We start from the raw sequence: 60,292 nt of genomic DNA on the forward strand, positions 1-60,292 counted from the left end.
ATTATTTTTTAAATCTTTTTTTTTTCTTGCACCATTGTTTGAGTTGAAATGCCACTTAATGAAATTTGAAAATCATATTCCTAGACACAATATATGACCACATTTCTAAATATTTTAACAACCATAAGGGTAAAGGAAACAATTAGCAGTCTGGAGGGGAAGGATGTAAAGAGGGTTGTGTTTTAGGATCTTGCTACTTCTCACTGCTCTGTTATTGCACGATGATGTCTGCACACTGGATTACACACAACAGTGAGGCCATTAATATTGATGTCAGAACATCTGTTACCGTCCACTGAAAAATAGGCAGCAATACTGTGCATGCAGGCTTTTATAGTGCTGTTACATCACTGAGCTTGTAACAAGTTATATGCTTCTGACTTTATCTTCTCTTTATAAAAGTGAGGCTGTAATGAAGAGAGCTGCAGCTGCATTTACACACATTCAGAAAATAATCAGAGAAATCATTTATCTTAATAACCTCCAGCAAGTTCTAGATTAAAAAGTTATTTAGGAACGTTCTCAGAGCAACTCTGAGCAAGGAAAGGCCAAAAACCTTTACCTCATCAAGTAGTCATGATTCACCCCATTGCTGGGTAGGACATATTGTTTTAAAGGCTTAGATCGATGTCTGTAGGCTGCAACCTGTAGTTTATAAGACGAGTTATATGCTTCTGACTTTATCTTCTCTTTATAGAAGTGAGGCTGTAACAAATAGAGCTGCGGGTGTTTTGATATAACCACAGGAAGAACCTCCAAAGGTCTCTATCAGGGCTGTAGATTTTTTTATAAGCTGTTCAAAGGACTGATTGTATGTACTGATTTTATTAGAAAGCAAGGTGTTGTGGTTATTTCAAATAACCTGTAAAGTAACCTTTAAATAATCTTTATCAGCTATTAATCTTGCAGCTTAACAATTGATGACTTGCTTCAATGCAAATAAATTGTCTTTTTAAAAGGACATCTTAGACTTTTGCTTGCAGTGATTGAAAGATTTCAAGATAACACTCTGAACTCCAGTCCAGTAGAAAATAAAAATGATAAGCATCATCTTTAAAATGTACCAGCCTTGAGAGAATAATAAAAGTTTTATTGCACTTAGGACAAAAGTTGAATGAGACGTTCAGTCACATGTTTGCTAAAATACATTTGAATTAGGTTACATATTAATGGACATTATTCTACCCAGGGTGTAGTCTTTTTTAAACCTCCACAAAATAAGAAAGCTCTGCTATCAGCATGGCTGAATTTGGAGAGATCCTTAAAAATATTGGGGAATTTGGTTTATTTCAGAAAGTCACTCTAATTGCAGTCAGCTTTCCAAATTTGATTCAGTCTTTTATTTTTGCTAGTTTTCTTTTTTTCCAGCCAGATCCAGAGCGGCACTGTAACACTGACTGGATCCTCAGAGCTGATCCTAACCTGACCACAGCCGAGCAGCTGAACCTGACTCTGCCCCGGGAGGAGGATGGGACTTTCAGCAGGTGTCGGATGTTTGTCCCTGTGGACTGGGACATTGGTGCCATCAGGGATTATGGACTCAATGAGACCACAGTGTGCCAGGATGGATGGGTGTACTACAACTTGATGTATGAATCCACCATAGTCACTGATGTAAGTTATGTGATGGATGTAAACTCTAAGATAAATTATCTTCATGAAATACTTTTTACATTTTACTTCTTTCTTTTAATAGTTTGATCTAATCTGTGGCAAGGCTAAATTGGTGGAGGTGATACAAACAGTGTTCATGGTCGGTGTTCTTTTTGGTTCTCTCATATTTGGACCTTGTGCTGAATCGTAAGTTTCGTAAGTGAGCGCAGTCATTTACCGAATGACTGCGTTCTCATTATTTCTTAACTATTAAATGCCTGCCCCCCTGCCCAGGGCAGGAACCACAGTCTATTCAGTTCTTCATTCTACAAACCAAAATGAACCCTAAATTATTTGGTTAACCTTCATGGGAATCAGTGAGCTGGCGCCCCACAGTGATGTTATGTATACAAGTCGAGTTATATTAGGATTTGTTAAGACTGTGTAGTTGAGTTGAAGCCCTTGTCATTTCGACCGTGCATCCTTACTCCCTAGAATACACCGTTCAATAAATGAACCTACAATGTAGTTTTTTACTCTAGTCACATAAATAAATTATGTTTGTTAAATGGTGCTGTTTCTGTTTGTCTTTGGTCGCATGATTAACTCATTTTATTCTGCGTGTTTACTGTTTTCCTCTACTTGACCATGTTGTTCATGTCTTTTGTTGCAGGTTTGGTCGCAAACGAGCAACTCAGATTCCAGTGGTTATACTATTTGTCTTTGTCGTAACAGCAGCACTAAGCCCCAATATCTACTTATATTTAGCCTGTCAGTTCATGGTGGGACTTGGAGCTGGAGCCTATCGAATCAACTGTATTATACTATGTATGTTCTGTACATTCAATTTAAGTTGGCATGTTTTTTTGATCAAATGAGTGAACTACCTTAATAAAGACAAAATGTACCCTCATGATGTACACCACCTCTCACACAGGCTCAGCTGGAATTGAACAAAAACCAAATATTATACATTCTTTATTTCCTAGCCACTGAATGGATTGGGGTGTCCAAAAGATCATGGGGAGCGTGTGTGACTCAGCTGTTTGGTGCAGTTGGACAGTGCATCCTCGCTGGTTTGGTCTATGCCGTCCGAGACTGGAGACTGGCCCAGCTGATCACAGCAGCTCCAGCTGCAGTGGCTATCATCTACATATGGTGTGTATTCCAATTCCTATTATTATTTTAGTGGTAAATTATAAATTATTTCAACTGTCTCTGTCCTTGTTTCCACCAGGTTTATTCCAGAGTCAGCCAGATGGTTGTTGGGCAGAGGAAGGACAGATGAGGCCAAGCAGCTGATTATCAAGGCAGCAGCCATCAACAAACGCACTGTTCCAGACTCTCTGCTGGACAAGGTGTCAGTCTTTCTCTCCATTTTCCATTCTCCATTCTGTTGGGTCATATTTTGTAGTGAAAGTTCAGACATCACATCATTTTTATTTTTAGATTTTTATTTCAAGGTTTTTGTTGCAGTATGCAGTATTCGCCGAAAGTTGTTAACTTTGGTGAGTTTGTGGTTTCGTTTACAGCTGGGGTTAGTTTTATGGAGGGTTAGGGATCAGGGTATGTGTGAACATTAACCCAAACATTAACCCTACTTCTGTAAAACATTCTTGGTTGCAACCCAGTATGCAGTCTGCAGTCAGCTGCTTCTCAAATAGCCACAATTCAAAGATCAGAGGACAGCAGTACCAGCACCACTGTGTACAACTTCTGCTGGGATCAACTCTGTTCTTAGACAGAGACCTGCAGAGCAGATGGTAGTTAATCTCAGATGAGACAACTCTACAGTAACTTGCTACATAAAAGTTTGCAGGCAGCAAACCAGGGGCCGTATTTACACACATTTGAAGAATATACTGAGAGTTCCTAATTTATATTAATAACCTGCAGCAAGGAGTCCGAGATCAAGAAGTTATTTATGAACCTTCTCAGAGCAGCTCTGAGAAAGAAAAGGCCAAAACCCTTTACCTCAGGAAGTATTCATGGTTCACCCCTTTGCTGGCTATGATGTATTGTTTTAAAGGTTAAAGGCTCAGATCAAAGTCTATAGTCTTTTCAACCTATCAGAAATGAATTATACCCAACTACTACTACAAATATTAGTATTAAATACAATCTTATACAGAATAGTGTTTGATAACATACTCTTTCTATGTGTTCAATAATAATGTTTCAATGTTTTATTCATAAATGTGTCTGTTACAGATTGCTGTGAAAGATGTTAGGCACAAAGGAGGCATTAAGATTATTTTCAAATCACCTGTACTGACCAAATATTTCTTCATCCTCATATTGGCATGGTGAGTTAATGTTTTCAACTTCTTATAACTGCACTTTTCAGTGTTTTCAATCTTGAAATGATGAAATGACAATGTGTAGTTTACAAACACTTACCACCAACTCTGCACTTTCCTTTAGCACTGAGCGAATATTGGACCCAAAATTTCACTGAGAACAAATAAAACCAAAACAATAAATAAATGCAGCTTTAAGTAATGAATGAATATATATATATATATATATATATATATATATGTTATTCAGTCTTTTACAGTGTATGAGTCAAATTTAGTGCAGTCGGTTTATTATACAAAAAAAATCAAAATAAAGTCAACAAATTCCTGAACTGAGACACTGAGACACACTAGCAACCTTTTAAATTAGCCTTCAATTGGTTATTTAATATATTTTGACAGACACATTTTTGTGATTACACAGTTTTGATTACATTCCATTAAACAATGTGGTACTTTTTCCATAACAGCAGTATGTTGGTGATATTTATGCCACGTTTTTTCTGCATGCTCCAGTTTCCACCAAACATCTGTATTGATATTGGCTGAATGTATATATGAATGTGTTTTTCCATTTTAAATGTTGGCACCCAGATATACAGGCTACCTGTCCGGAGTGTTTCCTTCTTTCTTATCTGATTGCATGGTGTGACAAGCTGCAGCTCTGTGCAGTCATGAATAAACCAGCAGAAAGGGCAGTGCAACAAGTCAATATGAAAGATGTGTCTCTTTAGCTGAGACGTCATTTGATGCTGCAGATCGATTAATCTGGAGCAGTCCCATTGACCATCTATAACAATGATGTAAATGGTGTTCTCAGTGGTGCATATATTATGAATGTTATATGGATTAAGGTCTTTTTATCTGACAGATGTGTTTTTCCCTCTCTGTGAACCTAGGTTTTCACTGTCCCTCTCCATCTATAGCCTCTACTTCGATATGGGAAACTTAGGCTTCAACATCTTCATGACACAGCTCTTGTTTGGTGCCATTGAAATTCCAGCTCTTATACTTTGCATGTGGCTGTTGGAGGTTTTTGGGAGAAAAATATTATACATAGCAACACTTCTGAGTGCAGGACTTTCCTGCATTCTTATAATTGCTGTTCCTCCAGGTAGAACCTGTGGCATATTTTAGAAAAATTGCAATTTCATATTTATTATTCATATGTTTGGTTGTGAATTTTCTTTTTGTATGTTTCATTGTTTCAGATTATGATATCGCTGTTACATCCTTAGCGGTCATTGCACGCTTTTTTCTGATTGCAGCAGCTACTACATGTGGTGTTTTTACTCAGGAGCTGTTTCCAACATCTGTTAGGTAAGTGTCCTTGTGTTAATTTTCTTGGATACACAATGAATGTCTTGCCACATGGGACAATAAACACTGAAAGAAAGTCACAGAAATACATTTTAAATTATATTTAGTTAATTTAGTTAAAAAGTGATCTGCTTCCCCATGTGTTTAAAACAATGGTTTATTGCAAAAAAATGCTATTCAGCTCAACTGTGGAAATGTCACTGTTGTCATTTCCATTTTCAGACAAACTGCCACAGCTTTAGGAGCCATATCAGGAAGAATCGGTGCATTACTGGCTCCATTGCTAAAGTTCTCGGCCATTTACCACTGGACCATACCCATCACAATCTTCAGCAGCCTTACACTAGTCAGTGGAGCGCTTGGCTTCATGCTTTCTGAGACCAAGAATAAAGAGCTTCCTGATTCAGCTGATGAGGCTGAGAACAGGTATGGCAATATGTCACTGGACGAGTTGATATCTGTTCCCTTTCACTATTTACTTTCTGATGTTTGTTGTTTGTCTTTTCAGAAACAGGGGCTCCACAAACACAGTGACTTGTCCAATTCCAAATTCAACCAAGCTATAGACTGAGCTCTCAAGTCAAGGTTATATAATAATTAAGAAAACTATATGAATATAAATAGGATACACACAAAGATTTTGTATTGTCTGCTTTTGTTTTCTTTTGCTGCTTTATTTTCATTAACAGAATTACTCCTAATGTTGTCAATAATAAGCTAAATGGTGTGTAGACAGTATCTGTATGTAATCAAAGATTGATTATGTAACTGCATATGTATATATGCTCTGTAAAGCTCACTAATTAAATCTTTCATCTTGGTTCACTCATTTGTGCAAAAAAACAAAGTGTAAAAAAACACAAATTGTTTCACTGTTCCTGTCTCAGATTCATCACATTCAACATGTTCACAAAGTGTTTTCTAATTTGTGATCCTGTACAGGGAAGTTCAAGCATCCAAGTAACAATAGGCAGCACACATATTTTGATTTGAGGTGGACTTGAGTTGTCATTTTATTACAGATTCATCATTAATCATTACATTAAGAACAAGACAGTTTCATATCAGATTTACTGGATTGTTTTCTGAAACGTATTGAGACAGTTCACAGTCAAATTACACCTAGTGATTTCTCTCGACTCATCATTTATTACTAATTTGCTCATGAAAAAAAATCACTCAATCTAAAATGTACAGTAATGCAGCAAAAGTTAGATACTTCATCTTCATATTATGAAATACATTCATGTTGCAACAATAATACAAACAAATTTACCATAAAAATGATATTGTTACATATTAATGTTCTGCTGTTACAGAAGTGAAATGCAGCTGCAAATAAAGCAATAATAATTGAATTATTAACTAAATAATTGCTTTAACAGACATATGCGCCTGATAAAGTGTTGTTAAAAATGTAAATCTGATTTCTTTCATTCTTGTCAATCTTAACTTTGTGTATTACACTGTGAAAACACAGTCATGTCATCCGAGCAGATCATCCATCCAGCTACTGTCTGTGATAGCATTTTCCGCTGCTTGCCCACTATTGTTGTTTTCAGACACTGCTCGACTTTCCCCCCGTCCACCGTCACTTGGTTTAGACATGTGCATCAATTCTGGTTCTGATGCAAAGATGTTATCAGCAAAAAGATCTATGTGAGCGGAAGAAGATGTATCTGAACCGAGTAAATCGTTCAGTGAATTAGAAGTGGTCGGACTGCTTGGTAGCACTGCAAACCCACCTGCACTGCTTGAGATGTCACTTAACTCAAAGATGCCATGAGGGAAGGTTGATGGTTGGGTTGTGGACGCGTCAGCTCCTCCTTCATTCGATACATTAACAGGAGGAGACTGAATGAACAGAACATCGTTTGAGCTGAAGGCGTCAAAGTCAGTGATCTGCTCTCTTGTCTGGCTGTTTGCACCTAAAGGGTCTAAGGTTTGATTTCCCTCTTGGTTTAAAGGTGCTGGGTCAGTAACAATCAGCTGATCTGTCAGGCTGAGCTCGACTTCATCCACAGTTGATATTGTCTGAGAGTCAAGCAGAATAAAACTTCCAGTCGAGGTATCTGCATACAAAGCCGTCTCACTTGAAGATGAAAATATATCGCTGGGTATGTTCCCAAAAATTTCCTTGGCATTGGCATGACCAAAAAAATTAGCAGGAGGTTGAGGAGATTCGTTGTTGAGATCAAAAAGTGGTCCATCCATGAGGCTTTTTTCTCCATCATCTGCCACATCAAGCAAATCATTTGGCTTTTCAACATATTCAGCTGTAGTTTTCTGAATGGCCAGTGGGTCAGTGGAGACTGAACTGCCCATGTCTCCAAAAAAATCATCACTAAATGGGTCACTCAAAACCCCATCCCCACCTTTGTAAGTGAACTGGTTGACTGACCCCTCAGACTCTTGGTTCTCTGATTGGACAGCAAAGGGAAGATCTTTAAACTCAGGGATTTCAGGATCAGGCTCAGTGCTCTGTAAATCTGATTCATGATCATCAGGTGGATTTGGAACTGGTATGTCATTACCTGCTTCACTAGCTGGTGTCTGGGGCAGGTTGGCTGCTTCATTAGATTGGCTTATGTCTTTATTACCCAGTGTGTTAAGGTCAGCAGAACACAGCTCTTCATTTTTATGGTCGTCAGCATCTTCTTCCAGTTGTGACAACTGAGGAGTGATGTTTTCTGTTCGTGCTTCTTCTGTAATGGCTTCCTGTATCTCCTTGCCTTCTGTCTTTTTGTCACCAGCATGAATTTGATCATTTCTTTCATCTTGCTCTGCTGATTTGGTGACGTCCACATTCCTCTCTGAGGATGACTGAAAAAGTCTTCCTAAAAGTCCACTAGGTTTGGCGTCTGGTTTCTTGGTATCTTTTGGTTCAGCCTTGGTTGCTCTTTCATTCCCACCTGCTGTAAAGAGCTTTGACAAAGGACTCTTTCCTTTAGACCATGATCCCAGTTTGGCCTTTGACTTTTCAGTCTGTTTGGCAGCAGTCTTTAGAGAATTTGTTCTTGCAACAGGCCTATTTTGACCATCACTGTTTTCTTGATTATCGGCAGACTGATCAAACTGATTTCTACTATTTTCAGTTGTGGCCTCCTCACTGGTCATTTGTCCTGCAGAACTGTGCAGACTACCTGGATTTCCTAAATCACTTGAACTGACTGAGCTTCTTGGACTCATATCCAGGTTGCTACATGGCTCTTGATGTGTGGTCTCGTGAGTTGAACTGAATGTTTCAGTCAGGCTTTGACGATCAAGTGTTTCATCCACCTTCTCTACAACTTCATTCAGAATCATAACATTGTCACCAGCTTGTGGACCCACTTGACTGTTTTCCACTTTAACTTCAGTCTCCTGGTTAGAAGTATTTGTTTCTCCATGACAATTAGATTCTGGGATTTCAAGGTTCACTTTGCTTTCATTTGGTTCTTTGTTGAACTCAGGTGTTACGTGATCAAAGATGTTATTTTCATCTTTTATATTCATGGATTTCACTTCAGGTGTGTCAGATTGATCTGAAAACTCTTCTTTTGTGGTTCCCAAAGTCATTTCAGAGGACTGGTCATACTTAGCCACATCAACACTGGGAGAAAATCGTACAGACTTCCTAGCTTTGTTTGGACAGGCATTCAGCCTGTTATCTGTGGGATGACTGTTTGGTTTTGACATGGGTGCCTCATTTTTCTTCTCTGTTTTTTGGTTTGTAAGACCGTTTTTGATTGAGGGCAAAGAAGAGTTGAGCACTGCCTTAGAAACTGTGTCTTTGACCTGTCTAATTATGGCTTGATGATTCCAGTGTTGTGCCTCCTTCGAGGGCAACTCAGCTGAGTTAAATCCTGTTGGCTTAGGTTGTTCCTTGACCCCCTTATCTTTCATTTCTCCTCTGTGGTTTAGTTGGATTCTGTCACTTTTTCGGTGATCTGAGGCCACACTACAAGTGGCTGCCTTTTGAACGCCAGGTATCTTATTTGTCAGAGCTGCTCCGTGTGTCCTATGTGATGTATTGGCCCCTGGATTTTTCTTCTCTGGCGGCCAGATCAATTTCAGTTTGCTTTTAACTTCAGTGCCTTTCTTGAATCCTGGCTCTCTCATAGATGCCTTTGTAACAAACTCAGCAGCAGACAACTCTCTGGAGCCATCAGGAAGGTTTAAGTTGGGCTTTGTAGTTGTTGAAGTGGACACGGCATCTGGCTCATCTCTTCCTTTATCTTTCTGAAGCCAGCGGTCTTTATGTTGTTTATGCCCAAATCCCTCATCATAATTTCCTTTTCTCTTGAAAAGCTGTTGATAGTGTGAAATGCAGTAGAACTCGCCATAAAGAGATGAATAGTTGTGAATGCTGAAATAAAGCCAAACAAAGTCTTTTGTGATATTAAACCTAATTTTAGATTAAATATTTGTAATTTGTCATGATTTGTTGCTCCAACTAGATCAGCTGCAGTGAGTCATTTGACTGTTCCCTCCATTACAATGTTTTAACTCATCAGTGCCAATATAATATGAAAATTTGATTTGTGGTTTAAAAATGAATGTACCAAAATATAATAAAGAGCAGTTGATTCGAGTCATTTGGTCATATTGTGAAAAAATATCTCACCTGAGCTTCTTCTTACAGTGTTTACAGCAGAAGCAGTTGTTGTGCAGCGTTAGTTTATTGGCCACCATTTTTTCCACTGGATAAACAGGTGTCAAACAGGCAGAACACATTTCCTTGGCAGGTGACAGGAACTACGATAATGAAAACAAATGCAGTGTTTTATGCTGAACAGTTTGACATTGAAAGACCTTTCTGTCAGGTTTTTATTTGTGGATTGTACAACCTGTGACCATGACACCATCTTATATCAAAGAAAGTGTGCAGCAGCTTTGGGACATTCACAATCCCTGAGTTAGATAAAAATATGGATGTGAATTTAATATTGGTAGTGTGTTAACAAACACAAAACAATAGCTATCATTCAGTGGAAGAGACTTCCGGTCACATTTTAAGAGTATTGCTTCAGATAAAATGAAGCCATGGTTCAACAATTTGCAAACTATTTAACTTTCTGGAGTTTGTCTTTATTTTCTGGCAACTCTTCCCAGTCATGGAGCAGTTCAGCACATAAAAACCCCTTTAAAATGGCAAATTAAGTTTTTCTTTTTTGTAGGCAATAAAGAAACATAATATAACATTTAGGTTAGTGAGCTTTAGAAATACTGGTAAATTTTAACATCAGACTGTTTCGAACTGCAACTGCAAACTGTTTCGAATATTTGGACCAAGTTCATTTACGTCTCTACCAGAAAACAAATAAGTTCATAATTTCGAATGTTTAATCCACTTTAGATGTAGCTGTTATTTAATTATATAGAGAGTAAAAATCACTTTTTGAGTCCTATATCTTTTAATATGTAATTTATTTGTCAACTTGCACACAACAAAACATATAGTACATTATATCAACCATATAGTTTTAATAAAATAACTTTAGCATGTAGTTACAGTATAAAATCTAAGACACTTTCAGTTAAACATCAACATATTATATGGTTTCATTCTGTATAAGTGTTAACAAAACCTTTTTACTAAAACATTAAACATGATGAATATGTATATGGAATAACTGCTGTATGAAATCTAAAAGACTGGGAAATGCATTGTCTGATAATTGGCTTGTTTAGTGCTTTTCCTTTGGTTGCCTGAATGTTACAAACACTGTCCCTTCTTTTTTGGAGTTACTCAACACTTTATCTTCAAAAGGTCGACTGGATCTCCGCATCACCGGGGATGTCAGGACTTCATATCCGACTGGACTCCCAGCTACTTCAAACAGAGCAGTTGATTTGCTGTCAGATTGTTTGGTGACAAATGTTGAAGTCACAGAGGAAACGAATACGTTGCCAAAACCATCAGTCTCTTCATACGTCTCACTGACTGTCTTTGTGCCAATTATTCCTGCAGGTTGCTCTGGAACCGTTTTTACCTCGAGCACACTGACATTGCGCTGTGTAGGACTATTTTTTGAAGGCTCATCAGCAGACTCCCATCCCAGATCACCATTTGCATCATGGCAACTTTGAGAACTACCCTTTGGTTTTGGTTTAAATGTTGACATGGGCGACTTTGGTTGTTTGGCAGGCTTTCTGGCAGCCGAGTGAATGGAGATGAATGATGGAGAGGACTGATATGAAGAATGTCTGATGAGTGGCTTATCGTGCACATGCCTGGGTGATTCTTGTTTAGAAGGACGTGAACCTGAAACAGCTTGCACGTCATTTGTCTCTTTAATTGGACTTGACTTGGCCTTGCTTGACACAATGCTTATTTTCCTGATGTTGTTTACAGGTTGAAGGATTTGTTCAGATTTCAAGGATTCATCAAATAGCCCTGACAACCCTACAATGTCAGCCTCAGATTTTAGATTGGAGACAGAGTACAAAGCCTTTTTGATTGCCTCTTCGATGTCAAGAAGTTTTGCTAAAGTCTCCTCCTTCAGATTCATTATGTCTTTACTTGCTTTTGCCAGATCTTCAAATGCAGTCTCAACTGAGGAGATGCTTTCTAGATCATCGTCGTGTGCCACCACCCCAACTTTCTTTTCCTCTGTTATACTTTGCCCAGCATCTTTATTTGCTGTAACCATCCAAGGAGGTACATTCTCATATAGAGTCTTTAAGGAGCCAACATCTACACTGCTGGTTTCATCCTCTATCTCTTGCACTTGAGACAGGATTTCTTTGAGTTCCTCTCGTTTTCTTAAATTTTCAAAGATTTCCATGGCTGCCTTTACATTTCCCTTCATGATCTCCTCCTTGTGGACAGAAAGCCTCTGTCGTCGCTCATCCTCTGTCTCCTTTACTTTCTTTTCTCTGAGAACAACTTTATTCTCAAGTGACTGTGGCTTTTGATTAAGGTCTTTGTGTTGTATATAGCATGCGTCGCTCGTGTTGTCGGTCTCTGGTGTTTGCACTTCAGCTTTGTGCTGCTTTTTGGGAAGTTCAGGATTTGATGTATGCTGTTGAGCTGTGTTTTTTTGTATTTGGTTATGGTTACTAATTGTGTCGTTTATTACTTTTACTTTCTGGGACACCAAGGGGGCTCTTTTGTCCAAACTCTCACTTCCCTTTCTTTCAAAGTTCTGTAGAACTGTCTGCAAACTCATGTTCATTTCATGTTTGCTGTCTTCTGAATAATTCTTCATGCACATTTGTATCTCTTCAGCTGCATTGATTTTCTTTATTACATTTCTCTCCATTTCCACTTCAGTGTTGTTTGATGTCATTACTTGGCATTGTAGCTTGCTTGCTGTTAGTGGTTCGTCTTTATTGCAACACGCCGCATTGTCAGGGATGGGGCAAGCCACTTTGGGAGCAGGAGGAAGCGGAACACCTGGACTTTCTACAACGTCTGATTTCGTCCATTGTGGCTTTGGGGGTAAAGCTGGTTTCTGCTCCCGTTGTTTCCCGCTTGTCTTTTGAGGGAGTGGAGGTGTTATTTCAGAACTGGATGATTTAGAGTTTCCATTTGCTACAGGGTTGGATGTTGGATTCTGTGTTGTATTGGATGGATGTCCTTCACAGTTTACTGAAATTGAAGGAGACAATTCTGTGTCAGATGGAGGCACAGACACCACAGCACACTGTTTGTGAACAGCCTTGCTCCCCCCTGAACAAGCCCTCCCTGAGTTTCTGTATATCATTGCAGTTTTGTAGTCTCCTTTGCTTACATTTACACTAGACTTCTCAAGGGATTGCAGAGCCAATTTAACATTTCCTCTTACAATATCTTCTTTGTCTAGGAGCTTCTGCTCTGTTGCTGCACTCTGCAGAGACTTAATAGCTGCCTTCACATCTCCTCTGATAACTTTTTCTGTCTCATCTTCAGTTGTCTCATCATTACACTCATTACTTACAAAAGGTGGCAATGATTCTGGTGCACAATTACTGACTATAACTGCTGTTTGTTGACAAGCGTCAAAGGAAGCATGGCTTTCCTGATCTTTCATTGCATCACTAACCTTTGGATAAGTCCTGATTTGCTGGCATCTGGAAGAGGATGAACATGTAGATTGCATCACTTCTGAGGAGCTGTCCTCTTGTGGTGACACATCCAGGTTGTATATCTTTCCAGGAACAATGACTTCACGCTCCACATGCAGGCTTTGCTGCTTGGCCAACTCAAGTGACTTTTTAGCTGCTTTCACATCTCCAGATATAATAATCTCCTTTTGTACTTGGCTTCCTTCTATTTCAGGACCTTGTGCTGACAAGTCCATGTCATAGATGGTTCCAGGCTTAATGAGCTCCCGTTCCACACACATGCTTTGTTGCTTTGCACGTTCTAATGACTGCATGGTTGCCTTGATGTCCCCGGCCACAATTTCTTCTTTTTCTACCATAATGGGTTGCTTTACTGCAAGTTGTTGCTTAGCTGATAAGACATCCCCAGGGATTATTTCCTCCTTTGGAATACAGCTATCGATACTGACAGTGCACTCTGATGAAAAAACTTTTTTGGTGTTCTTGACATCCCCTGGCAAAACATCAGAAATGGTTCGTTCTACCTGCTCTTTCTGCTGGTAGAGACTTCTCTTTGCTTCCTTCAGATCCCCCTGAACTATTTCAAGCTGCTCCTTAGCCAGAAGGCTGTAATCAGCTTCATCTCCTGATGCCTCAGTATGAAGACTCTTCAGGTAGTGCAGGTCTCCTTTCTCAATGCAACTTTTGTACAAGTTCACGTTTCCCTTTTCATTTTCCTCCACTGTACATGACGCTACAGTCCTCTGACTATTGGCAGTGGCTAACAAATTTCCAATTGTTGACTTAACATCACCCTTTTCTATGAGGTGACTCTCAGTTTTGGTTTCATTTTTGCAGATAAGTGAATAAACTGACATCTCTGCTTGTCCACCTACAGTCTCTTGCATTATGATTCCCTTTTTCAAATCTTTTCCTTTAACAAGCAATTCATCGATCATCTGGATAATGTTTTGTATTCTTTGATCCCTCTCGGGGTTGACTATGGTGGACTCGTAGACTGGAAGTTCTACTACTGTTGTATTCACTTGACCCTTCTCCACCTCTCTGAGAAGAGTAACTTGTGGCTTTAGGGTTGGTTTTAGTAAGAGTTGCAACATGATGTTCCTGATGTTACCACCAACAACCTCTTCTTTCTGGATTTGCACCGCTTCATTTTTTTCAATCAGATATTTAGCCATGTTAACATTGCTACTCTCATTTGCTTGTATTATGATGCCACTTGAATGAACAAATGACATTTGGTATAGATATGACAGAGTGTCAGCAACATTGTTGGTAGTGATTTTGTCCAGTGGAGTGGTCTCAAAGAGCCAGGTAGTACACTTTACATCAGCTTTTGGTATCTCCTTCTCAACTTCCTGCTTTGAGGTATCTTCAGGTTCCTTGATCTTGTCCAGTGGCTGAGATTCAAACAGCCAAGTGCACCGTTTTACATCGCCTTTCTGGCTGTCTTGTCTGTGGACAGTTTTTATCGGACCTTGCTCTGGAGCGTCTCCTTTCAGGCTGTCAATGCTATGATTCTCAAAGAGCCAGGTGGAGGTCCTGACGTCACCCTGCTGGACATCAGTGACACTAACCATTCGAACAAATTTCTTGCATGTCTGCTCAGATTCAAATATCTGTTTATTCAGCTGCACATTAGTGCTTCCAAAGTCTTCAGTGACCCTGACAGAGGGTTCATCTTGACTGGTAAGGGAGTCCAGAGGTTGCGTCTCAAACTTCCACCTAGCTGATTTGACGTCTCCTTTCTTGATGTCTTCTTGGGTGACAGCTCGGATCACATATACTTCATTCTCTGCCTTGATAGCATCAAGGGGCTTGGTTTCAAACATCCACCTTGCTCCTCTTACGTCGCCACTCATTACCTCCTCTTTTTTCACAGTTGTCACCTCATGAATCTGCCCTTCTTTGTCTCTGATGGCATACAGCGGCTGGGTCTCAAACAACATGGTGCTTGATTTGACATCAACATTGCTAACAGGATGTTCCACAGACCCTGACGTCTGCTCAAGGGGTTCGCTGTGGATTTTGTCCAGTGAGGAAGTTTCAAATATAAAATTTTTGTTCTTGACATCACCACTCTCAACAGCATCGATGCTTTGTGCGTTTGCATCGTTGTTTTCCTTATTGATCAAGTTCATGGGACAGTTCTCAAACATCCAAGTAAATTTATGTACTGAACCTTTTTCAATGTGTTCGTCTTGGTTTGGTTCATCAGTTGTTACCATTTCTGATCCTATTTCATCAAGGGACTGAGATTCAAAAAGTTCTTTGACTCGTGAGACATCTCCTGACTGAAAGTTGACCTGGCTAACACATTTCATATCTCGTTCTGAATTTGCATCCTTTCTGATTCTATCCAAGGGCTCTGTTTCAAAAAGATGTTTGACCGTTTGAACACCAACGTCTGATTTCACTGAATCTTGAATGGTGCCGCATAGCTTCAATTTATATTCCTCGCCATCTTTGATGCTGTCTAAGGGCTGTGATTCAAAAAGCCAAGTAATGGATTTGACACTGGTGTTGTCAATGACTTCTTTATCTTTCACATTATCCAATTTGTCATACAAAATGTCCATTGGCTGTGTCTCAAACAACCATTTACAAGTCTTGACATCACCTTTACAAGGCTCCTCTGCTCCACAGGTCTTTTGCTCTGACTGGTTGAACTTGGAATGGATCCCATCTATTGTCTGGGTTTCAAAAAGCCACTTTGCCATCTTTACATCTCCCACTGGATCCTCCTGCCTGGTGATGCCTTTGATTATCTCAACATTTTGTTTTCCCTCTGCAAACTGGTCTAAAGGTTTGGTCTCAAACATCCACTTGTAGTTTTGGACCTTCCCTTTGATGATTTCTTCTCTGCTAACTGTTGTGATCTTATGGAGGTTTCCAGAGCTGTCTTTTATTGCATATACAGGAGTTGTCTCAAGCATTGCTTTGTTGCCTTTGAAGTTTCCTGCTGCAATAATATCGTCCTTCTCAATAATCTCATCAGAAGGAGCAATTTTGCTCAAAGGAATCGTTTCAAAAAGATGTGTGAATCCCTTAACATCACCCTTTTCAATCTCTTGTTCTTTGAATGAGGTGTTCTTTTGGCCTCTTTTTTCTCCTTGTTCTTCAGCTGAAATGCAAATTTTCTTCAGCTGACCAACTTCATAGCTATCACTAAGAGTCTCCATGGGTTGAGTTTCAAACAGCCACAGAGAGGTCTTGACATCTCCCCCAATTATTTCCTCCTTTTCCAAAGGCATTTCAGCGGAGTCTCCTTTCAGCGCTGCCAAAGGTTGTGTCTCAAATAGCTTCCTCTTGCTGACAACATCAGCTTCTCCTCCGCATTCAGCCGCTGTTCCTTCGAATGTGTCCACTCCCACAGCTTCCTGTATTGCGTCAAATGACTGAGTTTCAAACATCCACCTCTTTTGGTCAACTCCTCCTTTATGCCCCTCTTCCATTGATATACCCCTAATGATTTTCACTCTATCTGTGCCTTTATTAATCAGGTCCAGAGGCTGGGTTTCAAAAAGCCATCGGGCAGTGTTAATGTTGCTGCTGTTTATCTCCTCCCTGCAGATGGATTTAATCTCATGGATATTGCCACTGTTGTCTTTGATGGCACAGAATGGGTCTGCCTGAAAGAGTTTCACAGTCTTCTGGACATCACCTTTCTGCTCCTGCAGCTCAGATCTTAGTTTCAGAAAGCTTTGGTCTTCTATGGAGTTGCAGCGTCCCAAGTCACTCAGTGGTTTAGACTCAAAAAGCAGCCGAGTCCCTCTCACATCTCCTGGTTGGATGGGTTCTTTCAGCACCGCCTCAACCAGTTCACCTTCTTCTGTTTCTGATTTATTCAGAGAATCTAAGGGCTGGGTCTCAAAGAGCCACATTGATGTTCTCACATCCCCTCTGACAGAAGTCTGTCTTTTAGCAAGTGTTTGTTGTGTGCTGTCAAAATGCTCAAACACAGAGGAGGTGCCTCTGACATCTCCACCTTGTAATTCCTCATCATCCAACAGCTTCTTGGTTGTATGAGGAGCCCCAATGTTGTCCAGAGTCCAGTTCTCAAAGATCCATTTCATTGACTGCACTTCACCCTGATAAGCTGTGTCTCCGGTCTGAGTGTTTTCTGACTGCACTGCCTTAATGACCTCATCATCCACGGTTTCATCGAGACTGGCCCGTATGTCTGGGTGGATGTGTTTAAAGAGCCTCTTCAGCTCACTCTTCTGGCGTTGCTGGTAGAAAGTGGAGAAGGTTTCTTTAGGTGGTGGCACAGGGAGGCTACCTAATGCTGAAGGTCCTTCATAGTCTAGGGGTCTAGGAGGTACAGAAGGAGGTGGGGGAAGAGGCAGGGCATCTTCATCATGAGAGGATTGTGAAACTGTGATTTTCCTGGCTGCATCAGCCATCTTAAAATGAAAAACAGACGGGAGTATTGTTGTCAGGATTCAGCAGTCACAAACAGTATTAATTAATGAAGGTACATGCATTTAGCAAGTCGAGCCATACTTTACCTTTCTCTATGCTCAATCGATGCTTTTCACCGCAAACCACCCTCTGTCACACCAGGGTTAACAAAACACTTCACAGCTGTTAGTAGGCAGACGTCACACAGGCAACTATCCTATACTGTGAGTGTAATATACATCTCATTGTACATATTATTCTGTTGTTTAAGTATTCTGCGGGTTAATATCGTTTGTTTTTGCTCTAGACCTCAGGACAATAGACTGAGAATGAAACAAAGACAATCAGCTTAAAGTGTTGACTTTTTAAATCCAGCATGTTTAATGCAGCAAACCTATTAACAAAGAGCAGCTTATTCAGAGACCCAAAAAATGAGAAGCAAAACTTGCATTAATAAAGACTGTTCAAAAGTCAAATATTGTTCTGAGTTGCTCTCCACAAATTCCTGAGACAGTATCTGGGTCTGTAGCTGCTAAATGCTCCACTTTGTTCAACAGCCAGAGTCTAACCCTGTTTGTCATTTGCTGTTGGACAGGTAGCAGTGCAACTGAACCACAACAGTAAAGTTGGAGCCCAGCAGCCCAAACAATGAGAGGAAAGATATTAAAATGCTCCACAGAGTTGAGGGAAACATCATAATTGCGATTGACACCTTTGACATGCAGCTACCTATGAGGTAAGAGGTTGATATAAATTAGAACCACAGTGAAGGTAAAAGTTTGTCACTTCAAATCCAGTGTAGTGGATCAATGAGCCGAAACACCAGGACATGTGTCACAACCCTAACGCAGTATTTACAAGTTGTTCTGTAAAGAAAAGCAGGTAGATGGCTGATTTAAAAGTCAGATCAAATCTTTATTTTTTACATTTAATGTTGAGGTTTTATGAGAAATAGTTTGGCCTGTTTTGTTTCTATAAACTGATGAATTTGTGTTACAGCACCTGAGGCAAAAACACTGCCCATGTACCATTTACAGCACTGTACCTTACTATTTCAACAAATACTGTTGTTTGTAAAGCAGATATTATTATGGGATCATTATACATACAAGTAGCTGTTTATTTTAAAGCTGCAGCCATGGGAAAATACTGTCGACGAAGCAGCTTAGTTGTTCGGAACTTTGAATTAAATTTTAATTTATGCCACTGTTATGCTGCACTTTGAGTGCTGGGTCAAAGGTTAACTGTGTCTTTGGCCATGCAAAGTAAGATAGTGAACAACCACAGCACACATTTAACAGTAACCACAAGCCCCATAAAAGAAATTTAGACAGTACCTTATTGTTTTTAGTCCTTGTTCCTGAAGCACCAATGAATTGCTGTTGAAAATCAGAAATATAAAGGGGAATTGAAATTGCTTTGGATCATGAATAAGGGGTATTATGTTCTATAATACCATTGTCCTGCACATGTCATATACATCTAATAGTCTGCACAAGATTAAATGTAAAATATTGAGTCGCTCCAGTTGTAATAGCATAGTGGTCATTCCCTATTGAAGCCCTTGACCTCAGTGTGTGGGGTGGAATGAGCGGCATGTCAGGAACTCACTGGCTGTGTTGAGCCTCCTATGGAGTCGATGGTTGCTGCTCTTGACAAATAGAGTGCTGATCTGTCTCTCACGGAGGAGGAAGTAGATATTGTGGCTCTGGCTTGTCTTGATGGGCTGCCCCCCTTCGTCGGTGGTGGTCTAATTTTATCACCTACAATAGAACAGACGGTACGTAAATCCAGTAACATTTCTCTCCAAAAGACAAATCATTTCCCCAATGAAACAACAATAACTGAACTAAGATTAGCTTTTGATTGTATTACTTTTGGTAGTGTCGATTCATTGACATCTTAGGTCTCAGATACTGTTGTATCCCAAAATAAAGTAATGTCTAGTGCCAGCAACGAAGATAACAATGTGTGTGTGTATTTATAGTGATGCTGGAATTTTTCTTATCACTGTTGAAGCCCTCTGTTAAGTTTCATGCCCAACAAAGCCTATGGTGTATGGGATTTATTTAACACTGATTTACTGTGCTACGGTGAAATGTTGTATCAAGCAGGACAGCGTGCGGAGGCTTTGATCCCTGTAACTGACAAGACAAATAGGCCCACGCCACCTGCCTGGGATCCTCACCGCTCTCCATACCATCGACTGACCGTGACACCCAAGAAGAAGAAGAAAAAAAAAAACAGCAACTGCTAGCTCAGCTGGAGTGGCACAGATTGTTTGCACATTGTTTGCATGAGCTCTTTGCCATTAAACCATCAACACCTGACCAGAGGAATGCGACTGCCAGACGCCATGAAAAACATGTAAACTGTAAAACCATGTAGGACTATTTAAGTTAAGAAATAGTTTACACTTCAGTCAAAAGTTAGGACACACTTTTTAAACATGAATTTAACATATCCAGTACCAGTCAAAAGTTTGAAAAAATAAAAATCAAAACTACACCAACGTGTTAGAGGTCAGCGACTGTGTGTTGCACAGGTCATCCAGCTGTAACTAATGGTCAGATTTGAGCACGCCTCCACTTTTCACACACAAAGCCCTCGCAGGACAAAAGGATGCACCAGCAAGCTGGCGCCTCTCATGAGTCCGGACTTAAAGCATTTTCATAGATGGCTGAGCAGGCAGAATGAGGCAACAGTGCGGCGTACATCCTGTTGAAGTCCTCACCCGGAAAACCGAGGGGTCAGCTCCAATAGTTAACATCACCATATATTCAAACACACATCCAAACTTCACTGACTTTTTCTGAAACATCCTCACACGTTTTTTTTTTTTTTTCCAGAAGCAATTTTCCATGATTCAATGAATGAATGTGGAGCTATTAGCAGTATCGTAATGTGAGGGCATTTTGGGCTGCTGACAGCTGAACAAATGATGGTTAAATGCAGTTGGTATTTGATCTTCACCATCACCACCTTCACAACCATCAGCTGTTGCAGATTGTAACCACATTCACAGACTGTAATAAAAACCAGCATGCCTAAAGGTAGCTAATACTGGAGGCTCTCAAAGCCCCAAACCCAGATTTATGTTTTGCTTTTCTAATCTATCCGCTGCTTCTTATTTTACTGTTTATGGTCAGTTTTCTGACAAAGAAAAGCCAATAACTGAATAGTCCTCTTCTCTGACCTCCCAGTCCTGATATTTCCAAGAATGGGGAAACTTGTTAGCTACCTAAGATTTCAAGAAGACACCAGATTGTTTGCACATTGTTTGCATGAGCTCTTTGCCATTAAACCATCAACACCTGACCAGAGGAATGCGACTGCCAGACGCCATGAAAAACATGTAAACTGTAAAACCATGTAGGACTATTTAAGTTAAGAAATAGTTTACACTTCAGTCAAAAGTTAGGACACACTTTTTAAACATGAACTTAACTGTGATATCAATCATAAAGAAATAAGCACCAATAGTGCTCTAACATCTGTACTTCATGTTTTGTCATTCATTTAAGTCTGGATAATTCAAGAGCTAAAACAATAAATCAACAAAAAGACACTTGGCTATTCTCTGGTTCCTATTCTCTGGTTCCCATTCTCTGTATCATCGACATTTAAAGACATCACCTTGGTCATTGTGGTTATTTGTAATTATTTTTTTATACATTTATACATACACCAAATGATTAATCGATAGCTGAAGTAATCATGGCTGACAGATGTAAATCTCATCTCAAAAAATGTGCTGTGAAACGTGCTGTGTATATATTCTATTTATAATAACAGATGATGTAGAATGGAACTGGCATTTTTTTATAAGAGCTGCGCAATCACATCGCTTTCCTCCATTTCAGTAGTTACTCACCAAAACACCATCCAGTGTCGTTCTTTGTCTCGTCCCTGTTGGGTTAGTCTGCTAAGGCCTATGTGATGTGTGATGCAGCCTGTCTCTTCTCTTCACACTCACTGTGACTGAACTCTTTCTAGTGCTGTGGCCTCAGTGACAGCTGATATTTATTGGAGCCCACTGCCCCAGTGGAAGACTTTGGCTATTTTGGGATGGTGGTGGACTGGTGACTGCTGATCTCGGCTGAGTCAATCACCTCTGTTACTCACTGAGGGAGTGGGCCACCCCCCACCTCCCATTCCCATAGCTACATTGTCACCCGCTATAAGAGGCACTGGGTGGATATAGTATGTGTGTCAGTGGGTATTTGGTGGGCATTGTAATAAAACATATATAGACACACACTATTTTAGTAAACTGATAACATGCCTAAAGCTGCTATAGCATTTCTTATTATGTTGTTGTATATATTCTTTCAGCTTCTGCTACCAGACCATAAGATCATTTTCTAATGGTTCACCTTAGTTAGGTACATATTGCCTTTTTTAAAGTAATCCTCCTGAACTCAACAGGAGACACCGTAGATGTATGTTTGTCTTACACACACCAGACATATAGTAAAGTGTCAAAACATGTCAAAACATTAATATGTTGGAGTGATATCAGTTTCCAGGACACAAAGATGCATGGTCAAGGTCTGCGTCATGGTCAGAGCTGTTTGTGACAGCTTGGCTCCTATCTTAAGCATGTGTGCTGAGCCCATAGTTATGCATTTACACCATGCATCCTTGTCTTTATTTAGCTGTTTCCCCACAACTCCCAGAGCCAAAGAACATAGGTGTTAGTGCAGTCCAGCTCTGACAAGATCCACATGGGGACACTTTAAGTACTAGAGACCCTGACATTTTTCCTCTAACTTAATATAGATTTATTTGATACACTGGGTGTGTGGGGATGGTACAGCGCTGTTTTAGACCTAAATTGCATGTGCAATATGGGGCTGGAGCACCAAAATACAACTGTGATGTGATGACTTTGCCTCATACCATGTGCGTAACTGGCTGCTCTGTCATAAGACTCTGGGATCCCATTCAAGGCCTTTCCACTTTGCACTTGGCAGGTTCTCTGCGGAGCAGCAACATTTAGTGTCAGTGTTTCAGTGATAGCAGAAAACAGTTGAAATACACATATTTTGGTGTTTTTATTAAATATATAGAATTACTGTCTGTTTCTATGTACTCTACGTTAGCGGATGGACTGTTAACAAATGTTTGGGATCAGGGTTCTTTGGTTGGGCTTGGTAGGAGCAACAGAACCCTAAAGCCAGTTAGTAAAATCCACATCTGGCTTTTGAACAATACACTGGTCACAGTTTCTGCAGGAATCTGGATGAACAAGGTTATGTTTTGTTGTTCAAATTGTCCAATTCATCTTTCTGAGGTTCCTTGTTTGCTGTGACACCACGATTAGAGTACCATCTGTACGGTTAAATCTAAGAAACACATTATTATTCTATTATTATTATTATTATTATATTTTCTCATGTATAAAATAAGGCAAGTAGCTCACTCACCTGAATGTTGGTATCTTTTAACAGAGTGTCATGACTTCTCCAGTCCTGCAGAGGGTGGTGTTTTCCTGTTTTGCTGCCAGCTGCAGACACTGAATTCAGCCGCGGGCTGCTGTGGAAGCTCGGTTGCAGGTTGGCCTTGGACTCAAACAGGGCACACAGAGCCATGGTGCTTGAAGACTCCTTCTGGGGGAGGAAGTCCATGGAGCGACTCCTGGACAGAGAAGAGCTTTTTCCCGACCTCCAGTAGGCCACATTCTCTCTGCTGTCCTGCCTTCTCCACTGACCGTCCACACAGCTTTCTGACGGCTGCAATTGATTTTTAGGTGTGATTTTCAACAGGTCTCTTGTTTAAATAGTGTGTTTATGAAAAAATAAAAAATAAAAAGATGTACTACCTGGAGTTTATGTTCCTCTTTTTCAGTGCTCCTTAGGTCAACATTACTTTGGTAACTGTTCAAACAAATGTTTTGGCAAATTTATTAACAGTGACCCTTGGTTTGACCCCAAGGATCCACTGGGAATTTGTGAACAAGAAAGGGAATAAAACTGTGTGTGAGTCCTTGTGCAAGACACTAATGCCCAACTCTCATTGCTCATTGGCTTCTGGAAAACTGTACTGGGAAGTTCTCTACATGTGCAAAGAGTGAACATGAAGCAGGACAGGGCAAGAAAAGTTCAAACAGCCTCAGTGAACTGAAGTTGTAAAGCATGTCCATGCATGTTTTGTGAAGAACTCACTGTTGCACTAGCTGAGACACAGACTTCCTGTCCCAGAGGGTGGAAACTGGCATGACCCATGACCTCTCCTGATCTCCAGAAATACTCCTCAGGGACTGGGTCCTCCTCAGGCCAAATGCCTCCATGGGGCCTTTTAACAGCAACTAAAACAGGAAACCTCAAATTGTCTAGTTCAGTAACAAAAGTTTATATGTTAATGTTTACAAATGCTTTGTTAGAGAAAGAAAATGTAAATGCAAATGCTAAATCACTTCATCTGAAAAAAACCTGGCAACCCCCGCAACAAATTGGCATACGTGGAGCAGAAAAGCTGATTTATTCATTCATTTTCTAACTGGAATTCAAGCATCCGGCTTAGGTTTGTCTTTCTTTGAGTTATTACGCTCTTTAACAGACTGGCCCGCTGACCGTCATATGACTCTGTTAATGTTTGTGAGCTTCTGACAGCAAACCAAACGTACACCTCAGACTGACTGTGTGCTATTGTCATGATGTTCTTTCTAAATCAGATGTCCTACTCTCAAAAAAAGACAAAATGTCACAAGTTGTACATTTTTTATATTTATATTTATATTCTATAGACTTCATCGATAGATACAGGTAAATAAAAAACACATTAGCTACAAATGATAACACAGTTACAGTATTGCTGTGACAGACATACGTGCTATGCTGTTTGCAAAATCAAAATAATATCAAAGCTTCATACCTGAAGAGAGTAAGAAGAAGTCACTTGTACATCTCTGTGTTTCTGGTTGACCTGTGGTTTGGTAGCATCTCTCACACGACACAGCAGTTTCTAGTGACCAAAGTCCTTCAGCACCTTGTGATTCAAGGCTTCCGGATATGACGATTCGCTACCATAACATCACCTTATAAAAGTCCCTGAAAATGCAAGACTGTGCAAGATTGTTTTTATTATGCAAAGCAGATCACAAAATAATATTTTCTCTCTATGTATAAATCTCTGACATTTTCTGTATTTAAATATTTATGACAGTGTTGACAGTGAGAAAGGAGAGCGCAGACCTGTGTGTACTGCGACAGCTGGTCCACTCAGATGTTGGTGTTTAAAATGCCTGGCATAGCTGCTCATACCAAGCCTCAGAGCAGCGGCATCTCACATGCCTTCTGTAGTCGCTGTATTAATGATTAGTCTGCTGGTGTTAAAACAGTGAGGTTACAGTTTTGACACACAAAGTTCATACACCAATAGGATCGTAGGGATCCTTATATTTTATTTTTCCTGATCTCAGGAAATGTGGGGTAATCATTAACTTCATTAAAATTTACTAGATCCACAATCTGTCAACTAAAGATATTAAATTGATAATAAAATAAAAGGCTGGTTTGAGACCCAGTGTTTTAGTTGATAGAGCTCTGCTTTGTCCCAAAATACTGATGTGCCGGCCTGTTTATTGTGCTCTGAAATATGATCGTGTCAATTTGTATTATTATTGTCAGACTTTATATATGCTGCATTTTGCTAAAGACTTCACCACTTTCACCTTTTCTTAAAAACCCATTGAAATTCTTAATGAAAATCACACTGACACCATTCAGTGACACAGATAATACTTCTTTAATGTGGTCGCATTGCTTCTCATGAACTATTACCATGTCGGCCTCCAGTGGAAAAATGGTTCACTCATTGCCTCATTTAGAAAAGCTTAGATTTTTTTTTTCCTCAAGAACATTTTAACAGCCAGGAGATGGAGCCAGAGCAACACACTTCACCCCAGCTCCAAAAACAAAGCATCAGAACTGCTAGCACATTTACATTTGTTGCTATACTTTACTATGTGCAAGTGAGCACAAATGTATATATGGCAGCTATTTGCAGTACTAAAAGATGGATGTGTTTATTCACACACATCTATTGCGCTTAGGTATCACCATATTTAACATTGTCAGGTTCAGATATCAGTGATAAATGTTAAATCATCCTATGTCTAACAGTTGTGTTATCAGCGTTAAATGCATGTGTTTTGCCAGCTGCAGTGGAAGAAGAGAGGGGCAGTCAGTAAAGTGTGTAGGGGAGGGAGAAGGGAGTCAGACTGTCTCACCCACACAGCTTCACAGAACAATCAGTACTGGCCTGAACAGCTGAGAAAAGAGCAGGTCTCCTTCCTGCTGCTGCTGCTGCTGCGTGCTCCTGTGAAAGCCTCACATGGAGCCACATGTGACAGCCAACACTAACAGCAGAATGCACTGTGCTGGAACTCAAGAGAGCACAGGAGCTCCCACTGCAGGGCTGACAGCCAGACGCAATCAGCGGCACAATAAGAGCAGGAACACACACTTCATGCACACTCACACAACTTTAAATTGGTAATAGTGAATGCATAATGAAACAGACATAAAGGAAATATACATATCCACCCAGCGATGTATTTTACTATGTTCCTTCAGGGAAAATAACTTCTGGGTCCACACTGCATCATACAGAGCAGTTTGTATGTTTGTAAGAAAGGTCACCACAGTTCTCTGGCTCATGTTGACAAGAGGCTCATTGTTGACGGGGGAATGTCAAACCCAATCACACAGCTGCTTTGCCGTTGCAGCTTGTGCTGCTCACATGCAGCGACAGATAAGATCACTTCAGTTGAAAACTGTTGTTGTGTAACCTAGTTTGTACTCTGGGCTGCAGCTGTATATGTGATAATACATGGAGGATGTTTTACCACACACACACACACACACACACACACATATATTTATATACATATATATATGAATATACAAATGTCCTTTATGCAAACACACACACACAAAAAAAAAACTGGAAAACACATGACATCACAGTGTGGTGCTGTGGAGTGCTCTTACATTACGTCTCCCCCCCCCATCTTACCCTGAATCCCCAGCAGAGTTTAAGGAACACAGAAAACAGAATTTTTGGAAAAATTAAAATATTATGACTGCAGGAGCTTTGAAGTCTTACTGTTTCCAGCAATCACAAGGCTCTTAAGTGGAAGCATTTGAATTATCAGTGTGTCTTCAGGTTTCTCACATATACAACATAAATTCCTTTCATCACTCAATCCATTTTTCAACCTACAAGCTGTCAAGAGAGCTCACTCTGCTACAAAAATGTGATATTACCCTGGGGCAGCTGCAAACTTGGGCCAGTGCCAGGACCTGCTGTGAGGATTTTACAGGAAGTTCTCTGGTCCACCCCCCGCCTCCCTGAACTGATGCCACTGTACACACAAAAGGATGACAGTTAACACACAGCTTAAGATGTCTTGAGATTGGTATTTCTTTGAAAGAAGATTGCCACACAGTTGACTGTGATCCTGTTACTATGAATACACAGCCTTCTTCAGCCTGTAGATATTTTGCAACATTTATGTCTGCACAGTTGTAGCTGCTCTTCTCACTGGTTTGAAATGGATGGAACTTAGCAGATGTGATAGTAGCTGGGTAGGAGTGTAAAAGATTAACCCGTAATGTAAAAACAGTAGATGTCAGGGGATTTGGATACATTGGTACACACTACAGATCTGACCAAATTCTGAAGAAAATTTCGAGGGTGGGGGTGGATGGGAGAAGGGTATATATAGCTCTTTTTCAAACTGACCTTTCCAAGCACCTCTGTTCCTCCCTGAGCTTCTGTGCCTCTAACATGTTTGCTATGTGCCAGTGTCACCACACACTGTCAATCCAAAATCTAATAAGATGAGTGGAATAGACATCAGACAATGAATAAAACAATAATAGGCAGGAAAACATAAAAATGACGATGGCAAAGATGTTGACGATGATGATGATGGTAGTCCAGCTAAAGGCAAACATGATGATTCACTATTTTTCCAGTCCTTTAAAATAGATTCTGGTGGGCTGTATTTGCCCTGCGACCATGGTGATGACTGTCAAAATATGACATCAGAGGCTAGGTAACAGCCAACTCATGTGTACATGTGACATTTCAACAAGAGGAGCTGTGGAGTAAAACAATAAAGATCCAGGGAGACAAAGAGAGGGAGAGACCAAGTTGGAGTATGCTCTCCATTTCACAAAATCATGAAGGAGTGACTCATGTTTAGCTGAATTATTTCACTGAGATCTGTTTGTGCCTCTATGCTTGAAAGCACTTAAGTACAATTACTCAAGTACTATATACAGTATGTACAGTCCTGAGGTACTTGTACTTTACTTGAGTATTTCCATTGTCTGATACTTCTACTTCATTGCATTACTTTGTAACTTGAGTAACTTGCAGATTCTGATTAAAAAACAAAATATAATCAACTGCTAAAGTACAATCTGGTAATTAATTGTTAAGGTAGCATATGATCCCCATGGGGAAATTCATATGTTGTACAGCAGTAAACTGAAATTGAATCACTGCAGTGATGTACACATCAATGCATTAATTACTTCAATCCAATAATATTGTCACAATGACTACTCTTTCCTCTGGATACTGGGAGTATATTTTGATGTTACTTTTGTAGTTTTACTTACATAAATGTTTGCATAAGCACATATTTACACTGTGGTACTACTACCTGTAGTTTCTCATCTGTGCTTATTCCAGTGCTGCTATTAATACATCTGATTCTGTTGTCAAGGAAGAATTTATCAGGAAAACAAAATCTCCCGGCAGCACGTGGCTTCAGATGGCACCTTACATTTATTACCTGGCTGGAAAGCAACAACGTGCACTCCAACCTGATACTTCTGCTGTGCACAGGAAAATGGAGAGTGCTCTTTAAAAGGGGGTAAATCCCTGAGACAAAATCCACAAGATAGAAAGAGGAACTGGGGCACAGATTCACATGCCTGAAGCTTTATCAAACTCTTTCAGTATACTGCTGTATGTGGGTCATCGCTGGCACAACTTCAGTGAGAAAATGGGGCCACAAGAGCCAGCAGCAGCAACCTGAGAGGCCCCCAGAATGTAGGTTAACTATAGGTTATGTAACATGGACTCTGGACTGACAGCGCAGTAGTGGTTTACTCTCACTGTTCTCTGACTGTGAGCAGATTTGACACAGGATCATCTGTCAGACACAGAAAATCAGTGGATCACAATGTAGAGAGTAGAAGGCATGTCTGAAATGTTGAACCTCCTGTGGCACAATGCATCACTTCTTCATTGTTAAATGGCAGTAAATCTGAAATTTTGAGAAATCAGTTAACAAATCTGGGTCAGTTAGGTTTCTGATGCCTTGTCAAAGTAAATAAATAGTTAACTGAGCCAGAATTACTGTGTCTTTTTGCACACACTACACTAAAAATGGTAATTATAGTGCTGTTCAAGTGAAATATGAATTTTCTTCCATGACTCATCTCTCTTTCTGTGTGCTGGAACAGTCTGGACCAGCCTGACACACGCCACCACACCACACGCAACCAAACTCACACTGTGCATGGTAACAACCAGCAGAAGGAACAGGAAACTCCGACTGCAACGTGCAAATGTATTTTTGTCCACACAGTGTGATTGTGCTATATATAGCCGTGAAGCCTCATGTAGCACTTTGATCATGAGTAAGTCACACCAATATCTCAGAGAGGATACACGAACTAGATGCACTGGATGTGATTGCAAAATCTACCTCACATCAGATACTTTAATAAGGATCATTACACTCATGTGCAGAGAATTAAATAAAAGACTATCATTTTTATTTATATGCTGTTTCACTACATTAGTGGTGCTTCCCTTTTCTGCTGCACACACTCCCTGGTGTTTACTACCAACACAGGTCAGTGGACTAGAAACACATATGTACTAAAGTGATCCCAGCCAAAGTGGGTCAGACTATCATAACACACTTCCACTGTGTGCCAAGCCTGGGACGAACATCGTGTTTGGACCCAGAGGTTTGTAGGTTTCAGTGCAGTTGTTTAAGTCTTCAAACTGAAGCAGGGATGTACATCAACAGGAGGTTCAAAGCTCAAGCTCAGGAGTATTTTGGTCCGTCTTTCCATTCATCTGTCTGTCCATCTGTTAAACTGACACTCTTTGTGTCTGAGTGCTGAGCTTCATTTTCCTCACGGTTGGGGACAGAGAATAGCCTATGATTATCTTTAAAAGCAGAGACAATGGAGTGTTAGTCCAGCTGCTTTAATTTTTGTCACTCGGTGGTTTTCTTGCTGCTTAAAATGAAAATCTACATATTTGTGGCTCAATAAACTTCAAATTAATGCCAACATCTGTTTAGAAGAAACAGAGTAAGCACGCAGGAGGATTCGTCATTGGAGTGAGAGAGGCAGAGGCTTTACACCCAAATCCTTAATCCTGCCCATCTACAGCTCCTCTACATTTTAGGGAGTTTAGGAGTGTCAGAATAAAAACACTTTCATAGAGAAGAACAATGACTCAGAGCAATGTAAGATGAATACCAAGGGTAGGTGTCACCTTTACTAGAGGTCTGATCAGTTTTTATATCAGGCTCGAAGGCAATTTCCACCAACACAAAGACCAGTGTTTATGGAAACAAATAAATGCCATCATGATTACTTCACAGAGAGTTAACTGAATATTTATTCAATTAGGGTTTTAATGATAAAAATACTAAAGGAAATGCTGCGTGCTCCTCAGAAATAAACATAAACTATGAGTACATGTGGCGTAACTCATTTATAAAGGTGTCTGATTTCATTCTGATAATAATCCCTGCACGGAGGTTTAAATGCTTTTTATCTGGCACATATCACCGTTTGTAACAAAGCAGTGTGAACACAACAGACAGGAATCTGTGGGTAGCAGCATCAGTCCTGAGCGCCTCCCGCCTCTGACTGTGTCACCGTCTGCGTCAATACAGCCGGGGAGCCGCAGAGACGAAGCACCTGAGGCGAGAGGCGACGCTAATTGGTACTTCCGGCTTTCGTCGGGCAGCCTTGCTGCGATTGGACAGCCAAGAAGAAGATTTGGCCTATATAAACCTGTTTAAAATGAGATATAAAGTTGATAAAGGCTTGTTTTTTTAGAGCTAGTTCATGTTCGGGTTTGGTTGTTTCGCTTTGCCCAGAGCTCGACTGATTTCACGCCTAACAGCGTTGAGACGGTAATTTAGCTGGGTTTAACGAGGACGTTGTGTTGTGTTTGAATCAATTAAAACATTGTTGTGGTCTCATAATGTGTCACGTCACGTACCAGATACACTAACAGCCCGTGTGTGGCCTGTCTTACATGGATACTCCAAGAAAAAGCGAGCTGTCCTGCCACTTGAAACCTGCTGGAAGGTGTGAGGGGGTGAATCATCTTGCGGCTGGACGCGGTGTCTTTGGAGGCTCCCAGCCTGCCCTCGCATGTTCACACTGGCACTACTGTGTAGCTGCACATAAACACCCAGGGACACAATGCTCAGCTGCTTGGACCGCGGACAGGACCCATAACTTCGCGTCAGTCTCAGCCTTCACCGCTGTTATGCTGACTTTTACTTCGTGGTGAGTAACTAACGCGAAGTCGCCGTTCTGGTCCCATGGGGACTATAATGTGTCTGTAATTAGTTTATGTAGTGTCCTTATGATTATCACTTGGTTTTATGGTCGGCGCTTATCAGGGGTCACCTAACCAATTGTAACAACACTTCTATAGTTATTTGTACATATTCCATTTGAACACTGATAAAGTTGGCAGCCTCCTGAGGTGAAGACAAACTTCACGCGAGTGTGTGCTGGCCTGGGCTGAGGCAGCAGAGGAAGTTTAAATGGCTCGGTGAAGAAAGGGCTGGGGGCGGACAGTGTGGCCATTGTAGCTGACATGATCGCCGTGTGTCTCCGCCTGCGGTGAAGAGGTCAGCTGCCTAATGACTGTTATTATGGCGAACAGGAAGGGCCTCCGATGAAACCGTGGTGTGACATTCCTGTAACGTTAGGGGGTGACATTACTGGGAACATAATGTGCGAAGTGGCAGTGCCCCCCCCCCAGTAATGTCACTATAAAGAAGCTTATTCTTAACTACTTTAGGACATTAATATATTATAACCCCCGCCCCCCACCCCGCTTCACACGTGAACGCGCTCGTGCACGGCTGCTGTTGAACCTTTAAATTATTGATGTGGTCTCAGTGGATCCCACTTCTCTGTCAGATATAAAATCTAATAAATGTCATATAACTGGGACAAGAGCAGGCTGTGGTGATACTGTAATGCAGCTTTAATTAGACACACTGTCCTTGTAGTTTTAGGGACAGTGATCATCCATGCAGATGTGTTCTCAGCACAGATAAATCCCTTTGCACCCAACTCTCTCTAGCAGAGGTAAACCATGAAATGGCACAATTAGCTGTCTCTAGTTTCACCTCTTATTTGCTGATGGATCCAGGAAGTTACTCACTCTGAGCACACACACGCATGAACGCACACACGCTCACTGTTTTTGTGTTTAAGTATTTCCATAATAAAGACAGTCAGAATCCCCTTATCTTGTGGCTGTATTAGTGCAGGGCAGCGACACAGTCCAGCGTGTTGGTGCACACCAGGGATGCCAGTGGTTTGCATAGTGTTTTTCAGACCAGAAGCAAAGCAGAAGGAATGCCACTGTTTAGCACACATGCTGTACTGTTTTCAGTGGCTCATGTTACGTTGAACATAGCCTACCCTTCACTCCGGGACTGGAGGGGAAGTCATTCTGAATCCTGCTCTGCTGCTTGTGTTACTGTTAGCTCCTGGATCACAGCGTAGTTTACAGCATCCTCAGGTCAAAGGTTTGTGATTGTTGGAAAAGGAGAGTGCAAGTTATACTGTGGTTATTCAGTTTCCAGACTTTTAAGAATAGGTTCAGACACATTTGACTTTGTTTTTTTTTTTTTATCATTACTACAAATACAGTATCCATAGCAACTTATAGGAACATATTTACTCTGTCAATTAGTCAGTCAGCAGAAAATTAATCAAAATAAACCATTTTAATGCTCAATTAGTCATTTAAATATTTTAAAGGGGAAAAAAAACAGCTTTCCAAGTGTCAAATCTTGCTGTTTTCCCTTGACTTCTGTAATATTAAAGAAATACCTGCCTGTTTTGTATTTAATATGTCAACTCTAAGAAAACTGTAATATACATCTTTATGGTCTCCTGACATTTTAAGGGAGTTAATCAAGCAAATATTTGGGAGAGCATCTCTGATTTAAAAAAAAAAAAAAAAAAAAAAAATTCTTGTATTCATGCTTAAGCTTTCGTTTTCACTCAGTTGCTTTGAAATGTCCTGCTAAGGTTTGTAATGCTGAAATAACTCATGTTTGGATGTACTTTCCATGTTCACATACAAAAATAGCAGCCACTTGAACCAATACAACCCCCCAGCTCTTAGCGTACAGTCCGTTTCCACGTATTCTTCACAAAAAACTTGAGGAATCATTGGAATGTTAATTACTCTGTGGGGAAAAGAAAAGGAGCTGTTGATTTTTTTTAAATTCTATTTTATTTTTTCCTCTCTTGACTGCTCAGCTGATTGTAGGGTAAAGTTGGATTTCAGTCCATGTTTTCACACTTATAAAACATCAGCTTGTAGGATAATCACTATCAAGATATAATTAGCCTAAACAAACTCATGGCCTGAAACCGGCTCAACCAGCAGAGCTGCAGCTTTTAAAACGAAACGTCCATTATTCCTCCAGTTGGGATTTTCAAGACATGATTTATTTGAGTGTGTACATTGAGTTCCTCAAACAAAAGTGAAAACTGTTCCTGTGTAACTGAACTTCTTTTCTCTTGCTTGATTGGCTTCATGTCTTATTTTATCTTCCTGGGTTAGGGAGGATGAAGTGAATGCTGCTCTTTAGAGAAAGCTGCAGAAAGTATGATTTGCTGTTTGCATCTAAGAGTATTGATCTGTGCATTTATTACCGCGGTACGATAAATTTTTAAACCAGTGTCCTTGTGTCTCTGTGTTCACTCAGAATGTATACGAGCCACCACAGCCAAACAATGAGAGTCATCCTTAAGAGGAAGTTTGCGGAGGTTGATCCCTGCTACTTCTCCTCCTCTTCTCCCTCCTCCCTGTCCTCCCCTGCCTCCACAGAGTGGGAGTCCGACGGGGATAGCAGCTCCTCTGACAACCAGGATTTCATCCCTCGCAGCCCCTCTTCGCCCACCAGTTTACCCAGTAGGTCTCCTAAAAAGCAACCACTGTTTTCTTACTTTCCTCTTTCAAATAATGCAAAGCTCTTCCTTATCTGCAGGGTTTTATAGGAGTGTCTCTTATCGCCCTGCAGCAGCACTGTCATGACTTGCTGATTTGAAAACGCTAACCTTAGGGCCATTCTTGATAATGCAAGAACAACTCGCCTTGGGACTGTCTGTCCGGTTGGGTAGAAGATCATTTGCCTGAGCAATAGTGCAGCGTAAAATCAATTTGAATAGTAAGATCACTTTAAAGAAGTTATATCAAATAAGCCTATTCAGCTATCAGCAAGCTGCACACGGGGCTTGCAATTACCAAATAATCCGCAGGTATGTTTATACACACTGAACCCTTGTGTTTGTGTTTTATAGTGTCTGTTACAAAGCCTCACAGCTGATGCAAACAGTGCCCCAGTGTGGAGCTTTTCAGACAGAGCAGCTGAGACCAGCTTGGTCAGCTTGTCTCTGTTTGCTGACTTTTGGAACTAGAGTTCATCCTCAGTTATATGAAAAGGTCAATCAAATGTTGAAGCCAAACAGTTAAACCAAACAAAGTAATTGGATAGAAACTGAAGAACTAACTAGGAGAAAGACTGTAATTACAGTATGATAACAAGAACAATGGCTAGACCCTAGTTCTGTTGTTGTTCTGTCCAATAGAACCATTTCTTGGCATTTCCTCTTCACATGTACAGCACGTTCAGCTACTGAGTGAGCCACTGTTGTGTGATGAGGCACCAGTAGTGTGTCACCTAGTGGCCACTCAGAGACCTGCAGGACACAATGGCTGTGTCAGACTTCAGGGCCTTTATTTATCACGAAGGAACCACTTGTAGAAATGATGCTGAAAGTAAATTTAGGACTACAATTACACTAATTCCACAGTTCCTGAGTGCGACACTAGAGAGTTACTGCTGAAAGTTTCCACACCAACTTTCAGCATAGAGGAAAACATTTAGAGCACAGTGTTTACTGAAATGCAGAAAATAACACCAGGTATTAGGAGATAAACCATACTAGTATGAAAATATCTCTATAATATTAAAGCCCCTCCTGCTGATAATTTGAAATGAATAAATAAATTTGCAGATCTTTTACATGTTATTAATTTAACAGAAACAGAGTCTCCTGAATATCCAGTGTCCAAGTCAGAAGTCATTTCTGAGGTTCAGAAAGTTGATAAAAAGCTTTTGCTCCTAGTCCTAAAAATAGGATTAAAAAATCAGAAAGAATTTTCGATCAGTTAGGTATGACGCACAGACAGGCTAATGATCTGACAGTATATATGTATATATGCACCCAATGATCACCTCAAAGCTAGTTACTTATTTTGACGTTATCTGTGTCTTATTCTCATCCATTCAGTTCGGTCCATCCTAAAGAGGCCCAAGCTTGGAGGCGCACAGAGCAGCGTGCGCTTTGACCAGGTGACAGTGTTCAGTTTCCCACGTTGCCAGGGCTTCACCAGTGTGCCCAGCCATGGAGGCGCCACCCTTGGCATGGTGCAGAAACACAGTGCCCTGCAGACGTACACCATGGCAGAGCACACACTGGAACGACGGCACAGGCGTAGACATAGGGTCCAAGAAAGACTCAGAGAAGAGAGGCTCAGGGCTCTCAAACACAAAGTAGGTGTATTTGATTTCTTCATTGCATCGGTTGTGTATACAACAGTCTTCTTAACTTTATGTGTTGTTTTGACTTCAGTTGGTCACCCATGGGGCTGCTGACAAGCAGGACGCAAACAGGCTCACAGTGGAGAAAGACACTGATATCGACTTCAGTGATTCTGAACTTGAGGATGGAGGCGTCCTTCTGCCGTACTCCTCCAAACAACGGCAGGTGCTCCTCCAGGCAGCTGGGGTGAAGCGCATTGACAGGGAGGAGAAGAGGCAGCTTCATGCCCTGCGACTCTCCAGAGAGGCCTGTGGATGTGACTGCCAAGGCTTTTGTGAGCCAGAGACCTGCGCGTGCAGCCTGGCAGGCATCAAGTGCCAGGTATGACTCTTACTCATACACATAATTACTGCAGTCTGGAATGCACTGCTCAATAGAGTACAATAAATGCTGCCCATTATGAGGCACATTTACCATTGTCAGTGGGTTTGATGCTTTACTTCTTACTAAATCTGTACATCTGCATACATTTCAATGCAAAACTGTGGCTGGTGGGCATTTTATACTGTATATATATCTTTCACTTGTTTAATGGAGAAGGGAAAGTTTGGTGCTTAGGGGATGGTATTATAAAGTTATATGCCCAGACGCGAAATACATTTGACCAGGATGGTCTGGGTGGATGCCATTATTTTTTCTGTAATAAGTGTCCAATCAGGATGTTGTTTTTAGAAAAGAGAGAAAGAGAAAAAGCTGTAGAAAATGAAGGCACAGTCCTGTGATGGACTGGTGACCTGTCCAGGGTGTACCCCTGCCTTTCACCCAGAGAGAGCTGGGATAGGCTCCAGCAGATCCGTGTGACCCTGGTTAAGGAATAAGCGGGTATAGATGATGGATGAATCAATGAATGAATTAAAATGAAGACACCAGATTCATCTTCTCCTTGTGCTTTCTTTGACACACAGATGGACCGCTTTAACTTCCCATGCGGTTGCACTAAGGACTCATGTGGAAACACTCATGGGCGCATTGAGTTTGACTCCAGACGTGTGCAAACCCATTACATGCACACTCTCATGAGACTTGGACTGGAGAGACAGATGCAGAATGAGGACCAGACAGGACTTCCAGAGGACCTTGTACAATATGAAGACCAAGATGAGGTTGATACGGTTGAGAATGTGCAGGACAAGAGCTGCCCCTTTGGGTTCACCGTGGAGGAAGACTGCCTTTCTCTCACCATGCCCACCTCCCCTTCCTTTCATTTCATCCCGGAGCGGTTGGCAGTGGAGGAGAACAGCTGTAGCAGTGACATGACTGAATCCTCCTGCTCTGACTCTTGCTCTGACTCTGATTCAGGACAGTGCCTCACTGGGAATCAGAGCCTTCCTGAAGCTGAAGGAGGGTCATCTCATTCCCTGAGTATTTCTGACTCGGAAAATAATAACTGCTCCACGTGCAGTGAACTGAGACACATTGGAGAACCAGTAGTGCAGCACAGCGGCAGCTCTGACACTCACAGTACAACTATTGACAGTACAGGACCACTTACATCTAAGACATTCAAGGACAATATAAGCAGGAATTCACTGACGGACTGTCTCGATGAGAATGCAAACCAAGCCAGAGACTTCTTCGACAGTGACTCTCTCGAGGGCTTCCCCAACACCCCCTCGCCCACTGTGGACTACTCCTCATGCAGGTATATGGACCTGAGCCTGTCCTCTGACTCCGACCTGGAGTTCTTCGACAGTGACTACCCAACTGGACCACTGCACAGCTCTTTCAAAGGACGCAGACATCCAGACAGCTTTCCCAATCTCCAGCTGTTTAGCTCTGTTAGTTTGCCACAGTACGAATCGAGCACCTACCTCCTGGAGTCTCTGATTGGCCTGACTGAACCAGGCACAGAGCAGGTTTTTTCAGTCACTGATAATCAGTTTTTATAGGTGATTCAATGAACTCTTGTGAGATTACGCAGAGCTGTGAGAGATATATGTGTGAAGAGCACTACTTTAAAGTTTTATGTCAGTATATTTCTATGTTCAAAGAATGATGGATAAAATATTTTTTTCTTGCTGGATATTTTTTGTATTGCCTTAAAATAATTTGCCTTTGTTTCAGAGAAAATATGCTAATATGTTTTTTTTGTAATTTTATGAATATATATATATAATAATTTGACATGTTATTTAAATTCTTCTTACACCATGGGCACCAGGAATAATGGATTGTGATGGATTTAGGGTGTGTAGTATTTTTAGAAGTTAGCATTCTGCACAAAGTAAACAAATGAGAGGGCTTGCAGATGTACCATTTCAAAACCATATTGTTATCAATAAAACTTACAGTATATTTTTCTGGTTGCTGGCCAAATTGTCAGCAGGCTCATGGTTTCAGCCTCGAGGTAATAAATTATTTTAAAAAACATTCTGGTTATTTGTGGATTATCCGTCATATGCTTAACAATACATTTAGAATATATCTGTATTGGAGTAATGCAATAAAACATTTTTGTTTATTTATTCACTGATTTCACTGGTTGTTCAATGAGTGTTCATTTTCTGTGTAGAGACCAAGACAGGGGAGACATCAAGTAACTGGCTCAATAGCGGCAGTGAAGATAATGTTTATGAGTTTTAATACATTCTAGTGTCCACTCTGTCTTAATTATATACATATAGTTGGCCGTCAAGCATAATGATATAAACAAACTGCTCTCCAAAACAACCATAGCATCGAATCAGCACCTCTGTTTCAACAAAAACTGTTCCCTGTGACTTTGATGTAGGTTTATCAGTTCTTTATTTATAAAATGAATCTAGCAGTAATATTAATTTGACTACATAAAAAGCTCCTCCTGTTCAGCTACTGCTTTAGGTACTGCCAGATATACTGTATGTCACATATGGGTCACTCAGAATTACAGCTAAAAAAGATGAGTTTAACATGATAAACTGTATTGCTATACTGTGACATTGAAATTATAAAGTTCTTTCTGTATTCTGACTGGGCTTCTGATTTTTCACACCAAAACACAACCTACAACACAAAACTAATATACAGGCACCATCAAGTCATGGTATAACTATAACTATGCAACAACAGAAGTCCATTGCATTTTTAAAAAAAAATGTTTTTTAAAGAGTTTATTTCGGAGATCTCTTCGTAAAATCAACCTTCTTACACAGAAGAAGAGAAAGTTTTGTATATTTAATATATATATTTTTTTAACTTTTATTGTTGCACTACTTTCTGTTCAGGCTCTGTTTTATCCCTCAGCTTGACGTATTGCAGCTCCTGCTCCTTCATTATTTCACCATCCTAATCAACCAAACTCAGTCTTGCATCTGCCTTTCCCGTTTCCAGTTTGTGTGTGTGTGGGTGTGTGTTTGTGTTTGGACTCTTTGGATGCTTTTGTTTATTTATTCACTGATTTCATTGTCTCACTGAAAGATCCCCTTTAGCTTACCAGTTGCTTGCTTGCCTCTAAATGTCATTGTGTCTGTCACTCGTTGCATGTATCTAATTAGTCTTCAGTGCTGTTAAGTGATTTGATTAGAGTTATATTTAGTTTGGGTTCCTGCATTTGTTTCTTGGGTTCACTAACTTTGTTGTTGGCCCTTGTGGTCAGCTGTTTTATGTCTTGAGGTCCATGAATTGCCCGCTCTAGTCTTTCCATGCCTGTTTCTTGTTCTGGTTTGTGTGTACTTGCCTTGTCTCTGTGTTGGGTTTCTTCTTCTATTACTGACTTATTTATACTCACTGTGTTCACTTTAGCTTGCTGTGTTTTTTGGTTTATGTCCCTGCCATATTGCTTACTGAAGATATTTGGGAACAGAGAACAACATGCTTTAATTTAAACGCTGTAGTCCAATGAAAGACAGATTGTAAATTGTTATTTAGAACAATGTAAGAAAAATTAGGTTAAAAGAGATCATTGCTTAAAAATCAAAACAGACACAAAGCACATGCATGGTGCATGGTGGAGTTAGTCATGGAACAGGTTTTAACAACTGAGGAAACAAACAAATACATTTTCTTCTCTACTTTCTAGTCTTATGTTTAAATTCTGCCATGATTGCTGCCTGTCTAGGCATTACTCTTACTAAGATAAATTCTTAGTAATTATTTCTAATTAGATGCTAATTTAATTAGAGGTTAATTAGATGTATTAGATAAACAGCCTATCTTAGGGTGTAGATCATTTAAAAAAATCTGCTTTTTACCAAGTTACCAAGATTTTTAAAAATAATCCTGATTTGTCAGTTTTCATTAAGTCAGATTTCATACTCTTGTCTGCACTTCTGTCCTAGAGCAGTAAAGTGACACAGTAAAGAGGCGGGAACATGATTGGTCCTCCTGTGAACATACTGATCACTGATTGGCGGTTGGACCCGTAAAGACCCAATATAGAAAATAAAGAATCGAGCCTTTTTCTTTTTGCTATGGATACGACCAATAAGATCAACTAAAAATGAAGCTATAAAAAAATTAATAAATTACCAAACAATAGTTTTGTGTCAATAAATATTTTTTGACAAAAATGTCAGCTCATTATAATTCATATATACAGGAAGACCAATCATGTCCTCTTTACTGTGTTAGTTTCATCTCATTTTATTTTCAGAAATGTTCCAGCATTATTTATTTATTTATTTATTTATTAGTATGGTTTTAAGGTTTTGTGCTGAGCGTGGTCGACATCAACGACTTCCGGCTGTTTTGGACTACAAACAAGATGGCCGCGGACTGTCAACAGTGATAATTCTGTCACTCCTGCTATATTCTGAAAATATTCGTATTTAAAAGCTGCAGAGGGAAATGGGGCTGTCGCAGAGCTCAGAAGGATCCGAAGGGGGGCCGTATGGATACCACGTACACGGCGTAAGAGCTTTAGCAGCGGCCGGTGTGGAGCAGCACCTAGCTGCTTATGTGTGCTAACAGGGCTAGGTCAGACAGCCGCCGGTAAAACCTGATGAGGTGGCACTAAGATCCTGTCTGTCTCTGCTCGGTTATCTTCCAGGTTACATTAAAGAAGTGATCTTGGATTCAGGCTCGGAGCTTGTCTCATTGAAAGTCTTTTGATTGGTCCTGATCCACTGAGCTAGTCCAGTACTCGACTGGGTTCTGTGTTAGAAAGACACAGGAGAATAAAACCTGTAGTTAATATTTTCCTAAGGGACTTTGAGTAGAGATTTATCTCCAGCATCCCATGAACAGCTTCAGTTCATGGTTGTGCAGAAAAGGAACCATTGTAGTTTAGTCCCAGTAGTTACATTAGTGCTGAAGTGATTAGTTGATTAACTAAATAAATCGACCTGGAGCCAAAATCCCAGGTCACACTGGGTGAGAGGTGGACAGATCAGCAGGCATAGGGAGAACTATTCCAAATAATATAATCCCACATAATAATCTAATAGTACATGTTAATGTAAAGATGAAGCAGCAGGAATTAAACATGGTTTGTGTGGGGTTTGACAGGTGCAGCCTAATTCCCCTGCAGAAAAGGCTGGACTGCAGCCCTTCTTTGACTTCATTCTCTCTCTGGACAACAAGAGACTGGTAAGTTTATTGATTATTGGGTGATACACACTGAAGTGACAGAGCAAGAAAATTGGTTATAAAATGTTTGACTTCTGAGTCCATTCATTACGCCAGAACAAGGAAAATGACCTGCTGAAGGAGCTCCTGAAGGCAAACATGGAGAGAGCGGTGAAGATGGAGGTGTACAGCACTAAAACCACAAGGGTTCGTGAGCTGGAGGTGGTGCCCAGTAACATGTGGGGAGGACAGGGCCTGCTGGGTGCCAGTGTTCGCTTCTGCAGCTACCAAGGAGCCAGTGAGAATGTCTGGCACGTCCTGGTGAGCTGCTTTATCGACAACTAGGGAAATCTGTTGATGTGACTTTGACCTGATTGAGCTTCTACTATAGCTTCACACTTCGTTTGCTCTGTAACTGGAATTTCTTTACCCTAGGATGTGGAGACCAGTTCACCTGCTGCACTCGCAGGGCTTCAGCCTTATTGTGACTACATCGTTGGAGCAGACCAGGTGTTGCAAGATGTAAGAATATTATAGATGAGGTTAAGGTCTTACATGTTGTGCTAAATGTTTGAACATATTTTGAATTCACCATAAAGTAAGTAAACATCTGTAAGTTGCACATCTGTGGTTAATTGAGAGTGTCTGATCTCCAGTCAGAAGACTTCTTCTCACTGATCGAGGCCCATGAAGGGAAACCTCTGAAGCTGCTGGTGTACAACACACAAACAGATGCCTGCAGAGAGGTGGTGGTTACACCCAATGGAGCATGGGGAGGAGAAGGCAGGTATGTGACAATACATGGATACAGAAGCATTTAACGGTGATTGCTGGAGAACTCCACTGAATTCACTTTGTATAAATTCACACCTTTTTTTTCTTTAGGACTTTCTGGACTAATTGAGAAAATATTCACTACTTCTGCATTTAAAAACAAAAATTACATACAGTTTTTCTTCCACACTTTTGTTTTGCTACATGAAGGTGTATCCTGATTCCTTCTTGAAAATTTGTTTCCTGTTGTACAAAGTTTATTGGAATTTGTTAGTGTAAACAAATTCAGTTCTTTTAAAATGAGGCTGTTTAGGGTTATTTATACATCATGGAATATGCAAATCGTTTGATTGCTATAATTATATGGAATAATATGAAAACATAGAAAATGTTTCCTCTTAGTCTGGGTTGTGGCATTGGTTATGGCTACCTGCACCGAATCCCTACAAATCCTGATGTATCCGAAGCGAAGCAACCCACTGTTGACCCTGAGGAGAAACCGTCCCCCCAGTTGCAGACACATGGATTCACAGAGGTACGTTTCCATTAATACGGCAACTATTGATCACATGTAGTACTAATTAATGTCATGTTTTCAATTACCTAATTAATAATTTCTTCTACGAAATGTTAAAAAGTTCTCATAGCCCAAGTAGACGTCTTGGGGTCGGCTGTGGGTCAGGGGGTAGAGGAGGTCGACCATGAACCAAAGGGTTGGTGGTTCGATCCGCTGGTGCATGATTGTGTGAGCAGATGGGTGAATGGACAAATAGTGTAAAAGTGTTTTGAGTGCATTTCAGTGTAGAAAAGTGCTACACTAGTATAAGACAATTTGCCCTTTTTTGCCCAAACATTGGTATAGGTATTCAATTCACAGTGACAGTAAACGGTAAATTGCAGCAGATGATCAGATCAGCAAATGTTTAGCATTTTTGCTTGACAAATGACTCACCAAGTGCTTAACATATATCTGTAAAACAACTAATTTAATCTGTTTTTTGTTTCTAATCTGTTGGATAGTTTTATTTCTAATTGCAGGTCTAATGTCATGTATTCAATGCAGAGACAATCAGACATCAGTGTTACTATTGCTTTTGTTTTCGTTCAACAAACACATTAATGATAATATTACATGAGATCCAAGTCATGACATTAGCGCTAAAAGTTTTCTCGATGTTTCCAGGCGCCTTTGATGGCTCCTTCAAGTCCAAGTGAAGAAGTGTTGGACCTGCAGCAGGTCACCCTCCACGAAGCTCCTTTACCTCCACCCATCCAAAGAGTCATGGATCCTGGTCAGCTCAGATGAGCAGTTTTTAAAGACACTAACAACCTCTCATTTGCCCTGTGTTCACTCTGTGTGCGTGAAAATCATTATCAGCATGTATCTTGTGTTGTTTTTCCAGGTTTCTCAGACTCTGAAGTAGCAGTGACGAACCCCGATGCTGCAGATCTGATAGACAGGCTGGATTTGTCGATGTCGTCCATAGACATGGCCAACACTTCACTGGCCATGCATGAAGAGAAGGACAGTGAAATCTCTGGTGTTGGTGAGCAGCAACTCATACCAGTGTCCTGGACCTTTTATGTACAGGTTCAACTGTTAATCCAGACTGTGTGGTTTTCTGTTGTACAGAGGAGCTGGAGGACAGTGTGCTGCTCTCATCAACTGCAGACAACCAGACTGAACCACAAGAGCTGAGCTCCCAGGCAGCCGTGGACTTCACCTCTGCTCTCACTTCCACTCATGTATTTTGTGATTCAGGCGTCCCACCGGCTGAAACATCTCACTTGGTCACTGAGTCCACACGCTTACAAAGCTCTCTCTTTGAGTCGTCTGAGAGCCCAAGTCCACCTATAGGTGTGTCGTCTCTCAACCCTGCTGCTGAAGTGGCAGAGGCAGACAGTCCTCTTGCTCATGCTGTTGAGTATGCTGCAGCAGGGTCAGTCGAGGAGTCTGCAGAGCCACAAGATATATGTCCTGCTCACCAAATCAGCCATGAAAATGATGAGGAGGAACCAGAGGAGCAGCATCTTGAGTAAGCTTGAATCAGGCCACACACAAAATACAAAAAGGCAAAATGAAGTTGACAATCACTGGAGCTTTTTAAAGAAACACTATACAGGATGTAGAGCACAGACTGACCGAAAAGTCTGATTTGACACTGATTGTCTCCCTCATCAGGGTAGTTACACTACAAGAACCAGGTACAGCATTAACATATAAGTAGAAAAGTACTTTGAGGCGCTGTAGGAATATCCTATTTGTTTTATATGGGAAAATTTAAAGTTACTGGTATTTTGTACAGCAAAAAGGAAGTAGGTCATCAACATTTTTCCTTGCTTTGTGCAACATTTGACTTTACGGGTGGCAACATTTGATTCTGGTACACTAATGTAATGATTATTTGAATACTTCCAAAGATGAACACACACATTTAGTACAACAAAGCACAGTTGCACCTTAATACCCGTAACTCTAGCATTAGTTTTCAAACCCACCTGACTGTGGGCAGTTCAATTCGCTGTCTTGTGCTTTCAAATGTTTCCCCAAATGCAGCTTTTAAAATTTTAATTAAGAGGGACTACTTTACAGTAACTAGTTTTACCACCTGTATATGAAATTCTGTCCTCCTGTCTAATTTACATTAGTTTGATCTAATGTAATCTATGCAACAACAGACAAGAACTACCTGAGAGTAGTCAGACAATGTGTTTATAATTTAAATCCATTAAGGGACAAGTCATTTATTATATGAAGTCTGGTAACAATACTACTGTTTAATCGTTTTTTGTGTTTTTTTTTTTTAGAGGGCTTCTCATTGTTTTTCAGTCAGGGTAGGTGCTAGTGTGTAAAATAAGGAAAAGTATTTTTGCACATATTTTATCAATGAATCGTACGTTTTATTAGGAATGAGTGCAGAGACGTTTTAATGAATGTGAAATGGGTGAATCTTTGATGGTTAAACAATCATATGACTAAAAAAAAAGTTCCTTGTTTTTCTTATTTCACACGCATCATCTTAACACATTACAACTCATCAAACATCCATTTGTAATTCCCATAAAACTGTCATTGTTAAACCATTCCAATTTATTTCTTCGAATGCCTAAAATATACATATTTCACAAATTATTACAACAAAGGATATTGCAGTGTTATGGCCTAATTATAGTACCCATCCTGTTTTTGGCCAATTAGAGCTCACTTGATGCGTCCCCACTATGGCATTACACACACAGATAATGGCTAAATTAACTATAAAATTTACAATGAAATACTCTGAAGTTCTGCTTGGTGACACACCAAAAGAGAAACGGGTATTAGTGTTTATTTCACTTTGGTGATTCCCCCCACAGTGTTTCAATGTTTATATATTCTCTTGGATGAGGTTCCCCTTCAAGTTATATTTATGTTTCATTGAACTAAATGAAATATACATTAGGAACAGCCCTCATTGTCAAAGTCACTGCTCATGAGCCAAGCACAGAGCTAGTATGCACGAGTCATTGTTAAAGATTATATATAATTTCCCCAATCGCTAAGATGACTTGGACAACTAACATTCTTAAGATTAAACTGCAATTTCTGGGTTGTAGACAAAACAACAAATGCAACTTTGAATATCCAAGCCAAATTATCTTGATGACCATGAATGTGCTCTAGGGATTTGAAAAATAAGTAGGTTTTTAAGTAAACTGTACAACAACAAAATAAAACTGCTGCAAAACCAGAAAAACTGTCACTTAAATCAAAAATGTTGTACATATATTTACAAAAAAAGAACATTCAGTCCATTGAGAACAGCACAGCTAAAAAGAAAAGACAGAGTTTCAAGCTCTGCAATAATCAGATGTCTAAGCCGAGGTTAAGTTCAAGTTAAGATGGGTGAAGTTGACAACAGAACAGATGAGGATTGCTTTGAGGGACTGTGACATTACCCAGAGACCAAGTGTACTCCTAAACTGGTGACACGGCAGAGACAGGTGTGGAGTGTTTGTAGAACAAGGACAGTTTCTGGAATGTACTAGAACAGTCAGTCTACTACATCCATGTGCATATACGTGCACACACGCTCGGACACAGACAAGCATACAGCAACTTCACTCAGTTCAAAGTAAAATGCCAACCAGGAGGAAAACAAATACAGCAGTTGAGGATGGTTTTTTGGAGAAATTGGTGAGTCCATTCTTCAGACTGTTAGAAAAAAGAAAGACAGAAAGAAAAATCTAAGAAACAATAAGGACCACTTATCTCCCAGGCGTCTCTTGGCTGCTCCGGTCTGTTCTGGTCAGGTCCCTATAATACACCATGAGCCACATCCTCACAATTTTTACTGGATTCTCACTGATACTGCGACTCTTGACCACACAATGGGGTTTAGGGTACTACATGTCAGAGGTGGGTGGTGATTGGCAAATGACAAAGAGTTTTTGTTTTAAAAATTATGAATTTTCACGTGGACTTCTGCCTATAGTGAAGCGTCAAGTCCCCTCCGCTCTTCCAGATAAAATGTTTAACTGTTCGCAGGTCCATGTTGGGATCTAGAACCTGGTTCAGAAAATTAAAAAAAGAAAAACGAAGCTTAATACACTGAATATTTAGTGAATTTTGACGAAGCCCAAGATGCACTGGCAAAGACTGCAGGCCCACCTGGTCTTGACACATTAATTCAATCTTCTCCTCGGCTAACATGGCCATGTCCTCCTCCTTCTCCTGCTCCCCGGGCTTATCGTTGGCCGAGGAGCTGGTGGTCTGCGACTCGTTGTCCAGGTTGATGATCTTCTCATAAACGTGCTCCATCACCTTCCTCACCTGGAGCATGTCACTGGCTGAGAGACGGTCCCTGCAGAACACAGAGCAGCTGAAATCAGCTCTTAAGAGCGGGGTTGCAGACACAGACCAGGTCTGTATGAACTTGTTTTCTGATTTTTATTTCATAGAAACAAAGTGAATACACGTTTTAAATCCTGAAACTGGAAAGAGAATAAAACTCACTTCTTTAGAGTTTTTGCACCAGAAGAAGAATGGGGCTGGAGGTAGAATGGGATTTTGTTGAACTTAGGCATATTTTTCTGGAACAGAAGAATGGCACAGAAATCAAACGCTTCAAATGATGGCAGCAGCAAAGTTTAAGTGCCGTTTCATAGATGGCACAAAATAAGAACTTTTCAACTATTAGTTTTCCAAAGCAACGTTTCCTGTGACATGACAGCACACAGCTAATGAAGTTGCAACAGTTAAAATACACTTAATTTATAAAAGTGCATTCAAAACACAAAAACTGTTAAAACAAGAAAATTAAAAACTTTTTTACAGTAATCACATCAGGTGACGCTTATCATTTTGGGTGCTTAATAAGTACAGTGTCACTTTGGATCTGGCAATGTGAACTAAAATGTATTTTTGTTAGTTTCTCCTATTCAAAGAGGCTATAAGTACAGACACACAAGTGCGTACCAATATGGAAACACGCACAAAGGCACATTTTTCTGTTATTTTGGAATTTCTGCAAATTTATTAAAATCAGGAATCAAAATCTCTCATTTACTGAAGTATGTAAGTAAACACATTATTTAGATGTGTGTTCAGACAGTGTACAAAAAGTGAAAGGAAAAAGGAAGGAAGTGAATTAAGAAAGAAGTTAGAAGTGAAAGGTGACGTTAGAATAAAAAGAAGAAAACAAGGTGTTTTGAGAGAGACGTGCAAACAAGCAAAAAAAAATAAAAAAAATCACCTGCCTAGTCACTGTCACACATTTTATGAAGACAATGTACCTTATAAGAGAAAGTGAAAAACAGCTGTCATACTCACATCTACAGTTATATCAATAACCCACTGTGGGACTGTCTCATTCAGCAGCATGGATTCAGTCTCTCCACCTGAATCTCTACATAACAATCTGAAGCAGACAGAAGCAATTAGGAGTTGAAATCAATGAGTTAACTATTGACATTTCTCTTTGCTACAAAAATTCAATATAACAAACATAAAGATGACATTACAAAGCCCACAGCAGCCTTCTAAATTCACATTTAAACTGCAGACAAAAAGTCTGTTAGTGAAATATTACCTAAATAGAGTTCTGCCTCCTGCTTCCCCAAAGATGACTGGAGTGTGTGGTGGCACCTGGAAATATCCATTTCCTTTCTGGATTCTGTTCTCCTGCTCTCCGTTCACTGTGGGCACAAGAACACAAGCTTTCCATAAGACAAGCTGAGTGATGCTTTGGACACCAAGTGCTACAGTGAATTAACACGCCTGGTTAAAGTTCCCCGAGCATCACTGCAGAGGGTTCCTAGACTTGGTTGTGTAATAATTTTCCTTACCATGGTTCACCTCGTTCTCTTCTTCGTCCATTGGGTTGATGCGAGTTCTGGGCCAGAACTCCAGCAGAGCCTGTAGTAGCAGTCCACCCAGGTTCACTGCAAAAAGAGGACGGGTCAAAACTGCAACATTAACACAGAGCTGAGGCTCTAAGTTACTTTAACATTTATTTATACACAAAATATCATTAGTTTGGATATCTTACACTTTGGGTCTGATCCATCAGAACTTGAAAACCCAGCATCCTTTGCAGACACCCATGCAGCAAAGCAGTCGCTCTCATCCAAAGTGATAGTGAGCATCTATTAAACACCCAGCAAAAAATAGAAAAGTGCAACACAATTATAAAACTACTGAACCATGCCCAAAGAGGACTTTGAGTTGGAAACATCCAGAGCTGCCAAAACCTCATGTATTACGATGTTTGTGACTCACCCCAGTTTTCAGATCAACAGAGAACCAGTTTGGCACGTAGACCATTTTAAAACGCTTTTTAATCTCTTCGTCAAACTCCACTTTCCCCAGGTCTTCACCTTTGCAAGCCTGAAAGTTAAATAATAATGTCAATGCAAATTACATATGTCAGCATACTTACTATGGCGTGGATATAAGAAGAATAGATTGAAATGGACTCCAAATTAATAATGAAAAACATAACTACAGTTTACCTTTAGAACATCCCAGAAAGCCACATTGTTGTTGGTATCTTTGGTGAGTATGTGTCTCTTGTCATTCAGAATGTGGCACTGGATAATACTGGCACCTCCTGCAAAGACAACCAAGGAGTTTACTTTCACAATGAAGAACACTGAAATTAAAAAAAGGCTGTATTTAAAAAAAAAAAAAAAAAAAAAAACAGAAAAAAACCCAAACAAATTTACCCTTAATGACTTGCTCTGGCTGAGTACACAGTGGCGTCAGAGGCGTACTGCAGTCGTTGTCATACTCCCCTGATGACCTGAAGTTGTGCATTCCCTTTAGAGACTGCACAAGAAACGCACATAGTAAATAATACTCATTAGAGCTTGTCCTGGATTTTAATAATCACTTCCTCACAATTCCTTGCAGCAATGCGATGTGATTAATGTAATGCAATTATCTTTTGTGTATCACCCACACTGTCCCAAAGCTGCTTTAAATTTTGACACAAATTACAGTAGGATTAGAGTTGAATAGCATTAGGCATGGCTACATGCACAAGTCTGTGTCTACACTGTATTCCCAAGTCATTACACTGACAGTCTAACAGTGACCTCAGAGGTGTCACGCATGCCTACCCATTTATTAACGGATGACTTGGTGGTGGAGACCCAGATTGCTGGAGGTGGGTCAGCAGATCTGTCCAGTTCCATCTGAGCAAAGGAGAAACACGGCAAAAGGTTGAATGGTTTCAAATGATTAGCTGTGAGTGGCAGAATGCCCAATGACAATACCAGAGTTATTATGCTGAAAGTTTTTTTTTTTGGTTCTTAAAATATAGTAATTACATAATTACATAGAAGAGGTCTAAGCAAAATGTAAATGTATTCACAGTCTGGCTAAACATTTCATATATATTGGTTTCTCAGTTTTTTTCCCCCCAGTTGATCCAGGAAGGAAAAAAGACATCAGTCCCCTTCAGCAGAGGAAAACAGCCTGTCAGTAACCAGCTCTGCCCATACCAATATGTATGGTACATCACTGTCAGAACAGTGATATTTGTGGCGTATGAAATGTTTGAATGGAGGAGGTGTTTAACTATAACAGCTTCTTACTTTAAGCACTGGGGCCTTCTCCTCACAGATGAGCACACGGATGTCTGGGTTACGCAGGTCCGTGCAGTAGATCTTCTTGTCTCTGCCTCCAGAGTAGACGTGTGTGAAGGCCTCATTGACCTGCAGGGCCCACACCCCTTCGTCATGCACCCGGTAGGTGGCAATACATCTCTGCTGACCCAGTGACCAAAGGCGGATAGTCCCATCTGAACTGCCCGACAGGCACTGTGGGTGAGGGAAATAAAGTGGCAGAGTAAGATTCTGACCACTTTGTTAAATGATTGCCACCCACTGTTTACTTGACACATCTTCATTCACCTGAGTGCCGTCTCTATTTAACAGTAATGACTTGACGTTGTCCGTGTGACCTTTTAGCTTCATCAGTTTTGCACATGTTCGAGGATCCCACACTCTCAGAACCTGAAGAAAAGAGAAAGAAAGCACAGGAGAGAAAGAGAAGATGTGCATTTGTTCACTTGTGTACATACTGCATACTTGATCAAAATCAGGTAAGATAAGAATGTTTGAACTGTATTCTTTCATAGTCTCAGCATGTTCACAGGAAGCATGTAATATCACAATACATATGCCAGTTTGCCACTAGTTAAAATGTTGGAGCTAATTATGTTTAAAAATACAACTTTTGCACTTTGTAATCTATTTGGTGCACACAAACGATCCAGAAATTTAAATCAAATTAAGATGCAAACACTCAACTACAACTCAAGAGTAATTTGCTTCAGAGCTTTAAGTGGAGTCTTTGCTTAATTTGGATTCTGGCTGGAACTGAATAACATATCCTGGTTAAAATGACATGACAGGAGAGACAATCCAAGTGTTGTCTTGATATGGTTTAAACATTTGAGTGAGTCAATGACAGAAACACCAGACCTTTTCTGTAGATCCAGATACAATGACTGTGCCCATCTGGTTCATAGCTAGACTGTAGATAGAGTCCTTGTTCCCACTAAGCGATGAGGCTGTTGCAGACAAAACAGTAAGTCCATGAGTATAGCAGTTAAAGCTATTTCAGAAACCAAATTAATGTACAAATGCACAGTAATCACAACTACAGCAGTCAGGCCAGGATCAGGCATAACACAGAAATAAACACCACTTACTGGTGACAGTATTGTTGGAAGCAGTGAGTGCTGTAAGTGTGTTCACATCCCATAGAAAGATCTGCCGGTCCAGGCCTGCTGATGCCACCAGCTCCTTGTCCTTAGCGTAGGCCAGAGCTTTCACATAGTCCTTGTGTGTTCGTAACGTGGACATGCAGAACCCTTTATGTGCGTTCCATACTTTGACTGTCGTATCCGATGAGGCAGATATCACTGGAAATGGAGGGAGTCCATCAGAATAGTGTAAATGTAAACCGCAGCACTGAAACCTAAACTGCACAATGTTATAATGTTGCTTAAAACAGCTTCAAGTTATAAGACTCACATGTTTTTCCATTACAACAGAGAACTATGTCATTAACCCAATCTGTGTGATGCTCCATGGAGGCAATGTACGGGTCCTGCTACAGTGACAGAGAGGAAATTTTAAGACAAGTCTACAGTGTAGAATAAGACAAACTAAGTCATGTGACAACACAGATGCCTAAACCACAAACTAAATCGTCTATTTTCATAGATATTGAGGAAGTAAGAAGTTTTACTTTGTGCTGGTAGACACTCCATATCCGGATGATAGAGTCCCTTCCAGCAGTGAAGAGCCGGTTCAGCGCAGGGTCTAGCTGGAGTGCATTCACCCCATTTCGATTGTACTTCTCCACTTCATCTCTAATGACATAAGACACCTGAAGCACAAAGAAGAGAGTGAGCACAGCTGCTCCTCTGTATTTTGAAGCTTCAGCACGCTGAGCTGCATGCACATGTATTGTGGAGACGTGCAGACTTAGCCAAATAAATGACACATGTATTAGTAATATGTCTCCCATAGGTGAAATATAGCAGCGGACAGGTTCAGTACTTGCGGCGTGTGTTAATTGGGTCGTAATGTTTGCTCACAAGACGAAACGACAGAACCACCGAGACAAGTGCGTATTCCCAGCAATTAGACCAAGCCCGGACACTGTGTAGGTAAGCTATCGTTAACGCTGTTAGCAGCATGAAAACGCTGCTGACCTAGCTCTCTAAATCACCGGTGCTCATTGGCGAGCTCTAACGTTACGGCACAGTGTATTTTCAATGCAATTATCTGAGACACGTTTACAAAAACATGTAGTCATTGAGACGCCAACGTTAGCACGAGATGCTAACAACTGCCGTGCGCTAAGCTAGCTAGGTTAGCCGGCTTGAGCCATGACTCAGAGCAGCAACGCTGCCCTGAGCAGGCGGTTTTTACTGTCTGTCAGGTACCCGCCAAACACCTTTTTAAAGAACAGACTCTGGCGGTGAAATTAGCTGACACTTAAAAGTAACGAAACTCTTCTAATTTACCTGGACTTTTCTCCGCCCAGCAGCATTTTGCCTATGATGCGTGGCCATCTTGCATGTTGACAGTCAATTCATGTGATGCTACATCCGGAAAAAAGGAAAACATGTGCACCTGTGCTTTATGGGTAATGTGGTCCTACACTCCCCGCCGCTGTAGGAAGACCATTTTCCCTGAGGATTACCGCATTTTCCAGTGACCGGTTTTCAACCTGGGAGACCAGAGGAGCTTTAAAAGTTTTGTCACAAGACAACTTCACATGAACCTTCACACTGGGACAGTGCTGGATTTTACCAGTAGGCAACAGCTGCAACTGCCACACCCCACCTAAGGCAGCCCTTATTAGCCTGTATTAGCATTAACATCAGATAAAACTACATATAAAGTTCACTTCAAGTTCCAACATATTTTTATATACTAATCAGACATGTTACAAAATGCCCTCAAAACTCTTATTCTAAAAATCCACCACTGAGGCAGCACGGTTGATAGTGGTTAGCGCTGTTGCCTCACAGGAAGAAGGTTCCTGGTTTGAAACCCATCAGGGGCCTTTCTGTGTGGAGTCTGCATGTTCTCCCTGTGCTTGTGTGGGTTTCCTCCAGGTACTCTGGTTTCCTCCCACAGTCCAAAAACATGTATGTCAGGTTGATTGGTGACTCTAAATTGCCCATAGGAGTGAGTGTGAGTGTGTGAGGTTGTTTGTCTCTATGTGGCCCTGTGATGGACTGGTGACCTGTCCAGGGTGGACCCCTGCCTTTCACCCAGAGAGAGCTGGGATAGGCTCCAGCAGATCCCTGTGACCCTGGCTAGGAAAAGTGTTTATAGATGATGGATGGATGGATGTCAGATGCGCCCATTTCTAGGCCTTGAGAGCTATTGTCCTGCTTAACAATTCACCTTGTCTTTCCACACTCCACCTTCATAGGCCTCATAGCTGGGATAGGCCCTTCAGTAGCCACATGGATGTGCAATACAAATGTTAACCCAGTGGTGATAAACTGTTGTGCCTAATTACAGTAGAAATAACAGAAAACAGAAGTATGGCATAAAATAGTGGCCAACGCTGTATTGTCTAATGAAGTCACAAGTTATAATCTTATACTATAAGTGCTCTTTTAAGGCCCTCTTTATGATGGAAATATTGTTGAAGAAATTTAGTCACAAAAGAACAATACCAGGTCTGAAATAGTAGAATCAGCCTAAAGCATATAAACATTTGATTGTAGAGTAGAATATGAACCAACGTGCTTAAACCACCAACTGCATAGGACTTGGCCTCAGCGCCCTCGGTGGTTAGTAGCAGGCCACATCCTGAGCTGTGACATATGTTGCAGCTCTTTGTCATCCAGGAACCACACGCTGGATCTCCCAGGACCTATTCAGACATAAGGTCTATTGCTGGCCACTAGAGGGCGCAATAACACATCAACGCCCACGGCGTGGGCTGCACTCCTAGGTAGGTCCAAAACCACCACCCCTAATCCCACTGGAAGCACACAGTGAAATGATGACAGCTTGTATTTAAATCACGTCATTTAAGGTCGATTCAAGTGCGTCAGGACTTTTATTCCAAGTCGAGCTCACAGTATGTTATTTCTGTGATAAATCCTCCGGGTGTTAACAGCAGTAGATAAGTGGATGGAGGTGTAGGACAGGATGAGCGCCTGGTCTAGTCAGATGAACTGTGGGTTTATATGCAGCATTAAATACTGTGAAAATAAACTCCACTCACATTCAGAAACCCACACATCTCTAAGCACATGTCTGACATTAATGTACCTAAAATGTTTACTATTGTGTCAGCTGGTAGGTAAAGTATTTGGCGCACAGGACGCTGGGTAAACAAAGTTTTCACTTCATTGTGCCCATTATACCGTGTGTCGTTGCTGGGTGACGACTCGGTGATGTAGGGTGCCTGTCATTGTGAGTGTGTGCACCTATAGGAGCGGTAATCCCCTGCGGCCCGGCACCATCCACCCGCCCTCACGCTGTCTTGCTCAAGGGCAAATGGAGGAGCGCCCGTGCCGCCGCTGCGCAGCTGCTGAAGACAGCGCAGCATCCTGTCCGCGCCCTGCGGCTCCGGACTTTCCTCTGTAGGATGAATACGGAACAGCAAGTCGACTGGAAGGGGAGAGGACAACTTGTACATCGCACCTGCGGCAAGTTTCAAGAATGTCCAGCGTAAGGTGATTCGGCCACTCTCGTTTTTCCGTTTTGTGGTGACACTTCTCTGTCCTGTTGATTGGAGTTTTGGTCCATCATGAAGCAGAATAAGCCTTGAAGAGAAAACATGGATTTTGCACGGAAGGTTTGGCTGTTCCTTCTTCTGAAACCCAAAGAACTTAACTCTGGAAATTATCCTGCAAATATTAGAGTTTCATATGTAAGTATCATAAGATGTCATTCATTCTGAGCCTGCATCTCAAAGACTTATTGTTTGATACTTTTTTATCAACTATTAGGTCTTCTGCTTTTCTTTGTTGTGACTTTGAGTAGTCTTCTCAATACTATCTCTATACTATGAAACATTTCTTAATTATAATTTAGAAATTCTGGTGTTAGGCCTAAACTTGAACTTAAAACAACACTAACATGCTCTATAATTTACATTATATACTACTGTATGTAAAAGGCTAAATACCAGTAAATGCACAATGCAAAATATCTATTTAATGTTGTATTTCTGAGTGCTGAGCATTAAAGGGTTAGACTTATTTTAGTCATTCGCTTTCATGACCTCTCACTGTAGCCAAATCTGTTGCAAAAAGCTCACAGGGATGACATGTATTCCTAGTGCAAACATTGACTGTTCCACAGCTTCCCTCATCTATTGAAAAGCAGTCAAAGACAGGTTACATAATGATATGTGAGGCAGTGGTTACACATATGAGATCCATTTTCATCCTTTGGTGACATCAATAATGTGGCACTTAAAACGATGGTCATCATCTATACTAATCTCAATGATGTAACTCCTGTTTAGTTTTAACATTTCCCGACTTTATATAGGCATGAGAATCTGTGTCTGAAACTGCAGAGCTTATAAAAATAATTTCTCATCTAGACTTAGTAATAATTTCACCGCTGTCATATGTCTTAGATCTACACCTTCTGTAACCTAGGGGTTTAAGCTACCTGCTGTAATTACATTGAAAGGTTTTCACAAAAGAAGTAGGTCATCAGTTCAGTCTGTGCACCTTTAGAATCACAGTGTGAAGCCCTGACACATAACATGGCTCATTAAGGATAGCTAATATCTGCCCCTTCAACTTTAGGGTGTAGTGCAACTTAGTTTTAAACCTTTTTCATATTGTTTGTGATCATAGCCAAAGTGTAGCTTGGTTAAATTGCCGGTTTAATTCAGTAATTAAAGACGCACGTGTGTATTTCTGTTACATTAGACAATATTCTGCATATCACAAACAGTTAAAAGAAGATGCTATAGCCCAAGTGTGACAAGTCTTGATCCATGATGTATGAAGGGAAACAGAAAACTCTCAACAGTTATATAATATAATCAGAAATGAAAATTTAAATCTAAAATAGCAACATGCAAACACATAAACAAAGTGGTCCTATTAAAATCACTAAATTGAGATTATATAATGAATGAGTGAACAAACTGATAGGCTTGTTGTGTTGTCATTTATCCTGACCTCATAAATCCAGTGTTGCACTAAATCCTATTGTTAGAGTTAATGCAGCAAAAAGCACAGCATTCAATATACCACTATATGGAAACTTTTTATATAATTGTTTTTTGCATAAATAATCTTTGTTATATTTAGCAAAGGTTTTAGTAAGAGTACATATTTAAATAATGACCATAATGATGTAAAGTTATTACAGTCTGTAATATTAAATAATCTATAGATAACATGACATAGATAACATGAATAAGGGGAGACAATAACAGTAGTTGTTTTAACCTTTGTGATAAATAATTTCAATGACATTCAGGAGAAGACAAAGTGAGAATGGGATTAGGCCATATGTCAAAGTGGAGTCAGGTGATCTGGTCCATAGTCATCATTGAGCTTATCAAGCTCAGGTTCCTCCCCCTACAGTCTCCAGGTCACAATATTTGTTGCCATTTAACAGAAATGGATACAAAGCTAAGCTCCTGGTCCAGCTAACAGTGAGTGTAATAAATGAAGAACAAAACATACTGGGAGCGAAGAGGTGATACTGGTATGAGCGCAGGAATCCTTTCTGACAGAGGGATTATTGGATGGAAGATGGAGTTTCTCGTTCTTATAGAAAGGAAATCACACTGAAATCTGGAGAACTCCACCTGTTTTTCACACCAGAATCTGTTTACAGGTTTTGGAGAGTACTACTGCATATGTGAAAAAATCTGTATAGAGTATTTTGTGACATATTGGTTGAGCTACAGGCCTAATTTACAGTTTTTACATACATTTCAGAAGGTCCTTTTTTCCCTTTTTTTTGTTTTGATTTTGTTCTTTAGCTTGATGCATACTGTTTTTTAATGCTGCTCATCATGTGCAAATGTAAACAGAAAAAAATGCCTAATCAGTAGCTTCCTCTACAGTGGGAGTGTGCTATGAAAAGATGAAAATGGAAAGATTCTAGTTAATTTATAAATGAGCTGTTTTCTGTCAGTGATCACTTGTTAACAAATCTTGCTGTCCACTAGCACAATATTTCTCCATTTTGAGAGATGCACTAATGAATCTTGTTCTCCATTATCGTGTCATGCAGACATACAGCACAAAAAAGTAACACCGTCAGGATGGCATCTATACTGGAGTTTAAACATAAAGCAGTAATGCTTTTTCTGATCAGAAAAGAACATTATTTAAACGGTGAAGGTGATTGGACAGAGCATTTTATTACTTTCTGTTCCCACAGGGAAGTTCTGCTCTGATGGATAAAAGTAATGATGGTCATGACAAATTTAAGATGTTCAGAGACCCTGGAAGACATATAAAACATTAGTGTCCTATTTTTACAAATATCATTCGTGACACATTTCAGTTCCTGAAGGACGGTGATGCTCCTGAAGTTAACAAGAAATTTCCCATTAACATATGTTTCCAGACTCATAGTTTGTTTGCGTCTCCAGCAGACTGGAGAAATATATTCTTGTTTATTGTTGGTTGCAGTAATGCATTTGTTGCCAGCCCTATTATTGACTTTAATTTGTAGCTGATTGCTGTGTTAGTCTGCTTGACCATAACAGAATCAGTATTGTGTAAACCCACAAAAATACTTAAGGCAACTTTACTCTCTAAACAAGACAACACAGTGATAAGTGGAGAAAAGTTTAAAATGTATACAGTAATGTAAACTTTATCATCTTAATTGGTTGTCCAGCTGTCCATCCGCTCTCAAAGCAAGATGGTAGACATGGAGCATCTGGTGGATCAGTGCCTCACCTAGAGATGCAGTGGTGTTAGCTGATAAGCATAAGTCTCATCACAGTGCCATTTGAATAATTATTTACTTTTCAGTTATGGGACTTTAAAACACTAGTATTGCAACTGCCAAACTCTGTGTGTGTGTGTGTGTGCGCGCCTAACTCTCAGTTCATTGGCTGCTCTACTTTCATTTTAATTATCATAATTATTTGTGGTGATGATGACCGTATCACATCTGGCTGTTACTGGAATTAAATTCCATTATTCCATTCAATAAAAATACTCTCTTCACTCTGTGCAGTCTAATTCTTTACCACCATTTCCGCTCCCAACCTGGCACACAAATCAAACTGCAACTAGCATATATTGTCCTTGTGAGTCTAAGTGTAGATTTAAAAAGTCATATACAGTGTGAACACATGTGCTAGGTCAATGTACTTTGCTTCCTACTGTTCTCTGCTGGTTCTTTTTATAAAAGAAAATCTGTGAATGATTCACTTCCTGTCAGATCATGACAGAAATATCATTGCTTTCAACCAGTTTATCTGCTTTGTGACATTACAAATTGACCTGTTTAACCTGTTTACTTTGGTGGCGAATGGGAAAGAGCTGGATTCAGTGTATGAGACAAGTTGATCTCAGATCAACTTGGGCCAAATAAGCAGATCAAGTGAAAGCAGATAACTAGCGTCTGGCTGGATGTGTGAAGGGATCAATGCATTTCAGGACAGGAGAGAAAACTCCCAGAGCTTAGTCAATATGAAAAGGACACAATAGTATTTTCAGGGGGACATAGAAACTAAATCCTGCCTTTGGAAAGCTTTTTTAGTTATTAAAATATCAGACTGGCACTGGCTAAAATATGGGAGTGAATTTTGGGTAGTGGCATGGCCTTTAGTTAGACAGTGGCTTTGGTCTCTGATCAGATTTGCTGCAAACTGTCTTTTTCTTTATCTTAGTTCAGAGGAACAGAATTTGCATTTAAGACCAAAGACTGAAACATGCTGTTTTTTTTTTTTACATATTTTAGAAAACCACTGTAGAATTTCAGGCTGTCCAATATGCCTTTATTCACCTTGGCTAAGTGTTTTTTACCTAATCCATTTTAAATGCACATTTTAAAATATGGCAATAGAGTAGTTAAAATGTAGCACCAATAAAGTGTCCACATCAGCTTAACAGAAAAGGGGAAACTCTTTTCTGTTTAGCTGATGTGAAGTCTCTTGCAGGTGGACCAGGTTTCATGGATTTGCTTTATGGTGGGGAGAGATGTGCCAAGAGAAGAGATGTGTGTTCGCTGTTTTTTGTGAGGGCTTACAGTCAGAGACATTTCAGTTTCCTCAACAGACAGCTATGCAGGTGATCAGGATGCTCTCAATGGTGCCAGGTGGAGAAAAGCTCACCATCTTCAGCCGTTGCTGTGCTTTCTTGGAGAGTGCTGTCATGTGTGAGGCCGTTCTGTCGTTCTGTGACCCTCTGTACTATCACTAGTCAGCAGTGTGTGGTCAGCATTTGTCTTCCTGAAGTTTATGACAATCTTATTTTGTTTTCCCTATATATTTTTCATATCACAATGTTAGTAATAATTGTTGCTCACAATTGTTATCAGGAAACTAAATGATGCAGTTGCAGTTGGCTGATGCAGTACAGTCAGACATCAGCAGTGTGAACAGCAGTGGCCTAAGCACCCAGCCCTGTGGAGTACCAGTGCTCAGTGTGGTGGTGGTGGAGGATGTAGCCGTCAACTTGAACTTGAAGAAGGTTGGAAGAGTTCATTTCAATCTCGTCCAAACTCATGACCACTTGATTTTGGTGCAGTCTCAGTGCACTTTACCAAGGTTTTAGCCACTGCAGGCAACTGAGCTACATGCAAACAGACAGAGTTAGCAACTAACTGGTAGCCTTGAGCAGCTTATGAGAGATGTAATATTTGGGACCTTGACACAGTGGACAGTTTTGTAAGAAAATACCAACACAGACCCAGCTGAACATTTTGGTAATTACAGCAAGGGTGCACTTTGGTGTGATGTTAAAAGAGAGTTGAATATCATGCTGTCATGTATATGTCCAGGCCCTGCAGTTTTCTTCATTTCAGGAAACAACAAGTGATCTCCACACCAAATTATCAATGGTGAAAACCCCCAGTCAGAGCTACAGGCTGTAGGCTGCCCTAGTTTGACTGAGACAGTTGTAAAGCTGGTGTTTACTTGGAAGGGTATAGTATTTCTATTGTGTCTCTGGACCTTACTCTGCACCTCAGCTTTTTACTTAAGTTTTAAGTTTTAAATATTGCATATATTGAGGGTCTGCTTTAGAAAACACGAGCAACCTTCATTGGTGAAGATATAAATGTTTGTAATCTCCAGCAATATCTTAAATTGTGTTATGAGACCAGCAAAATGCCTGCAATATTCACTATTTCACTGAATTAGAGCTTTTAGGATTATTTTTCAGATTCCAATCAGACATGCTTTTACAGCACCACTTTTATATGGGAAGAAATTTTACTAAGAGCAAAATTTATCATTGATAGATTTTTTCTTTCTAGTACAAT

General features: G+C 40.4%; 5 protein-coding genes across 11 annotated transcripts; 3 read left to right on the top strand and 2 right to left on the bottom strand.

Moving 5' to 3' along the window:
* The first annotated feature begins 1,232 nt into the window (after nucleotides 1–1,232).
* On the top strand, nucleotides 1,233–5,840 carry LOC113134644 (solute carrier family 22 member 13-like). 2 transcript variants are annotated; one of them, XM_026314105.1, is made up of 10 exons: nucleotides 1,233–1,614; nucleotides 1,697–1,800; nucleotides 2,267–2,421; nucleotides 2,583–2,751; nucleotides 2,831–2,951; nucleotides 3,805–3,899; nucleotides 4,793–5,007; nucleotides 5,105–5,213; nucleotides 5,436–5,639; nucleotides 5,722–5,840. In XM_026314105.1, the coding sequence occupies exons 1-10, from the start codon at nucleotides 1,240–1,242 to the stop codon at nucleotides 5,777–5,779; spliced, it is 1,605 nt and encodes a 534-aa protein (XP_026169890.1). In that variant the 5' UTR covers nucleotides 1,233–1,239; the 3' UTR covers nucleotides 5,780–5,840. The 2 variants fall into 2 exon arrangements, with proteins under 2 accessions (XP_026169890.1, XP_026169891.1); XM_026314106.1 differs by having other exon boundaries at nucleotides 5,162–5,213.
* A 6,812-nt stretch (nucleotides 5,841–12,652) lies between these two features.
* Nucleotides 12,653–24,676, bottom strand: xirp1 (xin actin binding repeat containing 1). Of its 5 annotated transcripts, none has more exons than XM_026313107.1 (9): nucleotides 24,525–24,676; nucleotides 23,816–23,958; nucleotides 23,473–23,527; nucleotides 23,078–23,383; nucleotides 22,551–22,629; nucleotides 19,260–19,411; nucleotides 18,986–19,027; nucleotides 13,223–17,650; nucleotides 12,653–12,789 (listed from the first exon to the last, which is right to left on the bottom strand). In XM_026313107.1, the coding sequence occupies exons 2-9, from the start codon at nucleotides 23,938–23,940 to the stop codon at nucleotides 12,787–12,789; spliced, it is 5,190 nt and encodes a 1,729-aa protein (XP_026168892.1). In that variant the 5' UTR covers nucleotides 23,941–23,958; nucleotides 24,525–24,676; the 3' UTR covers nucleotides 12,653–12,786. The 5 variants fall into 5 exon arrangements, with proteins under 5 accessions (XP_026168892.1, XP_026168891.1, XP_026168894.1 ...); XM_026313106.1 differs by having other exon boundaries at nucleotides 23,816–23,982; nucleotides 24,525–24,646; XM_026313109.1 differs by lacking the exon at nucleotides 24,525–24,676 and having other exon boundaries at nucleotides 23,816–24,515.
* Nucleotides 24,677–31,071: 6,395 nt separating this feature from the next.
* LOC113134780 (cysteine/serine-rich nuclear protein 1-like) lies at nucleotides 31,072–38,053 on the top strand. 2 transcript variants are annotated; one of them, XM_026314292.2, is made up of 6 exons: nucleotides 31,099–31,219; nucleotides 33,526–33,573; nucleotides 33,676–33,881; nucleotides 35,264–35,526; nucleotides 35,606–35,896; nucleotides 36,481–38,053. In XM_026314292.2, exons 2-6 carry the CDS (start codon nucleotides 33,545–33,547, stop codon nucleotides 37,462–37,464), a joined length of 1,773 nt encoding a protein of 590 aa, XP_026170077.1. In that variant the 5' UTR covers nucleotides 31,099–31,219; nucleotides 33,526–33,544; the 3' UTR covers nucleotides 37,465–38,053. The 2 variants fall into 2 exon arrangements, with proteins under 2 accessions (XP_026170078.1, XP_026170077.1); XM_026314293.1 differs by lacking the exon at nucleotides 33,526–33,573 and having other exon boundaries at nucleotides 31,072–31,219.
* Nucleotides 38,054–40,246: 2,193 nt separating this feature from the next.
* Nucleotides 40,247–44,057, top strand: gorasp1a (golgi reassembly stacking protein 1a). Its single transcript, XM_026313445.2, has 9 exons — nucleotides 40,247–40,402; nucleotides 41,000–41,080; nucleotides 41,177–41,380; nucleotides 41,495–41,581; nucleotides 41,716–41,846; nucleotides 42,236–42,368; nucleotides 43,017–43,125; nucleotides 43,237–43,380; nucleotides 43,467–44,057. Exons 1-9 carry the CDS (start codon nucleotides 40,340–40,342, stop codon nucleotides 43,871–43,873), a joined length of 1,359 nt encoding a protein of 452 aa, XP_026169230.1. The 5' UTR covers nucleotides 40,247–40,339; the 3' UTR covers nucleotides 43,874–44,057.
* Nucleotides 44,058–44,646: 589 nt separating this feature from the next.
* Nucleotides 44,647–52,429, bottom strand: LOC113134205 (WD repeat-containing protein 48). The gene is made up of 18 exons (XM_026313444.2): nucleotides 52,360–52,429; nucleotides 51,576–51,716; nucleotides 51,359–51,437; nucleotides 51,034–51,246; nucleotides 50,804–50,892; nucleotides 50,231–50,332; nucleotides 49,913–50,137; nucleotides 49,436–49,510; nucleotides 49,040–49,142; nucleotides 48,827–48,924; nucleotides 48,594–48,701; nucleotides 48,364–48,460; nucleotides 48,161–48,256; nucleotides 47,905–48,010; nucleotides 47,646–47,733; nucleotides 46,830–46,906; nucleotides 46,485–46,677; nucleotides 44,647–46,382 (listed from the first exon to the last, which is right to left on the bottom strand). Exons 1-18 carry the CDS (start codon nucleotides 52,405–52,407, stop codon nucleotides 46,287–46,289), a joined length of 2,034 nt encoding a protein of 677 aa, XP_026169229.1. The 5' UTR covers nucleotides 52,408–52,429; the 3' UTR covers nucleotides 44,647–46,286.
* Between the last annotated feature and the right edge of the window lie 7,863 nt (nucleotides 52,430–60,292).

The sequence above is a fragment of the Mastacembelus armatus genome, chromosome 17, assembly GCF_900324485.2.
Source record: "Mastacembelus armatus chromosome 17, fMasArm1.2, whole genome shotgun sequence".
Classification (NCBI taxonomy): Eukaryota; Metazoa; Chordata; class Actinopteri; order Synbranchiformes; family Mastacembelidae; genus Mastacembelus; species Mastacembelus armatus.

Excerpts from the sequence above, each read along its gene's own strand:
- LOC113134780 (XM_026314292.2), top strand. The coding sequence starts at position 33,545 with ATGCTGCTCTTTAGAGAAAGCTGCAGAAA. Across the intron at positions 35,527-35,605 it reads TCAGGGCTCTCAAACACAAA|TTGGTCACCCATGGGGCTGC; the intron begins GTAGGTGTATTT and ends TTTTGACTTCAG. Across the intron at positions 35,897-36,480 it reads TGGCAGGCATCAAGTGCCAG|ATGGACCGCTTTAACTTCCC; the intron begins GTATGACTCTTA and ends TTTGACACACAG.
- xirp1 (XM_026313107.1), bottom strand. The coding sequence starts at position 23,940 with ATGGAGGCATTTGGCCTGAGGAGGACCCAGTCCCTGAGGAGTATTTCT. Across the intron at positions 23,384-23,472 it reads AAGAGGAACATAAACTCCAG|CCGTCAGAAAGCTGTGTGGA; the intron begins GTAGTACATCTT and ends AATCAATTGCAG. Across the intron at positions 19,028-19,259 it reads TAGGAGGCTCAACACAGCCA|CAATTCATTGGTGCTTCAGG; the intron begins GTGAGTTCCTGA and ends GATTTTCAACAG.
- LOC113134205 (XM_026313444.2), bottom strand. The coding sequence starts at position 52,407 with ATGGCCACGCATCATAGGCAAAATGCTGCTGGGCGGAGAAAAGTCCAG. Across the intron at positions 50,893-51,033 it reads TTCCAACAATACTGTCACCA|CCTCATCGCTTAGTGGGAAC; the intron begins GTAAGTGGTGTT and ends TGTCTGCAACAG. Across the intron at positions 50,333-50,803 it reads TATCTGGATCTACAGAAAAG|GTTCTGAGAGTGTGGGATCC; the intron begins GTCTGGTGTTTC and ends TCTTTTCTTCAG.
- gorasp1a (XM_026313445.2), top strand. The coding sequence starts at position 40,340 with ATGGGGCTGTCGCAGAGCTCAGAAGGATCCGAAGGGGGGCCGTATGGA. Across the intron at positions 41,582-41,715 it reads CAGACCAGGTGTTGCAAGAT|TCAGAAGACTTCTTCTCACT; the intron begins GTAAGAATATTA and ends TCTGATCTCCAG. Across the intron at positions 41,847-42,235 it reads GCATGGGGAGGAGAAGGCAG|TCTGGGTTGTGGCATTGGTT; the intron begins GTATGTGACAAT and ends GTTTCCTCTTAG.
- LOC113134644 (XM_026314105.1), top strand. The coding sequence starts at position 1,240 with ATGGCTGAATTTGGAGAGATCCTTAAAAATATTGGGGAATTTGGTTTA. Across the intron at positions 2,422-2,582 it reads AATCAACTGTATTATACTAT|CCACTGAATGGATTGGGGTG; the intron begins GTATGTTCTGTA and ends TTTATTTCCTAG. Across the intron at positions 2,752-2,830 it reads GTGGCTATCATCTACATATG|GTTTATTCCAGAGTCAGCCA; the intron begins GTGTGTATTCCA and ends TGTTTCCACCAG.